The sequence below is a fragment of the Camellia sinensis genome, chromosome 1, assembly GCF_055761805.1.
Source record: "Camellia sinensis isolate YWXY chromosome 1, ASM5576180v1, whole genome shotgun sequence".
NCBI lineage: Eukaryota > Viridiplantae > Streptophyta > Magnoliopsida > Ericales > Theaceae > Camellia > Camellia sinensis.
In genome coordinates, this window is record NC_138961.1 from 134,745,622 (window position 1) to 134,817,710 (window position 72,089).

Here is a 72,089-nt window from a genome sequence, read left to right on the forward strand (position 1 = left end):
ACAGGACTAGGACCGACCTCCAGGTTGGTTACCTACAAAAATAGAAACAGACATAATATGGAGTGAGCCAGGCTCAGTGAACAATGGTACTTGAATGCTTCAATAATCAATTAAAATTGTAACACATATAAAAGCGTAAGTAATGCAGAAATTATGTAGTTAGTCTGATTCTGTACAAATTTGCAGAACGACTTTGTCAGTTCCCAACTTCGCAGATTGGCCATTGGCCTGCTGGGTTCACATATTCACAAATTAGCCCTTGGCCTCATAGATTCATAACTGAGATTCATAACTTCACAAATTGGCCCTTGGCCTTTTGGATTCATAATTTCACAAGTTGGCCCTCGGCCTCATAGATTCATATTTCACAAGTTGGCCCTCGGCCTCATAGATTCATATTTCACAAGTTCTTTTGATGTTTCCATAAGTTCACACTGTTTCTCAATCTCATAATTTCACACCGTTTCCCAAGTAGCATACATGTTAAACATAACGTCAATAACAATAATTGTTAACGTGATTAAGGTACATCGATAGTACTATTACTCACTGTGTTGCGGCAGGGCACTAGTTCCTTCTGAAGCGTGTCCTACACATACACAAAGATTCAAATTAATTCCTCTTTTTCTTGTAAAATCAATCCCTGACTCGTTTTACTTCGACTGAATTAGCGAACATCAAAACAACATCAATTGCAGGTTTTGACAACATTAGAGGATCCAATACGTAAAACGGAGCAACTCGTGTTTTCCAGCTTGGGCTGCACGTGTGGCTGTGAGCCCCGCACATGCAGCAAAGGGTCCCGCACGTGCGGCAGTGATGCTCCGCACGTGCTTTTCTAGCAGTGTTCAAACACCCAAAACTCACCATTTTTCCGCACGTGCGACCATGACTCCTACACGTGCGGCGTGGGTTCCCGCACGTGCAGCAATGACCCTCGCACATGCGGCGATTTGCTACATTCTGCAGTCCGAAATTCCATCAACAATCCCACTTTGATAGGTTTTTATAAAGCCCAAAATAAGCTTGTACATTGATAGACTTTGGTTCCAAAATCATGTAAACATGAACTACAACACATATCAATCCTAATATAAGTTAGATCATTAATCCAAAGCTCATATACACACTTAATTTCATGAGATTCCTAACTTTACACACACATAAACTTATATACACAAAGCCATGCCACATAATTGAATTCAAGCAACTCAATTGAAGAATAGATTGTAACTGCTCATAGCTATTTCAAGTTAAGTCAAAACACTCACATTAACTTCCTACACACACCTAGAACCACAATTCCAACCCTTGAGTATCATGATTATGAGGGTCTCTCCCACTATTTAAGAAAAAGGAGAGTTGTAGGAGTTAATTAAGATAAACATCTACATACCTTATGCTTAAGTTTCTCAATTTCCCAACCTTCTTGATGATCTTCTCCCACTACCCTTCAACCTTTCTCTCCCTCACTCTTATCTCAGGAGCTATTTTGAGTTAGGAACTTTTTGATTAAATGGCCAAAGAACACACACATATATCTATAAGAGGTGAGGTGAATAGGACAAAAAGTAATCGTTTAAACATCCCAAATTGAAATTTCACAAAAATGCTCATTATTACTTAAAAATTATGTTGATTCCAATTGTATAATCAATTTTGGATTATCAAGCCTCTAAGGCTCTCAATTTCAGAGTCAAACATTCCAATTGTGACAGATCTTTTCCTTACTAAATAGATATGCATTCCTAAACATAGAGTTCACTTAATTAAACTTAAGTTCACATGAAATTTCACAATGAGCACTTAAAAGCACAAAAGTTAGGGACTGAAATCATACCAAAATCATATACGAGGGTCAGGTTATTACACTCTCTCCCCCTTAAAGAAGTTTGGTCTCTCAAACTTGGTTTACCTTACGATTGAAACAGATACGGATACTGATGTTGCATTTCCTCTTCTTTTTCCCAAGTTGCTTCGGTTCCGTAATGCTCTTGCCACTCAACCTTTACCATTGGAATTCCTCGGTTTCGTAACTGTTTTACTTGTCGGTCTAGAATTCAAATTGGTTTCTCCTCATAGGTTAATGTGTCATTCAATATGATCTGGTGATGATCTATGATATGGGACGGATCTGGAAGGTATCCTTGGAGCATAGAAACATGGAATACGTTATGTACTTGACTCATATTTGGCGGAAGGGCAACCTGGTAAGCTACCGGACCTACCCTCTCCAAAATTGAAAAGGAACCAACATACCGGGGTGTTAACTTACCCCTTCTTCCGAATCATGGGTGTCCTGTCATCGAGGTGACCTTCACAAAGACATAACTATCTACTTCAAACTCCAAATCCCGTCGTCGGTTATCCACGTAACTTTTCTTCCTACTTTGAGCAGCTTTCAATCTTTCCTGAATAATTTTAACCTTTTCAGTTGTCAACTGAACAATTTCAGGCCCTAGCAATAATCTATCTCCAACCTCAGCCCAACATACGGGAGAACGACACGGACTTCCATATAGTGCTTCATAGGGTGCCATTTCAATACTCGAATGGTAACTATTATTATACGCGAACTCTACCAAGGGTAGGTGGGTCTCCCAACTTTCTTGGAAATCCAAAACACACATTCGGAGCATATCCTTTGATGTCTGTATCATTCTCTCAGATTGTCCATCGGTTTGCAGATGGAAGGCTATGCTAAACTTTAATTCTGTACCCATTGCTTGCTGCAAACCTTGCCAAAATCTTGAAACAAATTTCGGATCTCTATCTGACACAATTGAGACCGGGACACCATGAAGCCTCACAATTTCATTCACATAAATTATCGCCAGTTTATCTGTATTATATTGAGTCTTTACTAGTAAGAAGTGAGCGGACTTAGTTAATCGGTCTACAACGACCCATATAGAATTCATACCCCGAGGTGTCCGTGGTAACCCCACAACAAAATCCATCGTCAGATGTTCCCACTTCCATTTCGGGATTGGAAGGGCATGCAATAATCCTGCCGATCTCTGATGTTCTGCCTTCACTTGCTGACACTGTAGACATTTAGAAATGAATTCCGCGATCTCCTTTTTCATACTTGGCCACCAAAAGTTTTGTTTCAAATCCTGGTGCATTTTCGTACTTCCCGGATGCATTGAAAATCTCGAGGCATGTGCTTCCTCCATCAATTTCCGTTTAAGTTCCAATACATTGGGGACACATATTCTGTTTTGAAACTTGAGCACCAAATCCATTAACCTAAACCTCGGTTTTGGTTTTGTCTCCAACTCATCATATATCTTCCTTAGAGTTTTATCCCCCATTTGACATAACTTGATCTCTTCAAGTAAAGTTGGTTGAGCCATTACTGCTGCTATTACAACCTTCTGTCCACGTACCACAAGATCTACATTCAGTTTATCCAATTCAATCACCAACTCCTTTTGTTCCGTAAATAGGTTCGCCAAATCTCCCATATTTTTTCGACTAAGTGCATCTGCAACCGTATTGACTTTACCAGGATGGTAATGGATCTGCAAATCATAGTCCTTAATCAGCTCTAACCCTCACCGCTGTCGCATGTTCAACTCCTTCTGGGTAAAAAGGTACTTGAGACTTTTGTGATCGGTATAAACCTCGCAAGTAGTGTCATACAGATAATGCCGCCATATCTTCAAAGCAAAAACTACTGCTGCTAGTTCAAGGTCGTGTGTGGGATAATTCTTTTCATGGGGTTTCAACTGTCAAGAGGCATAAGCAATAACTCTTCCATTTTGCATAAGTACACAACCAAGCCCTTTATGCGAAGCATCACTGTAGATTACAAGCCCTTCGGTACCGGATAGTAGGGCCAGAACTGGTGTTGTAGTTAACTTTGTTTTCAACTCCTGGAAAGCAAGTTCCCGCTCTTCTGACCATTCAAATGAAACCCCCTTTCGAGTCAATTATGTAAGCGGCACCGCAATTTTGGAAAAATCTTGAACAAACCTCCTGTAATAACCGGCTAATCCCATGAAACTACGCACTTCAGTTACATTAATAGGAATTGGCCAATTCACAATCGCTTCAATTTTATGTGGATCAACAGAGACTCCTTCCTTTGTTATGACATATCCTAGAAATGCCACCTCTTGTAGCCAAAATTCACATTTTTTCAGTTTTGCATATAACTTCTTCTCTCGAAGTGTTTGAAGAATTAGCCGAAGATGATTCTCGTAAGCCTCTGCACTCTTTGAGTATATAAGGATATCATTGATAAAGACTACCATAAACTCGTCCAGATAAGGCTTAAAGACACGATTCATTAGATCCATAAACGCTGCCGGTGCGTTAGTAACTCCAAAAAGCATAACCAGAAATTCATAATGACCGTACCGGGTTCGAAAAGTTGTCTTCTCCACATCCTCAGCTTTGACCTTCAATTGATTGTATCCAAACCGTAGATCAATTTTTTAGAAAACTTGTGCCCCTTGTAGCTGGTCAAATAAATCGTCAATCCGTGGTAAGGGGTACTTGTTTTTTATTGTTACCTTGTTGAGTTCCCTATAATCAATACATAGCCGAAGTGTTCCGTCCTTCTTTTTCACAAATAAAACTGGCGCACCCCAAGGAGATACACTTGGACGGATGAATCCCTTATCAAGCAAATCCTGTAACTGAATCTTTAATTCTTTCATTTCAACTGGCGACATCCTATACGGAGTCTTAGAAATGGGTTGAGTTCCCGGCGCCACGTCAATTATAAACTCAATTTCACGGTCTATTAACTGCCCTGGTAATTCTTCGGGAAAGACATCCGGAAATTCACGAACAACTGGAATCATGTCGATATCCCCGTTCATCATTTGCCCCTCCAAAATACTGCAGAAATACCCCTGACACCCTTTTTGAATTAACTTACAAGCCTTTACTGCAGAAATCAGATAAGGTGGAGAAGTCACTTCCTATCCCTGAACAATAGACTCTGATTGTCCCAGAGGGTGGAAACTGATTTTCTTAGTCAAGCAGTTTATAGTTGCACCATAATCACTCAGCCAATCCATTCCCAGAATAATATCAAAATAGGTCATGTCAAGAGGTAATAGATTAGCATACACCCGAATATCCCCAAGTTGAAGTTCACAAGCTAAGTATACAGAAGCACAGATCATAGAGTTTCCCAAAGGTGAAGACACACACAACATATAATATAAGTTTTCTTCAGTTTTATCTAAATTAGGAGCAAATAGTTTCGACACAAAAGAGTGGGTGGAGCCCGAATCAAACAATACGTGAGCAGAATGACCGTGAACAATAAATGTACCTGACACCACTGTTGCCGCGTGTTGTACATCTCCCGGGACCAATGCAAACACCCTCCCTTACCTTGTCGTATCTTTATTGTTAGTAGGTTTAGCAGCTGCCTTTGTGTTGGGGGTTGGTGTAGACCCCACGGAACTTGTAGCAGTCCTAGTGTCCTTTTGTTGAGTCCACTGCGGATAATCCCTTACCAAATGACCCGTTTTTCCACACTTAAAACAAGCTCCAGTCTTCCAGTGGCAAGTCCCATGATGCTGCCTTCCACAGTCTGAACACACATGAGTGGAGTTTTGAGCAGGGGTGGTGGTGCTGGAGTTCCCTGAATTATGCTTCTTATTTGGTGGGGTAACTAACCCCTTTGGCCATTGATTGTTCTGCCTTTTCCCTTTCCACTTGGAAATCCGATTCTGAGCAACAAGGTTTCCTTCTGCTATAACAACCCTTTCTAACACATCGACATAAGTAGGTAGCTTCAACATATTGACTCAGTCTAGGATAGCACCCCGTAATCCCCCTTCAAATTTCCGTGCCTTCTTATAATCCGTATCCACCATATGAGGCGCAAACCGAGCTAGTTCTGCAAATTAAGCTTCATATTCTGCAACGGTCTTACTTCCTTGTCTAAGAGTTTCAAATTCAGTCACCTTTTTATCTCGCATACTTTGGGGAAAGTACTTATCATAGAACAGCTCCAAAAATCTATCCCATGTTAAGTTTTGATGCACGGTTCTCGTAAGCATCCACCATCTTCGCGCCTCATCTTCAAGAGTGAAGGCAGCAAGTTGTACTTTCTAGACTTCGGTACATGGAAATACTTCGAACAGTTTCTCTATGCCCAGCACCCATGCTTCAGCTTTCATCGGTTCTATTCCTCCCTTGAATGACGGCGGTTTCATCTTTTTAAACTCCTTTGTGAGTGTAATGGTTCCGTCCTCAGCACGAAAATCTTGTACTACAAGTGGAGGTACCGGTGGCAGTGGCGGTTGTGGTTGTTGCTATTGTTGCCGTAAGGTCTTTGCCATTTCCATAATCATTCTTTCCATTCTGTCCAACCTCGCTGAAGTAGCATATTCCGGATCTTCTATTCGTGTTCTCACCATATCCTACATAACATTCAATTATATCCAATAAACATAGTTCAAATTGTTAGCATTAACAGAGTACATTATACGTTGCCATCAATCTTTTCATACGTTTTAGGATGTCATGCGCGATGCCTGAGTCTTTTCTAGACATCCTAAGGCTCAATGGATTCATGTGTGAGATAGCAACTCGTGCTCTGATACCACTGGTCAAGCCCCAAACCCGCCCTTAGAAGTTTGGGGATGACCTATACAGAAATGGACACTTAACCTGATATATAGCATAGGGGCTTGAATGGAAGCATTGATTTCTATGATAATATATAAGAAAGTATGACATCTATCGAGCTTCTATTACCATGCCAGGATCACAAACACTGCATAAGACGAATGGAGCTAAGGAAATACACATTTGAGCTAGTTATATACATATGCACATACAGATCCAGCCCTAAGGTTGGACGTATAACAAAAACATCATATACATTTTTTCCTAAGTCAATAACTAGAATGCAAGCCATCATCTAGCAAAACACCACAAAAATATACAGTTCCGACCAAGTGCCTGGTTATGCTTAGGCTAACAAAAGTGCGATGGTGACAGGACTAGGACCGACCTCCAGGTTGGTTACTTATAGAAACAGAAACAGACATAATATGGAGTGAGCCAGGCTCAGTGAACAATAGTACTTGAATGCTTCAATAATCAATTAAAATTGTAACACATATAAAAGCATAAGTAATGCAAAAATTATGTAGTTAGTCTGATTCTGTACAAATTTGCAGAACGACTTTGTCGGTTCACAACTTCACAGATTGGCCCTTGGCCTGCTGGGTTCACATATTCACAAATTAGCCCTTGGCCTCATAGATTCATAACTTCACAAATTGGCCCTTGGCCTTTTGGATTCATAATTTCACAAGTTGGCCCTCGGCCTCATAGATTCATATTTCACAAGTTAGCCCTCGGCCTCATAGATTCATATTTCACAAGTTGGCCCTCAACCTCATAGATTCATATTTCACAAGTTCTTTCAATGTTTCCATAAGTTCACACTGTTTCTCAATTTCATAATTTCACACCATTTCCCAAGTAGCATACATGTTAAACATAATGTCAATAACAATAATTGTTAATGTGATTAAGGTACATCGATAGTACTATTACTCACTGTGTTGCGGCGGGGCACTAGTTCCTCCTGAAGCGTGTTTTACACATACACAAAGATTCAAATTAATTCCTCTTTTTCTTGTTAAATCAATCCCTGACTCGTTTTACTTCGACTGAATTAACGAACATCAAAACAACATCAATTGCAGGTTTCGACAACATTAGAGGATCCAGCACATAAAACGGAGCAACTCGTGTTTTCCAGCTTGGGCCGCACGTGCGGCTGTGAGCCCCGCACGTTCGGCAAAGGGTCCCGCACGTGCGGCAGTGATGCTCCGCACGTGCTTTTCTAGCAGTGTTCAAACACCCAAAACTCACCATTTTTCCGCACGTGCGGCCATGACTCCTGCACGTGCGGCGTGGGTTCCCGCACGTGCAGCAATGACCCCCGCACATGTGGTGATTTGCTACATTCTGCAGTCCGAAATTCCATCAACAATCCCACTTTGATAGGTTTTTATAAAGCCCAAAATAAGCTTGTACATTGATAGACTTTGGTTCCAAAATCATGTAAACATGAACTACAACACATATCAATCCTAATATAAGTTAGATCATTAATCCAAAGCTCATATACACACTTAATTTCATGAGATTCCTAACTTTACACACACATAAACTTATATACACAAAGCCATGCCACATAATTGAATTCAAGCAACTCAATTGAAGAATAGATTGTAACTGCTCATAGCTATTTCAAGTTAAGTCAAAACACTCACAGTAACTTCCTACACACACCTAGAACCACAATTCCAACCCTTGAGTATCATGATTATGAGGGTCTCTCCCACTATTTAAGAAAAAGGAGAGTTGTAGGAGTTAATTAAGATAAACATCTACATACCTTATGCTTAAGTTTCTCAATTTCCTAACCTTCTTGATGATCTTCTCCCACTACCCTTCAACCTTTCTCTCCCTCACTCTTATCTCAGGAGCTATTTTGAGTTAGGAACTTTTTGATTAAATGGCCAAAAAACACACACATATATCTATAAGAGGTGAGGTGAATAGGACAAAAAGTAATCGTTTAAACATCCCAAATTAAAATTTCACAGATATGCTCATTAGTACTTAAAAATTATGTTGATTCCAATTGTATAATCAATTTTGGATTATCAAGCCTCTAAGGCTCTCAATTTTTGAGTCAGACATTCCAATTGTGACAGATCTTTTCCTTACTAAACAAATATGCATTCCTAAACATAGAGTTCACTTAATTAAACTTAAGTTCACATGAAATTTCACAATGAGCACTTAAAAGCACAAAAGTTAGGGACTGAAATCATACCAAAATCATATACGCGGGTCGGGTTATTACAGTAACAATGCACACAAACCTTGAGAATACACTACTTTGCCTCTGTTTGCTCTCTGTTGTAGTAAAAAAGGAAGTTCGGGGTAGGGGTGGCCGACAGCCACTAGCAGTAGTCGGCGGCCACCGTTGGTAGCCAACCGGCCACCAATGAAAATTTTCACAAGTGTGCTCCTGAGTTAGAACAAAAGCATTCTGGAAGTTGGCAACACTGTTGGTGTTCAAATAATGTGCAAACAGAGGCTGGAATGGCAAGGCGATGGCATTTTCGGGTAGAGCAACTGAGCATGCATGCGTCCCTCACCCTCGAGGCCATTTAATTGCTTTAGTTAGCTTAGAATAGCTAGTTAGCTCAAATGTTGTACTTAATTAGTTAGTGTAACTAATCCTTCAATTTCGATTTGTAATATTTAGCTAGCTTAGAATAGTTAGTTAATTTGTTTCAATTGTTGTAATAATTAGCTTAGAATAGTTAATTAGTTTCATTTTGTAATTAGTTAGCATAATTAGCGTAGCTAGTTAGCTTATCCATTCGGACCCTCCTTCGCGAGGGCATAATGTTGTAATAAGCATGCATGCGTATGTGTATGTTTTCCAACCCCACGTCTTTTTCCCTTTTATTTACTCGCTTTTGGTGGTTAGATTAGGGACATTTTCAATTAGCATACCTTATGCTTGCATGTTTGCATCCATTCATTTGTCTTTCATGCACCGAGGCTCGGCGCATCTTTCAAACTGCATTGTCAGTTCAATACTTCCTTGAATACAGGTTTCAAAGCGTGTTAAGTGTTGCAAATGCCATATTAGTAGCCAAGTCTATTAATTTCATGTTGCATGTGTTGCATTAGGCATCTTGTATAGTTAGGATCATGCATTGTTTCTAAATAGTTTTTGTTTTGTCTTGGAGTACTCGGTAAGTTTTATGCTTTAGCATACTTACATAAGTGTGATTGCCATATTGCCATGTTTCGCATGCTTGCCATGAGGCTATGTGTTTACTTGCTAAACTGCATGAATGCCTGTGGATGAAGTCTTATTGTTTAAATTGGAATGATTCAACAAATGTATGTTTTAAGCCCGCTTTGTGAAGTGGCAAATCATGTTTTAAGCCCACTTGAGGTGGCAAATCTGCATCTTTAAGCCCACTTGAGGGTGGCAAATTCAAACCATTTTCAAAAACAAACATGAGTTGAATTGTTCCAAGTCTTACGACTAGTCTATACTTGCTTGTGTGAGTCACAAAGTAAAGTTAGTTTAATAACCGGAATAAGAACGCATAATGTTTATAAAATGACATATCATGATTAGTAAAGGCCAATCTTTGATCATGTGAGCAGGGGTGCTCATTTCTGGACCTTTCCCTCTCGTACCCAAGTTCCCGAGCCGAGGCAACTTTGGTGATGACAGATACGTGGCCTTTGGCACGAGTCAGGGTTTCCTAAATTTTCCCAAAACAAAATATTTAGGTGGCAACTCTGTAATCTAGCAAAGCAGTCCAATTTTGGCATTATTTGATTTAAAATTGATTTTCCAAAAAGATTTGTCGGATTTGGACTATTTGGTGTTTATCAGTTTCACATTGCACTTGTGAGACTAGATTCAGAACCGGGAGAGTCTGAACTGTGAGGCCTTCTTTTCAAACCCTTTTCGAAAGGCGGGGGTGCGGAAAAAGGCGAGTCCACATTGGCCATAATCATTTTTAACTCAACTATCTTATCCATTGTTGCTCGGTCTATCCTACCATATATTGGTTTGGTTATTTCCCCTTCATTTGGCAGAAGGGTCAGTTGCAAGATATAGGAAGGTGTAGAATAATAGTGAAGGTGGATGCAGTTATGATCTTCTTGATTCGAAGTTGTACGTCGTGAGGATTGATTCCATGTGTGTCTGGTAGTGACCATTTGCGAAAATTAGTTTTGGAAAGTTTTAATGAAGTTGATTTTCTCAAAATTTCACTTTTTGTAACATAGACCATTCTTTGGACCAAGAAAGAAAATTTTCAGTACTCACAACTTTAATTACATGATTTCAACACAAGTACACCCTTCCACTCTCAGATTAAATCAATGTTGCTTTTACATCATAAAACTTGAAAACAAAAGTGAAAACAATAAACTAGGGTCATAGATAAGTCAGGTAGTGGTCCTCTACCTCTTGTCCGCACTCTCAGAAGTTTCTGTAGCCAAGGATGGCCAACCTGTGTCTCATCCTCAAGCGAAGCCAAGCACTCGCCAGAAAGAGCATAACTAAAGCTAGTAGCAGGGGCTAAAAGCTCTCTCATCCTCCAAGCAGCAAGATATCTAGCCAAGTGCGAAGCATGAACTGGAAATAGAGCAGGGTATTCCACCCCCTCATCTGGATGAGTCTGATTATGCCCAAACTAGCTTCTGAACCAGAAGGGAAATAGAAACATAGTGTGTAAGGTCAATCAACTATATACCCAACTGGCGAGACAAGCTATAGCTCATCTCAGACAAATTAAGCTAGGGGCAACGTCAAGTGATGTTAGTCGCAGGTCTACTACACATCCAGTCGCACCACAACCCCTCTGTAGGAAAGCTCACAAGCTACGGATGGAAGAAGTAGAATCTAGCTGAATTCTTGGGGCAAGGGTCCATGACCTGCAGCTTATCCATCAACCACACCTGTGAAAGGATAAAAAATAAAAGAGATTAAAGAATAGAGAGATATGCCTTGAGAGAAAAAGTAAAGAGAGGGCTTTGAGAGAAAATAGAGACTGGGTGCCAAAGTGATGTGAGAAATCATAAATAAGAAAGGTGGGAAACAATACCTAAAGAAGCAGTGGACTTCCCGCATCCTGAGAAGTCTCTCGCCAATGGAAAGCATCCAAACCCATCAAGGTTTTGGCCAGTGCCAAACCTATACAGGTTCGGCCCTTTTTAAGGTGTTGAGCCACTTCAATCAATTGGATGCTAACTCCGCTACCACTAAGGGCAAGAAGGTAGTGGGTGAGGAAGCATATGCAGAGAGTATGTTGGTGATAACCTCGCCAAAGAAGAACACGCCTATTTTCGATGTTGGCAAAAGGTGAATTAGGCCAAGAATGTTCAACTTCCCATCATGAGCCAAAGACTTAGCCTCATTAAAAGAAAGGCCACACATCCGTTCGAGTGCTCGTGCATGGCCAAAAAGGGGTTGAGACATAATCTCATCATTGCACTGGGACTCCGTTAACGCTTGAAACTCCTCAAGAGTGGGACACATCTCTTGTGATCCGAAACAAAACACTTGAGTAATTGGGTCCCAACAATAGGCAGCAGCGTGAAGGAATGGAAAACAAAGTGAAGTGTGACTCAAGGAAAAAAGGGCATTTACGCCAAAACCATTGAAATTTACTTTTTTCGTGCCGTCCAAAGTGACCGTCCAATCTTTGAGCTTCTCCACAAGGAAAATCTCCATTTTCAAAGGAAACTACCAAAAAGATGAGGTTCTGTCGAAGAAATAGTGAAAGAAGACCTTTATAGAAGATAAGGATGTGTGAGTGGTAGATAGTTGTTGCCAGCTGTCCAGTCGCAGGTCTTGGCCGACTGGCCACTTATCTAGCCGGCCGTACATTTCCTTGGTCGATCGACCAAGTATGCTGACCAAACAGTTTGGCTGCAGTGTTATGTTTTCCCTTTTTGTTTTTGAGTCTTGTTTTAAGTCTTTTATGTTTGGCAAGTGTAAATAGATGTGTTTAAGTTGTTTTTACTTTGTTTTTCATTCGTTGAGTCGTATTTTTTATTTTGGTCGATTGTAGGCTCAATATCCGATTAAGAACTCGTTCAAATACAAGCGGTTTCAATTTCAAAATACAGTTATTTTTTATGCAAGTATTGTGTCATTCTCAAGATGCTACGCAAAACAAAAAATTCCTTCTCTTGTAAACTGCAGGGTTTGACCTTGATCATAGTTTTTACAAAAGAGAGAATACAAGTTTTCAAAAGCAAAAAGTAAAGGTCTATTTAAAGCTATATGAAGTTCTAAACTACTAAAAGAAAAGAAAATAAAAAGAGTACAAAAATCAGTGTCAGTCGCCAAGTCAAGTGCATCGGGAAGCCCTCTTCGTCCTCTTTCAAGGACGAGACTCAGGATCACTGTCACCATCAACACTGCTCTCACTGGAAGAGTATGACTCTAAGATAGAATCACCATCCCTATCCTCAGACTCGGCATGCTCACTCGCGATCTCCTCAGTGTCTCTGGTCTCAGTGTCCTTGCCAGTCAAGGTCCTTTCCACAGATGAAGAAGCCCCATGCACTCGGGACTCACTATCTTAGCTCTGACTCTGACTTTGGCTCCAGGTACCTCTGCCCCTACCTCTACCTCTGCACCTCTGCCCTCACCCCTGCTGTATGTTGGAGCTCATCTGTCTCTCCTCCCCGCAGCTGGAGGTAGTGCCATAGGTGCCGCTGGTGCAAGTAGAGATTGAAAAGAGTTTGTAAGACACATAATATCATAATAGTTTGGTGTAAAAACAATATGAGTATGTCAAAAGGAAATCAGTGCATGTCAGATAAGAAAAATGAGGTACCTGATGATCGTGGTAGGTGAGCAGGGCATCCTTCCTCTGTACCATCTGGACTAAGGAGTCGACAAACTGAAGGAGGCCGTCCATGTAACCCACCGACACCTACAGGTGAGTTTGAATATCAGTATATAGAAAGGGAATATGAAATACAAACTGCAAGACAAAGTGCATACCTACTGCACATCAGGGTCCCTAACGTGCTCACGCTCCTTCGGGTACTCAACTAGAATCTGGTGGGCTATCCCGTTTGGCCACCAATATGTAATTGTAGTTAGGATCATGGGAATACCGATCACATTAACAGCGGGGGCTGTGTAACAACCCTGATCCGTTAATAACTAATATTGCCTGATTAAGATTGTTTAATACGTAATTAAGATGCAATTCTACGTTAATTGCATGTGTTATACGTTATATGCATTTATACCTGTATGCTGTAGGAATATATGTTTGTGTTTCTATTTCATTATGTGAATTGAAGGCCTTATCGGCATCTAATCATGAAATTAACTTGGTTTATGTGCTATATGAAATTTTTAGAACATTATAGTAGGTTTAATTAGAATTCAATTCGGAACCAAATAATTAGAATAAAATAAATATAATTGTTTAATCTAAGAAAGAATTAATTAATTCTACTAATGGCACATAAATAAGATTAATGTTGTCTTATACCACTATACACACACTTCATCGTCTTTTGACATCAACACCGTGGGGGGAAGAGAGAGAGAGAGAGAGAGAGAGAGAGAGAGAGAGAAGGAAGAAACTTGTATTCAAGCTTGGAATTATAGAGAATTGGAGGATTCAACTTGGAAACTCAAAGAATTAACAACTTAGAGCACAATTGAACACCGAAGGTAAGAATTCAAGCCTTTAAGTTTGTAATTAAGTTGGTTAATGCATGAATTCAAGAGTGTTAAGCTAGGAAATGCAAGAATTAAGCTAAGAGGTAGGAAAGAAGATCATAACACACATGCATGCATAATTCATGAATTTTTGAGCTTTGGTTTCAACAATTCTTACATGCAAGAGCTTATTTTTGTTCTATTATAGGAGCTCATGGTGGTTTTGAAGCACTTCATCCATTCATGTTTTGGAAACTTTGTATCCAAGTCAATACATGTATGTTATGTTTTCAAAAGTTTAAGGTTTACTTTGGAAAAATCCATTTGCTTTTGGGCTTGATTTTGCGAAATGGCTTTCAAATCATGAAGTAATATGAATTTACAAGTGTTTTCACAAATTTTGGCCCAAAAGGATGTGTTTTTTCCCTTTTGATTTGAGTTTTGAAGCTGGGAAGTAAATTTGGAAATTTCAGAATTTGCACTTTCCACTTGAGCAGTGGCGTCTGCACTCGAGTGAAGAATTCGAGCTCCTAGTACTTTTGCAGAGTTTGAGGGTTGGCTCAAGCGGCAAAACCTGCGCTAGAGTGGCCACCCTTATATTTTGACCCTCCACTCGAGTGACTGAAGTTGCGCTCGAGTATAAAATGAGAGCTTCCAGAAGTTTTACAAAATTTTACAAACCGCTAGAGCGATCAAAAGTGCGCTCGAGCGGAGACCCTGTTTACTCAGTCTTTAGCTTGAGTGACCGTCGAGCATCTGTCAGGTAGAAAAATCATACAACCAGTACTTTTACAGACTTTGCAAACCGCTCGAGCTACCAATGTTGTGCTCGAGCGGACTGCTCTATTTTTGAAAATTTTGCTAAGTGTTGCAAATCACATTTTGGCATCCTCATTGCATCTTTGGCATTCTTAAGCCCTAATTAAGACATAATAATGAGGATAAAGATTAGAAACACACCAAGATAGATAAGAAATGACTTAAGTGTTTTTCGAGCGTGTGTTTCAATGTGTATCCGTTATGTATTTGTGTAGGTCACGTGCCATATATCATTGATCCGACTGTTTTGACTTTTCTATTATTGGATCTATCTGTGAGTAACAACTCTGTAAAGCTATGTTTGTATATAAGTATTTTCTGATTTAAATGCTATTTTATGAACCACGAATGAATGTCCATTTTTTGAAATGTGTTTATGGCATCCTTAGTTCACATGGCCCTCACTCGAAGGTAACAATACCGTGGCTTATGTTCATGTGGCCCTCGCCCGGGGGTAACAATATTGCAGCCTATATTCACGTGGCCATCGCCTAGGGGTAACAATACCATGGCTATTTGTGCACAAAGATCTTGACCTTTGTGGTCGTCGGTACCGACTATGCATGTGGGTCTTATGACCAATCTGATCTGATAGTTAATGGATGTACCACATATAAACCGCTTATGAAATCTGTATAAGTATGTGAATCTGAATCTGTTTCTGATATGAACTCTAATTTCTGAATTTTTTTTGGACATCATTCATAACCCTTTTCTCTGTTGTTATTCACTAGGCTCCAGCTCATTCTATTATTTATGTATGTAGGTGATTAGGTGCGGGACCAAGTTCAGTGAGATTGCTTGGAGACCTATTTGAGTCAGCCAACCAGTATGCCTCCTGAGGAGGTTCCGAAGTGTTTTGTGGTCGAGTTTTGTAAACCTTGTTATGAATTTTGTTTTCCTTTTGGTTAAGTTTGAACTTAACTTTTGGTTTATCTGTTAAGTGGTGACGTAAGACTAACATAATTATGACATCACGTATTGTATGAGTATAAGTTTTAATTTTTCTATCCCATGTATGTCTACACAGCTCTATAGACATTGTATGTTTATAATTAATTTTGCTAGCCCCTTATTATACATTAATCTATTTAGAGGTCTTTGGTAATCTCAAGATTACTGGCCGGTTATAACACTAAACCTATAGGGGCGGATTTTGGTCGTGACAGAGTAGTATCAGAGCATGTGTTCTACCACACACACTAGTCCATACGAGCTATAGGATGTCCTAGTAAGGATTAGGGACATTACATCTACATGTGTGAGTGTGTGGCATCATGTGAACATATCTAAACTAACATACATTGGCACGAAAATGAAATGAATTGAAATTGAACACTTTGGAAAGTATTATTTGCCTGTGTTTATTAGTGCTCTGTTTACCTATAGCAAATGGAGAACCCAAGAAGTGATGGTACCGCTGAATCTTTCGAGACCCGAATTAACCGAATGGAATGAATGCTTGAAGCTTTAATAGAAGCAATGATGCAACAACAAAGACAATAACCTTTGCCTCCTCCGTCCCCTCCGGTTCAAGTAGAACCAGTCAACAATGACATTCTTAGTCTCACTACAAATTTAACAAGATGAAGCCACCAACTTTTCTAGATGGTATTGAACCGCTATAGACCAAGACATGGATGCTAGAGACCAAAAAACTATTTGAAGTTTTTCCCTATTTTGAAGTCCAAAAAGTTTTCTTGGCAACTTATACTTTGAAAGATGAAGCCAGATGTTGGTGGATGCTTATCCGAGACACTAATAAGGCCTTAACCTGGAATCAATTCAAAGAGATCTTCTATGAGAAATACTTCCCTCAATGTTTTCAGGATAGAAAAGTGTCTTAATTCCAAGAACTCAAGCAAGGCAATATGTCAATAGCAGAGTATGAAGCCAAGTTTATCGAATTGGCCCAGTTTGCTCCACACATGGTGGATACCGATTACAAAAAGGCTCAAAAATTTGAAGGAGGCTTGACTTTGGAGGTGTTTGATTGGGTTGGTGTGTTAAAGCTACCCAAATATGTGGATGTGCTTGATAAAGCCCTAATGGCTGAAGCCAACCTAGCTACTATGAAACAAACTAAAGCTCCAATAACTGAATGGAAAAGTAAGAGATCGAGATTCAATTTTAAAAAGGGTCGGTCATTCTCCAAAAACCAAAACATAGGATCCTCCAGTATCTCAAGCCAAAGTAGTGGATCTACTCCAACTTGCTCAGAATGCGAAAGAAAGCACAAGGGTGCCTACTACCGATCAACAGGTGCTTGCTTCTGGTCTGGCAAGATTGGCCACATGACAAAAGATTGTCCACTCATATCGTAAAATTCTAACCATCCTATGGCAAGCTCAGCCGGATCTATTTCTATACCGAGAACAAATATGAGAACTAATGTTGGCAATGAAACCTTGAGGCAAGGAAGAGTGTTTGTACTTGTGCCAGGACATGTTCAGAACACTGAATCTGTGGTGTCAGGTATACTCGCTGTTTGTGCTCAAAATGCATTTGTGTCGATAGACTCAGGTTCTACGCATTCATTCGTGTCACATGCTTTTTCTCACAAATTGACTAGACTACTAGAACCTATGAATCATCTGTTATCTATATCTACACCTTCTGAGGGTTCTATGATGCGTGCTTATGTGTATCATGTGTGTGACGTCGTGATTGAGGATGTGTTATTATATGTTGATTTGCTGTCATTGGACATTGCTCATTTTGATTGCATATTGGATATGGATTGGTTGACTAAGTATCGTGCAACTATTGATTGTGTGAATAAATCTGTTGTCTTCTGACCACCTGGCTTGTCTAAATTTGTGTTTGCTGGGAATGGGATAGTTCCACCTTTGTATATAATTTCTTCTTTGAAAGCCGTCAAATTGCTTAGAAAGAAATGCAGGGGTTACTTGTGCAGTGTTTTAAATGTGACTTCTAATAGTCCTAATGTGGAAGTTATTCCTATAGTTAATGAATTTCCTGATGTGTTCCCAAATGAACTACCCGGTGATTTGATTGACAGAGAAATTGAATTTACCATTGAGGTATTACTTAGAACACAACCTATCTCTAAAACCCCCTACAGAATGTCAATTTCTGAATTGAAAGAATTGAAAACCCAATTACAAGAACTGCTAGACAAGAAATTTATTCGTCCGAGTACTTCACCTTGGGGTGCTCCTGTTCTGTTTGTTAAGAAGAAAGATAGGTCTTTGAGGTTATGTATAGACTATTGAGAACCGAACAAGGTTTTTCAAGAATAAATATCCGCTACCTCGAATAGATGATTTGTTTGATCAACTCCAGGAAGCAAGTGTTTTCCAAAATTGATCTTAGATCTGGATACCACTAATTGAAAGTTAAGGCAAAAGACATAGAGAAAACTGCTTTCCAGACTAGATATGGGCACTATGAGTTTTTGGTAATGCCGTTTGGGGTAACTAATGCACCTACAGCATTCATGGACCTAATGAATAGGGTATTCAAACAATTTCTTGATGAGTTTGTTGATGTATTTATTGATGATATTTTGATTTACTCCAAAAGCAGGAAAGATCATGAAAACCATTTAAGAATTGTGTTACAGATTTTGAGGGAAATGAAATTGTATGCAAAACTCTCCAAATGTGAATTCTGGCTTGACAGTTTGACCTTTCTAGGGCATGTAATCAACTAGGATGGCATATCGATTGACCCGCAAAAAATTAAAGCTGTTGTGAGTTGGCCAAAGCCAACAAATATATTAGAAGTTAGAAGTTTTCTGGGCTTGCTGGCTATTACAGAAGATTTGTGAAAGATTTCTCCAAACTTGTTATGCCATTAACACAATTAACATAGAAAAATGTGTCGTTTGATTGGAACGATCAAAGAGAGCCCGCCTTCCAAGAGTTAAAGACTAGATTAGTGACTACACCAATTATGACTCTACCTAATGGTACAGACGAATTTCAATTTTACAGTGACGCTTCATATAAAGGTTTGGAGTGTGTACTAATGCAAAATGGTAAGGTGATTACTTATGCTTCTCGTCAACTTCGACCACATAAGAAGAATTATTCGACCCATGACCTTGAACTCACAGCTGCGGTTTTTGTTTTGAAAATCTGGATCCATTATTTATATGGTGTATACAAACCACAAAGTCTGAAATATTTCTTCACCCCAAAAAAACTAAACATGAAACAGAGAAGATGGTTAGAGTTAATTAAAGATTATGACTTGCAGATTTTGTACCATCTGGGAAAAGCAAATACAGTTGCAGATACTCTAAGTCGAAAGTCTATTGGGAATTTGTCATGTTTGCTCACTAGCTAGAAAGAATTGTTGTGTGATATAGGAAGAAATGAAATTGAAGTGATTTTGCATGAACAAAGTGGAGTTCTAGCCGCCATTTCTGCATAACTAGCCATACTTGAGAAAGTTAAAGAAAAGTAATTACAAGATGAATTTCTAAAAAATATTATTGATGAGATTGATTCAAAATCGAGGCTCGAATTTGTGTTCGAAGACACTGTTATGAAATTTCAAGAAAGACTGTGTACCAAATTGTTCTGAACCGAAGCTCATAACTCCAAATTTGCTATGCATCCAGGGAATACAAAGATGTACCATGACTTGAAACAAAATTTCTAGTGGCCTAGAATGAAGAAGTGTATTGCTAATTTTGTAGCTAAGTGTTTGCATTCCCAACAAGTAAAAGCTGAACATCAATGACCCGCTGGATTACTTCAGCTGCTTCCAATACCGAACTGGAAATGAGAGCATATTACGATGGACTTATTGTCGGTCTACCTCGTTCTTCTTGAGGTATGGACTCTATCTGGGTAATTGTTGATCGTATGACTAAATCTGCACATTTCTTACCTATTAAAACTTTTTATAGTGCAAATAAATTGGCTAACATCTTTGTGATTGAGATTGTGAGACTACACGAGGTGCTAGTATCCATTGTATCTGACAGGGATTCCAAATTCATTTCGAGCTTTTGGCAAAGTTTGTAATAGGCTTTGGAAACTGAATTGCGGCTGAGTAGTGCTTATCACCCATAGACAGACGGCCAATCTGAACGACCATTCAAACCTTGGAAGATATGCTTCAAATGTACGTGTTAGATTTCCAAGGAAATTGGGAGACCTACTTGCCATTGGCTAAATTTGTGTATAACAACAGTTATTATTCGAATATCGGTATGGCTCCTTATGAAGCTTTGTATGGTAGAAAATGTCGTTCTCCAATCTGTTGGGCCGAGGTAGGTGATAGGCCTTTGTTGGGATTGGAACTTGTGCAAGAAACGATTGAAAATGTAAAATTGATTCAACAAAGATTGAAAACTATGCAAAGTCGCCAAAAAAGTTATGCGGATGCCCGAAGAAGAGACAAAGAATATGAAATTGGTGATTATGTGTTTATCAAGGTAACTCCAATGAAAGGGCAAACTCGATTTGGGGTTAAAGGCAAATTGGCACCGCGATATATTGGTCCGTATGAAATTATTGTGAAAATAAATCCGGTAACGTATCAAGTGGCCTTACCTCCAGTTATGGAGAATATGCATAATATTTTTCATGTTTTAATGCTTCGGGATTATTTGAGAGATCCATTACACGTGATTGAGCCAACACATTTGTCATTAAAAGATGATTTTACTTATGAAGAACGACTAATCCAAATTGTCAACCGAAGAATTAAAAGATTGAGTAATAAGGAGATTCCATTGGTGAAAGTTGATTGGCAAAATCACGGAGAAATATATGCAACTTGGGAAATTGAGGAAGATATAATGAAAAGATATCCTAATTTGTTCCCTCTAGACCCAACATTCTTCCAAACTGAAGGTAATTCGAGTTTGGGGGACCAAACTCTTTAAAAGGGAAAGACTGTAACATCCCTGATCCGTTAATAACTAATACTGCCTGATTAAGATTGTTGAATACGTAATTAAGATGAAATTCTACGTTAATTGCATGTGTTATATTATTTGCATTTATATCTGTTTACTGTAGAAATATATGTCTGTGTTTCTGTTTCATTATGTGAATTGAAGGCCTTATCTGCATCTAATCACGAAATTGACTTAGTTTATGTGTTATTTGGAATTTTTAGAACATTATGATAGGTTTAATTGGAATTCGATTCAAAACCAAATAATTAGAATAAAATAAATATAAACGCTTAATCTAAGCAAGAATTAATTAATTCCATTAATGACACCTATATAAGCTTAATGTTGTCTCATATTACTACACACACTTCATTGTCTTTTGACATAAAAACCGTGGGGGAGAGAGAGAGAGAGAAAGAAGAAACTTGTATTCAAGCTTGGAATTGTAGAGAATTGGAGGATTCAACTTGGAAACTCAAAGAATTAACAACTTAGAACACAATTGAATACCTAAGGTAAGAATTCAATCCTTTAAGTTTGCAATTAAGTTGGTTAATGCATGAATTCAAGAGTGTTAAGCTAGGAAATGCAAGAATCAAGCTAAGAAGTAGGAAAGAAGATCATAGCACACATGCATGCATAATTCATGAATTTTTGGGCTTTGATTTCAACAATTCTTACATGCAAGAGCTTATTTTTTTGTTCTATTATAGGAGCTCATGGTGGTTTTGCACTTAAACACTTCATCCATTCATGTTTTGGAAGCTTTGTATCCAAGTCATTACATGCATGTTATGTTTTCAAAAGTTTATGGTATACTTTGGAAGAATTCACTTGATTTTGCAAAATGGCTTTTAATCATAAAGTTCTATGAGTTTACAAGTGTTTTCTTAAATTTTGGCCCAAAAGGATGTGTTTTGTTGCTTTGGATTTGAGTTTTGAAGTTAGGAAGCAAATCTGGAAATTCCACAATTTTTGAAAATTTGACTAAGTGTTGCGAATCAGATTTTGGCATCCTCATTGCATCTTAGGCATTCTTAAGCTCTAATTAAGACATCATAATGAGGATAAAGATTAGAAACACACCAAGATAGATAAGAAATGACTTAAGTGTTTTCCGAGCTTGTGTTTCAATGTGTATCTGTTATGTGTTTGTGTAGGCCACATGCCATAGATCATTAATCGAACTGTTTTGACTCTTTTGTTATTGGAGCTATCTGTGAATAACAACTCTATAAAACTATGTTTGTCTATAAGTATTTTCTGACTGAAATGCTATTTTATGAACCACGAATGACTGTCCATTTTTTGAAATGTATTTGTGACATCCTTAGTACGCGTGGCTCTCACCCGGGGGTAACAATACCGTAGCTAATATGCACATGGCCCTCGCCCGAGGGTAACAATACCATGGCTTATGTTTATGTAGCCCTCACCCGAGGGTAACAATACCGCAACCTATATTCACGTGGCCCTTGCCTAAAGGTAACTATACCATGGCTATTTGTGCATAAAGATGTTGACCTTTATGGTCGTCGATATCGACTATGCATGTAGGTCTTATAACCAATCTGATCTGATAGCGAATGGATGTACTACATATAACTGCTTATGAAATCTATATAAGTATGTGCATCTAAATTTGTTTCTGATATGAACTTTAATTTTTTAATCTATCTTGGACATCATTCATAACCCCTTTTCTCTGTTGTTATTCATTAGGCTCCAACTCATTCTACTATTTATGTATATGTGTGATCAGACGCGGGACCGAGTTTAGTGAGATTTCCTAGAGATCAGTTTGAGTCAGCCAGCTAGTATGCCTCCTGAGGAGGTTTCGAAGTGTTTTATAGTCGAGTCTTGCGAACCTTGTTATGACTTTTGTTTTCCTTTTGTTTAAGTTTGAACTCAACTTTTGGTTTATCTGTAAAGTGGTGACGTAAGACTAATGTAATTATGACATCACGTATTGTCTATAAATGTAAGTTTTAATTTTTCTATCCCATGTATATCTACACGACTCTATGGACGTTGTATGTTTATAATTACTTCCACTTGTCCCTTATTATACATTAATCTGTTCAGAGGCCTTCGGTAATCCCTAGATTACTGGCCGGTTACAGCACTAAACCTATAAGGGCGGGTTTGGGTCATGACAGGCAGCCCCTCCAGCATCAGGCTCAGCCGCACGAGCGGCACCTCTGGTAGTAGGTACATCTGCAACGCCACCTACACGAGCTTTGGTTAGTGTTGGCATGAAATGTGTCCGGATGAAAGCAGAGTAGCCCCTAACTCCACAGAATAGATCAATATCCTACCCCGCCATGAACTGCACGATAGCTTCGACAAGAAGACTATCCGTTATCCTCATAGATAACAGAGGGGGAGCTAGAACAATGGGGTCTGGTAAGCCCACGGTTTGGCGAATGAAATGCTTCCCCAAACACCAAGTCTGACAGAAAGGACGCTCTAGCAGGATCCACAATCGAGAGGTATCCTAGGACCCAGCATACTTATCCCGCGTCCCTGCAGGCATGATCGCTCATGGCTGCCACGTAACCTGCAAATAGAGAATTCATAATTGAAGTCAGTTGTCAAAGTATGAAATGGAAGCAATAGAGATGGAATGGAATGGGTATAAGTTTCAGATTACCTCACGCACCATCACTGTATCGAATAAATAGCGATAGTAAGCGAAAATGGTGACACTGCGGCGTCGAGGGTAGCATTTGCCGTCATACCTCATCGAGTGGAACACAACTGTCTCCACCTCATCTCTTGGGACTAGGGCAAGAGTGGGAAAGTAATCATATACCCAGAGCTGTAAGAAGAGAACAGTTTGCAAGTCAACAGGCATAAACAAAAATACAAGCAAAAAATACAAAGCAAAAAGCATGGTTTATAACAGAATTTGAAATGAAAGTGCAGGACATACCTCCCAAGCTCTCTAGTAGCCTCCGACCATGTTTACGGGAACCGAAGCTCATATATCCATACAGGGTGGCAAGACCAGCACCACCCCAATCATAGTAGTGGACACGCGGAAATACTACTGGAGCGCTGATCAGATATAGACCCACGGTGTTCTACCTGTTTGCAAATAAGGTGGTGCCGAGAAGATAGATCAAGAATCCACGGGTATACTGCTCCTCGGTCTCCGGTTGGCTCCCATGGAAATAGTCGTAGAACCAGCAATAGCGCACTATAGATGGCCTATCCAAATAAGGGTGTGCGCTAAGAAGATGGAACTAGGCAGCTTGCCACTGGCCTATGTCTAGATCAAAAAGGATCGGATCATCCCCTACTCGTAGTTGTGGAGAAGCGGAAAGAGTTGGCGGTGTCCCACCACCTCTCCACCAGGGCGCCAAGTAAGGACCGGCTCACCTACAGCCGTAAGAACTCAGAATAGAATAGGCCAAAGCCTGCCTCATCCACCATCTCTCGGACTCGAGCGGGGAGCTTCTAGTACAGTCCCTCGCTGTCATAGTGCCATAATGTCTCCAGGTATAGGCATCACCCTATGTTGAAAGAAGAATTTGTTAAGTGCATGGCCAGATGAAAGATTGTAATGAATCAAAGCGAGCAAAATGCAAGAAAAGAAGCAAAATTGCTTACCTTAGAAGTGTCATAGGAGAGGTGAAAGGTGCACTCTTGCAAGAGGAAGTCCTCAGGCATGCCCAGGCAAAATCCTCAAATCGTAACATCCCACTAGGGGCCATCGCTTGTGTGCATGGATGGTAAGTAGCTGGGTCGAATGGCCTCACCCTCAACGGTGGTAACTTGGGCTCAGGCTCTGGAGGGTAAATCTCCTCTGTGACAATGTCAGTGGCAACGTGCTCTACCGCCCCGTTAACCTCCTTTATTATCGGATCCTTTGCACCTGTGGTAGGTGAAGGAATATGTACCTTAGGAAGGGCAACATCATGTGGAATATCATCAGCCATGGAAAATGTGGTGGTGATGAGAGAAAAGATATAAAAATGAAAGCAATATGTAGAAAACCCCAAAACCAAGACCTATGAGATAAAAAATGAGGGAAAAAGTAAAAATGCGAGAGCGAGTACACAAAGAACCAAGAAAAACCCATGAGAACAAGCAAAAAACAAAGAGAAACTCAAAAACTCAACCAAATCAAAATCCAATCAGTTCAAAACGTAGAGGGCCAAATGGGTTTCGTGAATAAAGTTTGCGTGGGTCATTAGGCAATGCGAATAAAGTGAAATCTAGAGAGAGAGAGGGAGGGAGTGTACTTTCAAATGTCAAGGTGTGTGAAAATAGGGCCAAATATGTGTGTGTTTTAAATAAGCCATGGGTGTGAAAACTTGTAACTGCCCCCGATCTCAATATAATTGGTCGGTTGCCTAATATATTGTATAGCCGGCATATAATTTCGTGGGTTGACTATTTTGATGATTTTTGTTGGACTTTTTCCTGATTTGGGACATGTTTAATCTTGTATTCATCTGACAAGTGGAAAATTAAAGTATTTGGGTTTGTTTCAATTACAGAAAACTCCAAAATTTCCTTCTGGATGCACTGTTCCAGGTCCCACCATTTCTCCGAAGTGAGAATATGCCTTGACCTCAAGCTCAATTAGGTTTTACCCTTTTTTCAGTATGTGAGAACCTTTTGATTGTGAATTGAAGGTAGAAGTTTGAAAAATAAAAAAAGAAGAGGAAAATTCCCGACAGAATAGGGTTGTTCATCCAGTGGCAGGTTGGAAGCATGAATATATCTCAATCTCAAGCTCAAGTAAGTTTTACCTTCTTTTCAGTATGTGAGAACCTTTGGCTGTAAGTTGAAGGCAAAAGATTGAAAAACGAAAGTTTGAAAAACAAACAAACAAACAAAAAAAAAAAAAAAAAAAAAGAAGAGAAAGAAAGAAAGAGAAAGATCCCTAGCAAAGTAGGGTTGTTCACCGCTACTTTCCCTCCATGTGTTTTCAAAACCACCGTTTTTTGTTTCTATTATGTTGCATATTATGTTAAATGGAACATGCATCACATCGTATTTTGCATTCATATGCATTCGTCTCATTGTATTCACCCTTATCACCCGGCGGTGTGATTTGGCTTGTTGCATGCATTAGGCTTGCATTTCTCACATCTTTTTTGCGTGAAACATAGTTAGGATTTCATTCCCCTCCACCCTTTCTACGCGAAGCATAGTTTGGCATGAAGCTTTTACCTTTTTTGCATGAAACGTAGTTTGGCTTGTACTCCTCACCCTTTCTGCGCGAGGCGTAGTTTGGCTTGCACCCTCCACCATTTCTACGCGAAGCGTAGTTTGGCATGGAACTTTCATCATTTCTGCGTGAAGTGTAGTTTGGCTTGTACCCTCTACCCTTTCTGCGCAAAACGTAGTTCTGCATGGAATTTTTGCCCTTTCTATGCGAAGCGTAGTTTGGCTTGTATCCCATACCCTTTTTGCGCGAAGCGTAGTTTGGCTTGCACCTTCTACCCTTTCTACGTGAGGCATAGTTTAGCATGGAGCTTTTACCCTTTCTACGCGAAGCGTGGTTTGGCTAGCATCTGTTCACCCTTTCTACGTGAGACGTAGTTTGGCTAACATTCCCTCTCTCCGTATGAGATACGGTTAGATTGCGGTGGTTACACCACCTTTGTACCCCTCTCGCAGGAAACGCGTTAGGTTGTTAATTCACCTGGTTAAAACCTTTCCTCTCTCCGTATGAAATAGGGTTAGATACGCCTGTTGGTTACACCACCTTTGTACACTTCTCGTGTGAAACGCGTTAGGTTATTGTTTTACCTGATTGCAACCTTCCCTCTCTCCATATAAAATATGGTTAGATACGCTTGTTGGTTACACCACACTTCCCTTCTTTTGCGTGAAACGTGTTAGGATATTATTTTCAAGTCAGTTAAAACCTTCCCTCTCTCTATTTGAGATGCGGTTAGACACGCCTGCTGGTTACACCGTCTTTTCTCTTTCCATGCGAAACATGTTTGGGATTGCTGTTTGCTTACTCCTCTCTGTGGAAGACATTGATTTAAGCTTGAGTCTTGTTTCATTCATATGTTTTCATCTTGTCTATTACTCATTGCAGTGCATTACATGATCATGGATTTTCAAAAATAATCGGCTTCGTGAAGCGTGTAAGTCCAATTTCCAAGTGTATTCTTGAGCATATTATTTGCATCTTGCCCTTAAACTATGCTAGTTTGATTCCTTGCAAAAGGATAAGTAGGAAACTTTTGAGTTCAACCAATTACATTTGATTGCTTGCACAAGTCTTACGACCTTGTCAAAAGGGTTATTTTTGAGCTTTGACACTCATTCGCGTCATGAAATGACTTTGAGCTCTGTCAAAGAGGGACAACTGTAAACACCCATTATGACTGCCCTTAAGATTTAGGTGCTTAAGACTTAGGCGCCTCACTCTGAACACTCGATGATAAAAATGTTACGCTGTGCAATCGTTCAATTCTTCAGCAAAATGATTTGGTTTCAAGCTTTAAAACCTAAACCTTGCACCCTCTTTGGACGAAAACCTTATTTTTTTTAGCCCAACCACTCAGAGAACTACTGGCTAACAAATGGCCGGTATACCATTTTTATTTGGCCGGTTGTACCTCCTCATGGTCGGTCGGCCGACCATGTTCAACATAGCAGATATTTTGATAGTCGCCAACTGCTCCAATGCACAGGCTTTGGACCAGTAATCCCTTATACATATATTTCCAACGTGAGAACCTCTTTTTCTATAAATACAACACCCCCCCCCCATGGTTTGCAGTTAGAAAAATTTGCCCAGAGCCTATAGCTTAAACAACACACTTCCTTCTCTTGCAATATACATACACCATGCATACACCTTATAAGCTTAAACTTGAAGCTTTTGCTGAGGTTCTTGAAGATAATTTCATATCCTAGAGAGTGTTAAGAGTGTGGTTTGTGAACTAAGAAGAACATCCCTTCTTTCAAGAGGTAATCTTTGAACTCTTCAACCATCTTTTCTCTCTCTTTTTCTTGTACTTTCATATTGATTTTAGAGTTATTTTTAAGCTTAAAATGTGATTAAAATGTTATTAAAACCTCACAAAAAGATGAGGGGTTAGCAACCCTTCCTTAGGCCTTATTCCATAGCTTGTTGCTTTACCTTTTCTACTCTGTTTCTTTTGATTTTGGCCACTATTTTCTTGAGTTTAGGGGTTGTTTAATGTGTCTATTTAATTTATACTTTGAATATCATACTTGTGTTGTTGTAAGTCCTCATGGGTTTGGTGTATAGGCCATAGCCACAAATTCATTTGAGTTGATAGTTTTCTTTTCCATATCTTTCATGTATATATTTATGTCATTGTAATCATCCACTTTTCATTCACACTCTGCAACATCCCTCATTTCTTTGTTTGTATCAACTAAAAGATTTTTGCTCACTGCATAAGAAAGGGGTTCCACGTGCTAAATGGTTTAACCTCTTTGGAAGTTCATTATCAGGGCACCACGTCTTTATTATCCTAAGCGCAATCACTTATTTGATACCTCCCTTTATTGCCAGTGCATTATTTCCAAGGGACTAATTTTCCATTTAGACCCTTGGAAATCATAAAGGAATGATTCATTATAGCTCATTATCAGGTTTGGATTTGGAGTCATTATCACTCACTTCGGATTTGACTCTGAATTCATTATCGCTCGTAAATGGGTTTGATTTTTCCCTTGTAGTTTCTCCCGTAGAAAACGGCTCAAAGAGCTCATTTCTTGGGTCAAGTCATACTTGTTAATCTTTATTGCTTTGGACTTAGTGAACGTAATCATCACCTTCGAACAAAAAGGAAGAAAAGATAAGAAAATGGAAAGGTAAAGTAAAAAAGCTAATAAAATTGGAGTAAAAAAGGTAAAAAGATAATAAAATTTGGTTAGGTTCAGTTGGACATTATATTGAATCTGTTGCTTATAGAATCATCACATACTATTTTAGTGATGTTCGATGATTCATGAAGCAAGTCTACCCCCTCCTTTGAGGTAATGCCATGATAGGGAGGAGGTATTGTTTATCCTTTGTTGCATTTATTAAACTCTTGTCCTATCGTTTCTAAGATCATCACATAACAAATTTGAGATGTTTGGTGATTAGAGAATCGAATCTACTTCTCTCTTGAACATCTTCATGATAGGGAAGGACAGAGAGGATAAACACCTCCTAGAAACACTCTGTCTTGCTCTGTTCCAGTTCTATTGCAGCAGAGTATTCTTCAGAAATAATGGTCGGCCGGCCATTACTATGTACGACCAGCCATCTGATAAGGCCCGGCCGGCCATCCATTTTATACGGTAGTGGTGATTTTGTAGCAAAACAGAACAAATCCTTAGGCCAAAACAGAACAATTTTTTCACTGTAAACAGAGCAGGCTCTGGCAATAAACAAAGAGGTTTCCGAAGGGTGTTCTTAGTTGCACACATGTAGTTCCTCGCCTCTTGTTCAAGTCCATTAAACTAGCTTCGAGATTCATTTGTAATTAATTAGGTACTTATATTCGAATTTGTAATAGTTAATTAATTAGCTTATTCATTTGTGTTTGTAATAATTAGTTAATTAGGACATTCATTTGGACCCTTTTGTACGAGGGAAAATTTGTAATATCTGTATGTCTTCCAACCCCCGTTTCTTTCTTCCTTTTATTTATATGCTTACCGTGGTTGTATGTAGTGTCATGTTTTTGTTTAATATCATTGCCATGTTTTGCATCCACTTTTGAATACATAAGGTTCGGTTCATCATTCTTGAATATTATTGTCATTGCCTATTTTCTTGAATATGTACGTTATCACATGCTTTGAGTTAATCCATATTACATGTTAAATAGCCGAACCTAGTAGTTACATTCTTGTATGTGTTACATTAGTCATGTGCATTGTTAGGGTCATGCATTTTATTTTTTTTCTAATCACTTTCTTTTTCTTTGGCTACCTCCGAGTACTAGGTGAGTATTTTTTACTTTAGCATATTCATGTGTATGATTGTTGACATGCTTAGCATCTTACCATGAGGCTACGTGCTTACTCGAAGTGAATTGTTTGAATGCCTGTGGATGAAAGTTATTTTACTTGCATTAGGGATGATTTTGACCAAATATATGTATGAGCTCATTTCTTTCCTTTTGAGTTATGTACACACAAAACTCTTTTACAAAAATCACATAAAATCAAAGTCATTTCCAAAGCAAGCGAAACTGTCTATACTTATGTGCCTCACATAGTAAGATAGCGTAATAAAATTAGAACAAGAGCATATAGTGTTGATAAGAATCACATTATAATTAGTAGAGACCGATCTTTGATTGGGTGAGTGAGGTGCTTAATTCATGACCTTCCTCTTTTATACCTAAGTTCCCGAGCCAAGACACTTTGGTTATGACGGACAAGTGGCCTTTGGCACGAGTCACGAGTTTTCTATTTTTCAAAAATATTTAGGTGGCGACTCTGAAATCTGGCAATGTAGTCCATTTTTGGCATCTCTGATGATCAATGAATTTTCTAAGATTTGTCGAATTTAGACTCTCATTTGTTTTCTGTTTCACATTGCACTTGTGAAACCAGATTCATAACCACGAAAGTCCAAACTGTAGGGCTATCGCATCTGAGGAGACCAAACCCCTTCGAGGAGCATGAAAAGCCAGCTATAAGGACCATCGAGAAATACATAAACGTCAAGTTAGATGGTAGGCATAGACAGCTATGAAAGTAGTGGATCGAAATCTGCATCAACTTCAAGAGACAACAAGTCCATAAAAAGATCAGTAAAAACCAAGGAATGGGTGGACTGTGGCAGGTGAAACTTAGACAAAGTAGAGAACATATTGTGTTCCTAAAAAACCACATGACAAGCAATTCGAAGACACTTGGAGCCTAGATCTCAACAGCGATACCCTTTATGTTCTATACCATACCCTAGAAAATAGTAAAGATAAGAACGAGGCTCGAGTTTAGTGTGTTCATGAGGTTGAAGAAGAACAAAACAAACAGAGCCAAAAAACTTTAAGAGTGGAGTATGCAAAATGAGAACTATAAAGACGCTCATGAAGAGAGAGATTGGCTATGAGAGGAGTAGGCACACGATTTACAGTGTAGACAGCAGTGAGAGCAGCTTTCCTGAAAAACTTTTCAGGACAGGAAGAGGAGATAAGAAGGGCTCGGGTAGTGTTTAGAATATGACGATGCTTCTTTCAGCATAACCATTTTGTTAGGACGTGCCTGCACAAGAACAATGAGATTGAGTACCATGTGCCCAAAGAAAAGAAATAAAATTAGAATCCAAGTATTCTATAGCATTAATAGAACGAGAGAGTTTAATAGTCCGAGAAAATTGAGTGTAGACCATGGCAGAGAAATCATAATAAATCTGTTTAAGTTCAAACCAATTTTTGAGAAAAAATATCCAAGTATAACAACAACAAAAAAATCATCAACATAAATCACAAAATATCTAGACCCCTATGGTCAGTGTGGATGAGGGTCCCTAAATATCTGAATGCACAAGATCAAATGGGGCAGTAGAAATAGAATTACTTTTATTAAAAGGTAATGCAGGTTGTTTAACAATTTGATAAGGTAAACAATCGACATCTTCAGGACTAACACGACCTAACCTATCACTAGAAATCAAAGTTTTTAAACGACTAAAAGAGACATGGCCTAACCAACAATGCCAAAGATGAAAAGAAGACATAATAGAAGGAGAGGCAACAAAAGGGGCAACAAAAGCAGCAGTAGATGATGTAGAGTTTAGTTCCAAAAAAATGACGAACATATTTAGCCTCCGTTTGGGAAGTGGGTTGGCTTTTTGGCTTTTTGGCTTTTTTGGCTATTTTAGCCTGGGCTTAAAAGCTTGGTTTGGGAAGAGCTTTTTGGCTTTTTGACTTTTTTGAGTTTTTTTGTGAGAGAAGAATATAATGATTATGGGTTGGATGTGATGTTTTGTTTGTTATGGCTAAAATAGCCTATTTTGTCTTTTGTGACTAAAATAGCCAAAAAAGCCCAAGAACCAACTTGCCAAACAGAGGCTTTATTATTTTTGTCATTTTTTTTTAAAAAAAACTTATCCTTATAAGGTCAATCTCCTCTGAACTAAAAATAACATCAAAGTTATGAACATCCTCTAAGCTTTTATTGTTATTCTCCTCTCGTCTTGTAGAGTTGTGATTACTAGAAAAACTTTCACTCAATGTCATTGCCGGAGAAGTGTAGATAGTCAAATGGTTACCATTGTTACTGTCGGAATATTGCCGTCAAAAGATTTTTAATGTTTTGAGGGTGGGTAGATTTTGAAAATTGAATTTGGGGAAGATTGATGAGTGGTGATGAAGGTGGGTGCTCTCATAAATCTTAATTCATGATATAGTAGGTATGTAAATTTAATTATGAGATGGGGTATCTCAAAATTAATGAAACCTTTTTTAGTAATTTTATTGAAGTTATTATTGTAATAAAAAAAATTAAAATTGGAGAATTCAAAATAATTTATAAAGTGCTAATGGGAGCACTTTTTATTTGTTCCGATTGTGAAAAAAAAAAAAAAAAAAGAGAGAGAGAGAAAAAAAGTGTGGCAGTAAAATCGTATTAAAAAATAAAAAAACTTGGCGGTTAAAAGTAGGATAGGGGAGGACACATGGCGAAGATTTTCATTTTCTATGCTCGCTTTGATCATCTAAAACGTGTATATAATCTCTCTAAAGGGCCACGATCGGCGAGTTCACAAATATTATTGCTATGTTTGGTTTAATTTTGAGAGACTAGTTTTAAAAATTTATTTTGGGAGGAGGGGTTAAAAAATTTTTTGATTTATTTGATTGTGTATTTTGAAAGTAATTTTGAAATTTGAGAGTTTAAAATGATTTGATATTTTATTATAATTAAATAAATGTGTATGCGAGAAAAAATAATTAAAAAAAAAACACAATTGATTGATGTGTAAGAAAAAAAAAAACTCCCTTTAAAAATTGTTTTGAAAAAATTATAAATTAAACAAATTTTTTAGAAAATTTTTTCCAAAGTCATACAATCTGTACTTGCAATGAAATTATAAGATTTCAATCACCCGTTTAAAGGTTAAAAGGAGCTTATTTAGAAAGTCGCACGCAAATAAAAAGCTCATCTGATCTCGATCTCGATCTCTCTGCAAAATTGAGTTTCAAAACATTCAAAATTTTGGGACGTGAGAGACAGAGAAGCAAATGGGGAGATTACCAGCTGATGTGTGTATGAAGATCTTCGGTTCGTTGGATCACCAGAACCTTGCAACTGCTCAACAAGGTCAGTCAGTAGTAGAAGCTCTAAATCATTGGAATTTCTAATTGTTTCAATCAATCCATCTTTGTTAATCATTTTTCAAATTCAAATCTTAGATCTTCTGCTTCTTTTTGGGTCTGTTGAATTGTCAAATTGCGATAAGATCTGAACTGGGTTTCTTGAATTTTCCTCGCATTGAGCAATTCATCAAGGATTTTAAGTGTGTCCTTGAGTGAGGTCTGTTATGCATTAGCATTAGATATCATCGCTGTTGTATGTTGATAGCCCTCTCAATTCTGCAATCATGGGTTGGATATATATATATATAGGTTTGAGGAAAGTTGTGTTTGTTAGAGAGAGAGAGTGAGAGATTTTCTAAAATGCCAATTTGATTTTCTATAAGTACATTCTAAAATGCCAAATTGATTTTCTATGAGTACATGACATAGAAATTGACCTACTATCCTGAATTTTACCCTAGTTTTTTTTATTGTTTTGAATGTTTATTTAGTTAATTAGCTACTTGAAAGCTATGGTACAAGTACTCTGGTAAGATTATCAGGTACGGGTGCTTGTCCTAGCAGACCTTCTTAATCTTAAGTCTTAGGATATTTGGATATATATCTAAAGAATAATGTTTGAGGGCCCGAAATTAGTGGCCCGAATGTGGCTCAAAACCCAAAACGACGTCGTTTTGGGTTTTGATTTTTTTTTTTTTTTTTTCCTTCCTCTTCTTTCTTTTCTTTCTTCTTCTTCTTCTTCGTTTGAACCTGAGAAGCAGAGGCGAGAGAGAGAAACAGAGGGGAGAGGTGGGAGCTCGTCGTCGGTCGTCGGCCAATCGTCGCAGCTCGTCGGTCGTCGGCCGATCGTCGCCTCTGCCTCCGCCCACCTCCGCCTCTGCCTCTGCCTCCGCCCGCCTCCACCTCCGCCTCCCTCCGCCTCCGCCTCCCTTCGCCTCCGCCTCCAGCCCTATTTTTAGGGCCCCCTCCAGTTCTGCTCCTCCTTCTCTTCTTCCTCATTCTCTTCTTCTTCTTCTTCCTCCTTCTCAAATTCGAAACCTTTCGGGCTCTGTAGCAGAACTGATATCTAAAATAGGATATGTGTATGGGGACTTGTTACGGATACTTGTATTGTATATTACTCTCTCCGTCCCAAAATATTAGTCCCTTATTCCATTTTTCATTGTCCCAAAATATTAGTCCCTCTTTATAAATCAAGTACAAAAATAATATCAATTTCCTATTTTGCCCTTCTTTTAAATTAATAAACAATTTAAAAAGTACAATTATGACATTGATATTCCCAAAAAATGTACTATCAAAAGGGTAATTTTGGAAAACCAACTTTTTTCAAATGCAATAAGTGTACTACCAAAAAAAGTTGGATTCCCCAAAAGGGACCAATATTTTGGGACGGAGGGAGTAAATATTATGTAATATCTTAGATAAGATGTTGTAAATTAGGTAGATATGTAGTTGAATAAGATTTTAAAAAAAAAATGTGAAAATTTTATTTTTATTAATGTTGGAGGTTATTAATGTTTGTTTTCTGTCAAATGTGAGTTTCTTATTGTTCAAACATTAAAGTTGGAGGATTCAAAGTGTCTAAATTGAGTACGTGTGTCGGACACATGTTCCACACTTTTATCATTGCTGCATGCGGTGGACATTGGTATTTTGAGAGAAATAGAAGAGTCCAGGCAACATAGCTAGAAAGTTCCATTTTGCCCGAAAATTGGGATCAATTGGTCCAATTCAAAGTGTTGCCTTATGATTATTCAATTTCTTAGACATTTTGGTCTTTAAAAACTCACAAACATGGGTATTAACTTTGTTATTCATTGAACTTAATCATTGAAGCCAAAGGTTTCACTATATTCCAGTATTCACAGCTTGAATTCTCACCTTTTAATTACTGAGAATTGTTTATTTAGGCTAAAAGTAAATGAATAATCCTGTCCACTGGGTATTTTTTTAAAGTTTGCAGGAGGTGGAAAGTCTTGGCCTCAGACAATATTCTATGGTCTAACTTATTTGAAGAGCGATGGGGAAGAGATCAAGCCGCATTCTATTCCCCTGTAGGTTTAAAATCATGGAAAGATATGTATGAAGTTCAAGATCGATGTGATCGAGTCGGACTGTAAGCTGAAACTTCATGCTAATACTTTTATATGTATTTTTGCACTGAGCACTTCACTCCCAGTTTGCCACCGACAAAACCACTGATTTATACTCCTCATCTGAATCTAATATGAAAGTCTGAATCACTATCATGTATTTGTGGAAATACTCAGAAATTTGTAGGCAGAAATAGCCCATTTACTGGATTATGACGGGATTATGATAGGGAAGCAAACTTACTTGTACTTACTAATTTTTCCAAACAACAAAATTGATATTTTGAGAAAGATGGCTGTCATGTATCAATGGATAAATTTCACAGTTTTTTTTTCTTTCCACATCATATGTCAATCATATTTCTTTGCTGTGTTGTGAATCACGAAAGAGGTGAGAAAAATCTGGTGTCATCATTTTCCTTTCAGAAATGCCTACCATTTTCTTCTTATTTTCCCAGCTAATGGCGCTCTCATTTGATTTTTCTTTTTCATTTCTTCCCTCTTTACTTTTCCTTCTCTTGACTTTTCCTTTTCCTTAACAATTCAAGAACCAAATAGAATATAAATGGCAGTTTACCCTGTCCAAAACATGAAAGGTTGAACACTTCAGAAAATCATGTCTTGTCCTGTTTCCTGCCTGTACAGCTCTTAAATAACAAATTTGGAAAACTGTCTTTATATCTTTGATATATCAAAACTAGTTTGTGTGAATTGATTAGATTATATATCTGCAGAGGGCTGAAGATTATCAGAGAAGGCAGAGACTATTACCTCATCCACCAAGGTGAAATTCAACGCCATTTGGGCTCAAGACGACAGCAAAAGGGACCAAATGGCTGTTTACTCAGTTCAGAAACAGACTTTGTCGGAGGAGAAGGATCTCTCGAGGAGGAACCCAGCATAGGGATTCTGGACAAAATCCTTTTCTTCCTTGGGGACTTGGAATCAGCTTCGTCAGTATGCGCAAAACGTAGCCGCAAGGTGTGAATGATTCTTGACAAGGTGTGCTGACAATCTGTTCTACCAAATTTTTTAATTTTTTAATTTTTTTTCTGTATGTATGTATGTATGTATGTATGTATGTATGTATGCACTGATGCCAATTGTGGTGACGGTGTTTTGGATGTTTAATTATGATAATGGAAGTATCTCCTTTCTTCTTTTTTACGTGTGTTTACTATGGTTTCAAATGTATAAAATGCTTATGCTCTTATTTTGTTGTATGGTTTCAACTAATTAACATTCTTACTCTTTTTGAATGTCAAGTAGAAATGTAGTCTTTGAATGGGTAGAAGCAACTCCATGGTATATGTTGAATTCTTGAGCCAAAGTCATTTTAACTATACTGTAGCGTTCTGAAATAAATAAAATAATCTTCATCGCTTGAGCGATGAATTGTTCGCTCAAGCAGTCTTTCGAGTCTTTTAGTACTTTTGTTTGCAAACTAAACTTCTGGGGGTATGTGTTCTGCGCTTGAGTGAGTTTTGTCGCTCGAGCAGTAATGTGTCTCTGATGCTCAAGTGCAAGTTTCATCGCTCGAGCGGTCTGTTTAGAATCAGCACTTTAAAAAGTCACTTTTTGGTCAAATCTAGATCATTTTTTCTCTCCTCTCTTTTTCCACCATGTCCGAAGCTTTTAACTTGGATTTCATCTCCTTTCATTCAAAATCTCATCCTAGTTCCATATATCAAAACATAGAGCACAAAGAGAGTTATCAAGTAATTTGAGCTCGTTGTGTTTTCGTCGAAGTTAGATTTCTGGGGTTTCTCCTCTTCTTGCTAAAGGTAGGGATTGTTTTACTCCTTTTTCACACTTCCTTATGGAAAGACATGTATATTTCTATTGCATGAAAAACATGATTTATGTGATTTCAAATTCATAAAAAAGAGGTTTTTGGTTTGAGTTGTGGAAAGTGAAATTGTATGTTTTTTGGAGGTTTTGGTGTAGTGGTAGGTAATCTACGTTGTTTATGTTATGAATGGAGGAAAAACCCTAATCTTTATTATTAAAGGTTTGATGAAATGAGAAAGGGAAAAGTTGAGTAATAGTTATGTTATCTATTATGTGGATTATATTAATGTAGTAATTGTTAAAAAAGGAGTTAACCGGGATATTGAAATTGTTTTGAGAAATATATGTTGAGTTGTGTAAATTGTGAATAAACAAGAGGTTGGTCATTTGAACATTTGATATATGTTATTGTTGTTGTTGGGCTTATATTTCACAAGATTTGGACAGTTGTATTTATGTGTATTAAATACATGTGCTTACAGGTTTTGTCATTGGTCATCGGTAGAAGATGACATTGATGTGTTAAATAAATTATGTGTATATATTACACTTGTATTATTATTTTAGCATGTTGTGATGGTTGGTAATGTATACTGCGCTGAGAATGAGAGGTATCATTATCTTCTAGCTAGTGTCTAGATAATTGGTTGCGCTTAGAATAAGAGGTGTCAGTACCTTCCAGCTAGCGCCTGGAGAACTTGGCAGAGATACCATTCCCTTTCAGCTTGTGTCTAGTAAGAGGTACTATTACCTTCCAGCTTATGTTTGGTAAATTGGCGTTTTGTTGTGGAAAGTTGTATATTTGGTTTACCATACTTGAGGCAGGTAGGGCATGGGCTGGGGTTTCAGTGTTGAACCGATTTATTTGTGTATATCATATGTGGTAGTGGTTTGGTTGATGAGGCTGGGTTTTCTCATATGATTGTGTAGTAGTCTTTGCATATTTTCTTTTCATGTTAAAGGTATTGTATGTAAATTTGTGTGTCGAACGGGTTGTAGAAATGTTTCATTACCCTTGGCTTAGGACTTGGAAATGTGATTCATGTATTAGTAATGGGTGTATGTGATGGGTTAGAAGTGTAAGGAATGAAAGGTGATTGAGTTTTGTGAATATGTTATTGAAAACGCATTGTTAATATATATTCTTTATGAAATGGATAATGTACAAGAAAGAAAAGATAACGTTATGTATTGTTAAGCAAATTGGACGTTTTTTTTTTTTTTTTGAAAAAGTTTATATATACGTATACTTTGATTATAAACTGTCACATTATTTATATTGTATGATATAAGGCATTCATGATCATAGTTATGTGTATATTGTTATTATTTAGGATTATGTTGGGATTCCTACTAGGCTTTATGCCCATCCCATGTTATTAATCTTTTTTCAAGTGCAAGTTGATAAGTGATACTAGATCGGTGATCTTCCTTACGTGTTGGCCACGAGGACTTTATTTGTTTGCGGAAGGCCTTCACTATATTTGAGGGTTAAACATTTTCTCTTTATGTGACAATGTAGCTTGCAGGCAATTTATTTATTGTGACTCATGTTGCATTTTGTTATGTATGTAAGATTGAGATAACCTTTTTGTAGTTATGGATGTTGGTGGACTTATTTCCAAACTGTACCAATGAAATGAACTATAACAACGAATTTTGGTAATGATAATCGTGTAATAAAAAGTGGGGTTAACATGTACTTTGATTAAAAAATCTCTCCAATGGTGTACCAAGGCTTGAGCCAAATTTGTCACTTCAGTAAATGCCAATCATGATCTTCAGATTTTTTTGGCAAGGAAACTACATGACAGTTTTGTTTAAAAAAAAATAATTATAGAAAGTAGTAAATATTATAAATATTAATAATTAAAATTATAAATTTTTTCATGAATATATAATAATTTTTAAAAATTAACCCTAATTAGTAATTCTCCCTTTTCTTTTTTGCAATCCAGATATGATGGTCAAAGTTTTGATATGGGAGTTGGCTATGCCCAAAAAACGTGAGAATTATGGGAATGGTATAGTTAAAAAATGAGTTTTGTATATTATAGGCACTACGCCAAAATTGGGCTTTAACGGCAGTTTTTTACTGCCGTTAAAAGATGTAAAATCGTTGTTAAAGTCTTTAACGGCGGTAATTTAGGACCACCGTTTATACTCGTGTCAGAAAATGTACAACCATCGTAAAAGGTAAATTACCGTTGTTAAAAGTCGATCAAAAACGGCAGTAATATAGGACCAAAAACGGCGGTTCTTTACCGCCGTAAATAAGTTCAAATTTTTTAAAAAATAATTCTCTCTTCTTACACCCCCCCAAGTCTTGAACCCTTGACCTCTAATCCACACACCACAACCACTCTATATGAAATATATTCCCTAAATAAATATTTAAACATTACTTTTGCTTTATTGTAGATGGTCATGTTCAACCTCTAGCCACGCGTGGTTCACCACTTACCGAAGTTCTGCCGGAGCTCTGCCAGCAAAGACCGCCGTCATTAACGGCGGTGATGAGAGGGCTTTAGCGGCGGTTTTGTTACCGCCATTAACAGTGGGCTTTAGTGGCAGTTTTTTTAACAGCGGTTTCATTACCGCCGTTAAAGATACATTAATGGCGGTATTAATGGCAGTTTCATTACCGCCTTTAATAGTGTCTTTAACGGCGGTAACGAAAACCGCCGTTAATGCCCTGTTTTGGTATAGTGAGGGGTCAATTTGATTGGGTTCAGTTGGTTGCTCAAGCTTAACTTGAGTTGGGATAGTTGCCTACCTGAGTTTGACTTTCAACCCGAACTTGTAGGTTTGAGCTTGACTCGAGCATAATACATGAACTTGGGTTAATGATTTATATGTATATTTAATATTATATATACACAATTTAGGGTTTGGGTTGTCAATGATTTTGCCCAAATCTACTTTTGAATTTCTATCTAAATTCGCATTGAATTCAAGCATATGTTATTTGTGTCTTAATTTCGGATTGAATTTAGTTTGGGACCGCTCGAGTTGCACTCCTATTCTATAGCGAGCCAAAAATTGACTTTGACAGACATTTTGACTTTTACCATTGAAGTTGTTCTAATGAATAGAGGGAAATCAATTTGGATGACAAAAAATGTTAACACTTTATCAATTTATGTTTTAAAATACATTCTAATTGATGAAAAGTTATTTCAGCTAAAGATATCTATTTAATGAACCAAGTTTAAAATTAAAATAAAATGATAACAATGTTTTTTAAAACTACACACCCAAAATTACTGCATTTTTCAAATTTAAATTTTAAAAATTATGAGAGGACTCTAATTCTTTTAGAATATTAGTAATCTAAAGCAATTTCAATTTTTTTTCAAATTTATTTCTTTAAATTTTTAGTTGGTAGAAAAAATCAAGTATAAATGAAAAAAAAAAATATACAGGGTGAATATATAGAGTTTTGACAACTGTTACCAAAAAAAGTCTTTTAATGCTCTTAAAAATGTGTAATTACATGATTCAATTAAAGAAATATAAAATCAAATTACACAAATCTACCCTTAATCATGTTGCCTATTATAGAAGATATTCAATCGCTATTGTTAGTTTGGTAGAGAGAGAGAGAGAGAGAGACTGAATGAAGTATATATATTGATTATGCACAGTAATTACACAAGGAGAAGCTCACCCTCTTTTATAGAGAGGAGAGTGTTGTTCATAGGATGCTAAAGGAAAGCACCGAAAGCAGAAACAATAAAAATAAACATTTGCTTTACTTTACTTTACTTTACATGTATATAAATATGCTAATGTATGACAATTATATATTACACTAACATCCCCCTGCAAACTCAAGGAGGGTAAGCATCAACCAGCTCGAGTTTGGAAACAAGATCACTGAAGCGACCAGGAGGATGAGCTTTGGTGAACAGATCAGCAGGTTGATTGACAGAAGCAATAGGGCGAAGCAGAATAGTGTCACGGGTAACATGTTGGCGAATGAAATGACAATCAATCTCAATATGCTTGGTGCGATCATGAAAAACATCATTGTGAGCAATCTGAATGGCACTCTGATTGTCACAATAGAGAGAGATAGCGCCAAAAGAAGAAACACCCATATCAGCAAGGAGCCAGTGAAGCTAGAGAAGTTCTTGAGTAGTATCAGCAAGAGCTTCAGTATTAGAGTGGGCAGTGAGGGATTGTTTCTTGCTGTGACAAGTAATAAGAGAATCCCCTAAGAAGAAACAGAAACCCGTTGTGAAGCATCGATCCGTAGGATCCCCAGCCCAATCAACATCAAAAAAAGCACACAGTTCAAGAGATGAGGAAGCAGAGTAGTGAAGGCCATGGAACAGAGTGCCTTTGAGGTAGCGAATGATGCATAGTAGAGCAGTATAATGAGAGAGTGCGAGGAGCCGACATGCACTGACTAACAATGTGAACAGCATAGGCAATGTCAGGACAAGTCACAATGAGATAGACAAGACTACCGACGAGCTGGCGATAAAGAGTAGCATCTGAGAGGAGATTCCCATCGAGAGGAGTGAGACGAATCTGAGGATTAACTGGAGTAGAGGTAGTTTTGCAATCAGTAAGACCAGTACGGGCCAGAAGATCAAATGCATATTTAGCCTGGGACAAATAGGAACCAGTAGAATCATGGGAGACTTCAAGGCCTAAGAAGTAGTTAAGAGAACCAAGGTCTTTTATCTCAAAATGACGGTGGAGAAAATGTTTGAGGTGAAAAATACCAGCTGCATCATTACCAGCGATAATCATATCATCCACATAAAGAAGGAGAATAGTGGTACCATGAGAAGTAATCCGTATAAATAAAGCAGAGTCATAGGAGCTAGAGATGAACCCGAAGTCATGAATAGTAGAACTGAACTTAGCAAACCAAGCACGGGGTGCTTGCTTGAGGCCATAGAGGGCACACTGTAGTTTGCAAACCTTATGAGTTGGATAAGTAGACCCAGGTGGAGGTTGCATGTAAACCTCCTCAAGAAGATTACCATTAAGGAAGGCATTCTTGGCATCCATCTGAAAGAGCTCCCAGTGGCGAGCAGCAGCAACAGCAAGCAAACTACGAACAAAGGTAAATCGAGCAACAAGGGAGAAGGTCTCCTCATAATCAATGCCATATTCCTGGTTGAAACCTTGGCAACAAGACGAGCTTTGTAGTGCTCAATAGAGCCATCAGAATAAGTCTTGATTTTATAGACCCATTTGCAGCCAATTGCAGTCTTGCCAGGAGGAAGATCAACAACATCCCAAGTATGAGTTTTGTCCAAAGCCTGAAGTTCATCAGTCATAGCTTGCTACCAAAAAGGATTAGTACGAGCCTCACGATAGGAGGTAGGTTTATAAGTAGAAAAAGCAGCAAACCCAACAATATAATCACGAAGATGAATAGGTGGTTGAGTTACTCGGTGCGGCCGACCCGTGGGAGGATTGGTAGGGGGAAGAGCTGGCGAAGAAGGAGGAGAGTGCAATGAGAGGTGGACCATCAGGGAGAACAGTCTGGCCAGGATCAAGGAGCAATAAGGGCATCTTGATGAAGGGGGAACCTGTATCAAAGTTAGTAGAGAAGAGATCGAGGGAAGGATTAGTAAATATGACTGGAGTGGAGAGTGCGGGTAAGTGAAAGGAGAAGAGAGAGGAAAACATTTTGTGCTCCCAAAAAACGACATGGCGGGAGATACAAAGATGCTTAGAGAGAGGATCCCAACAGCGAAAACCTTTATGTTCAATCCCATAACCAAGAAAGTAGCAAAGACGAGAACGAGGTTCAAGCTTGGTGTGTTCATGGGATTGAAGCAGAACAAAACAGGCAGGGCCAAAAACCCGAAGATTGGTGTATGGAGGGGGAGTGCCATGGAGACGTTCAAAGGGAGTTTGATTATGGATGACAGGGGAAGGAACACAATTGATAGTGTACACAGCAGTAAGGGCAGCTTCCTCCAAAAGTTTTCAAGTCAAGAAGACGAGAGAAGGAGAGCGCAAGTAGTGTCAAGAATATGCCAATGTTTCCATTCAACACGTCCATTTTGTTGGGACGTGCCAGCACAGGAACGATGAGGCTGAGTGTAGCTCGACTTTTTCGCGCCCTCCTTTCGGAGAGCTCGAATTCGTCCTACAGTTCGGACTCCTGTCACGGTTCTGAATCTAATCTCACAAAGTGCAATGTGAGACTGATAAACACCAAAAAGTCCAATCCGAAAAATCATTTTGGAAAATCAATTTTGAATCAAATAATGCCAAAACTGGACTACTTTGCCAGTTTACAGAGTCGCCACCTAAATATTTTATTTTTCGGGAAATTTAGGAAACCCTGACTCGTGCCAAAGGCCACGTGTCTGTCATCACCAAAGTTGCCTCGGCTCGGGAACTTGGGTACGAGAGGGGAAGGTCCGGAAATAAGCACCCCCGCTCGCCCGATCAAAAGATCGGCCTCTACTAATCATGATATATTGCTTTATAAACCTCATGTGTTCTTATTCCAGTTATTAGCTAACTCTACTATGTGACGCACACATACAAGTATAGACTATATCGCAAGAATTGGAACAAAACAACTCATGTTTGTTTTTGAAAATGGTTTGAAATTGTCACCCTCGAGTGGGCTAAAACACGGATTTGCCACCTCAAGTGGGCTTTAAACATGATTTGCCACTTCGCAAAGTGAGCTTAAAACTCACATTTTGTTGAACTGTTCCAATTCAAACAACTAAGCCTTCATCCACAGGCATTCATGCAATTTAGCAAATAAGCACATAGCCTCATGGCAAACATGCTAAACATGGAAATATGGCAATCACACTCATGCAAATATGTTAAAGCGTAAAACTTACCGTGTACTCCAAGCCAAAACAAAAGCTAGTTAAAAAAAAAATGCGTGATCCTAACTATACAAGATGTCTAATGCAACACATGCAATATGAGATTAATAGGCTCGGCTACTAATATGTCATATGATACAATTTGATAACATGCTTTGAAACACGTATTCAAAGAAGTGTATTGAAATTGTGATGCAGTTTGAATGATGCGTCGAGCCTCGATGCATGCAAGACAAATGAATGGATGCAAACATGCGAGCATAAGGTATGCTAATCAAAACATGTCCATAATCTAACCACCGAAAGCAGATAAATAAAAGGGAAAAAGACGCGGGGTTGGAAGACATGCACACACGCACGCACACTTATTACAACATTACGCCCTCACGAAGGAGGAGTCCGAATGAATAAGCTAAGCTACACTAAGCTAAGCTAAGCTAATTATTACAAAACGAAACTAAATAACTATTCTAGCTAATTAATTATTACAACACAATTGAATAACTAGCTATGCTAAGCTAATTAAAATATTACAAAACCAATTAAGCTAATTAATTACAACACATGTATGAAGGAATTAGCTAACTTTTTTTATGCTAACAAAAGTGATTAAATGGCCTTGAGGGCGAGGGATGCATTCATGCTCGATTGTTTCACCCGAAAATACCCTTGCCTTGCCATCGGATGCCTCTGTTTGCACTCATTTGATCACCGAAAATTGTACCAACTTCCAAATTGCCTCTGCTCCAACACAGGAACACATTTGTGCAAAAATTCTCTGGTGGCCAGTCGACTACAAAAAGTGGCCGGTCGGCTACCTCAAGTGGCCGATCGACCACCCCCTTTTCTAGACTTCTTCTTTTGCTGCAACAGAGAGCAAACAGAGGCAAAGCAATTCATTTTCAAGAAATGTGTGTATTGCTACTCTCCTTATCATCTCTCAAGCTCAAAGGAGTGTAGCTCTTGGCTCTCAAGCCATCAACCAAGCATGTTCAATGCATGATGGCTAAAGAACCAAGCTTGTACAAGGTTAATGAATGCACAAACAAGACCAAATAACCACTACCCTATCATGCATGATCAAGGGTGACGGTGATCAAGAAAAGTGGCACGTTTCATCACTTTGAGTATGAAACGTTCCATTTTTCTTGTGTTCGGATTAACGTCCGATCCAAACACATGCAATGCAACACAAAGATGCTTAATCTTGCCGCTTTTACTTTGTTCATTTTGTTTACTCATTTTACATTACCAATTAGTCCTTTAACCGATTAAGTCCAAGGTGAGAGTCTTCTAAAGAGAAAGAAGTGTCAATCGAGGTATGATTTAAGGCAAGAGAGAGGTCATGCCGTTGGTTAGTAGAAACCCTCAAAAGAGGATTAAAACCATTAAGTATGAACTCTATCTCAAGCTTAAAGGATTCCAAACTTGAATCAACTCTCAAAAGCGATTGAAAGTGAGACAAATGAGAATGTGACAGAGAGTATGATGCTGAGATTTTATGGAAAATAACACTACAACTTGCAAACAATTAAAGCAAATAAAGAGCTAATGAAGACCATTACACTATGGCCATGCAATACAAAGCTCAAAAGGCACAAACACTTTAAAACAGTCCTAAGACAGCTTAAATGAGTTCTAAAACATGCTTGAATTAGACTAGAGATAGCTAGAATAAGAGGCCAAAACATAGCACAAACTAAACTATCAAGCACAATTGCACTACAAGCATACAAAGCAAGCCTCAAGTGACCAACCCAGCCCAAAATAGAGCTGAAACATGCCAAAACAGAGCCTAAAACATGTTTGAATTAAGCGAAGTTAAGCTACAAAAACATGCTACCATGTGATGCTAACTAGGCATGCTAGTGAGACACAAGAAGGGGAGGCTAACCCCTCCTATTTTGGACTTCAAAACATGTTTTTCACCACTGAAATAACTTTGATTTTCAGTGGTTAAAAGGCCCAAAAAGTTTGATTTAAAGGTAATGAAAGATGGCACAAAAAGCTATACAAGCTAAGGAACAAAAAGGAGAGGCAACCCCCTAACTCAAAAAGGCCTTAAACCACCATTTTTAGGACTGAAAAATAGAGGTTTTTGTAGTTGAAAACCAGACCAAAAATAGTACAAAAAGGTGGTAAAGCAAGTATGGAAATTAAGCTAGCAAAGAGAAATTTCTACTTCTTGAAGGGAAAACACAACTTAAGCAACAATCTGATCTTATACCACTTTCTAGAGCTCAAAGGAAGCTCTAAGAGAGCTTCAAGAACCTCAGCCCAAAGATGAACCACTTTGATCAAGGATGTCTAGGCAAAGGAGAGGTGTATCTCTACTTGTATGCACAAAAGGGCGAGAGAGAGAGAAATCTAGAGAGAGAGGCTCCTAAAATTTTCTAACCTTGAAAACAATAGAGAATGGCCTCTATATAAAGAAATACAAGAGCTCAAGTCAAAAATATCAATTCAGAAATATCTGGAGCAGTGTGGGAGACAGCTAGAGGTAAAGATCTACAAAATCTAAGCTTTTTTCACAAGTGGCCAACAGCCAAAAGTAGTGGCCGGTCGTCCACTAGTGGTGGCCGGTCGTCCACCAAACATCTGCTTCCAGGCCCGACTTCAAACGGGCATATCTCCTTATATGGACTCCTTTGCAGGTCATTCTTATGCCTAAATTGAAGCTCCGAAAGTCTTCTTTCCAATGGTGGCAGCCTCACATCAAAATTCCAAGTGTGCTAAGAGATATCCCTCTTTTAGTGAAGACTGCTTAGTTTCGGTCCAACCGGATTGATGCCTAACTTCAACCAGCCATATCTCCCTCATCTGGCCTTAGCTTGAGGAGATTCTTGAATGTAAAATGAAGCCACATAAGTCCAATTTCCAACGATGGTGGCCTCATAGCTGAAATCCAAGTGTACAAATGGATAGGCTTGATTTAGCGAGGGCTGCTCGATTCTCTCTTAACGGTTAACGCCGAACTTTTCTCCCAACTAATTTTCTTCCCTCTCCTCCAATTTTCTTCAAATACAAACCCCTAAATAAGGTGTTTTAAAGATTTCTTCCAAAGAGTTCACCTCTCCTTCATTTATTCCACTTTGTTCTTGCTCGGTTTATCGAAAAGCGCAACATTTAACAAAATACGAGCCTCGAAACATCGTAGGAACTTTGTTTCAAAAATATTTTGAAAGAGAGGGTTTTAAGGTTTAAAATCTTTGGTCAAAATAGTTTTAGTCCAAAAATAGGGTGTAAGGTTTGGATTGGACGCTCTCCTTGTCGAAGAAATTGAACCTTTGCATAGCATAGCCTACACCATCAATTGATCCAATCAGTGGTGCCCAAGTCTTAAGGATGGTCAAAAACGGGGTGTCTACACTAAGTACCATGACTCTGAAGAAAGGAAAGGAAAGGAAATCGGTATCCCGATATTCCATAACATTGTCAAAGCGAAAAAATTAAATGGTTTCTAAAAATTGGGTGTGGACCATTTTGGCAAACCTATAATAAAGATGTTTAAGTTCAGAACGAGTTTTCATGAGAAAAAGCCAAGTAAACTGTGAATAATCATCAATAAAAATAACAAAATAACGAGATCCCCCCATGGTAATAGTAGGGGATGGGCCCCAAATATCCAAATGTATGAGATCAAAAGGAGCACGAGAAACAGAAGTATTTTTATTGAATGATAAAGCAGGTTGTTTTGCAAGTTGGCTGGGTATACAATCAAAAGTATCTTGAAGTACATGACCCAATTGACCACTAGAAACTAAAGATTTTAAGCAACTAACAGAAAGATGTCCTAAGCAACAATGCCAAAGATGAAAGGGAGATAAAGAGGAAGCAGATGCAGGAGCAGCGATCTGTGAGGAGTCTGAAACATGAAGGTGAATGAGTTCATAGAGACATCCATGCTCATGGCCGATCCCAATAGTCTGTCCCGTCTGAGGATCCTGCAGCAAACAACCATTAGTAGAAAATGTGACGTTTAGACCAAGCTCACATAATTGACTAATAGAGATAAGGTTTAAGGTTAGAGCAGGGATATGATAAACTTGAGGTAAAGATAACTGAGATGTGGAAACAGTCCCAACATGACTGACAAACATGAGAGAACCATCAGCAGTATGAATGGAGGGAAGATGAGTAAAGGGAGAGATAGACGAGAATATAGTAAAGCTGGAAGTCATATGATTACAACAGGTGGAGTCAAAATACCAAGAGGAGTTACCTAGAATCACAGACAAAGCAGTAGGAGGAGGTGTACCAGAGGTGGAGAGAAGCTTTTTGAACATGGCCTCAACATTAGTTTGAGAAAAAACAGGTGCAGACAGAGCAGAAGACTCAGAGAATCCTCAGAGGCAGCAGCAACAGTGCAATAAAACTGATAATGAGAGCTCCCCCAAAAAGAACCACTATGAGAGGAGTGGCTAGTGGAAGATGACCGGGATGGATTGCGAATATAATCCTACTACAGATGACCAGGACCAAGCTTGTTGCAATATCGGCAGAATCGGACAGGGCAATGAACCAAAAGTTGAGTAGAAGGAAGGCCCCGATTTTGACAATAGATACAAGCCGTGGACTGTTGGGTCGGTGAGGGCCGTGACTAAGGAGTGGCAAGAACAGAGTCCGCATGATGAGTCTGGAGAGTACCAAGACGAGTCTCGTCAAATAATAGCTCAGAAATAGCCTGTTCAAGAGTGGGCAATGGAAGGCGATGAAGAAGAGAGGCACGCACGGGCTCAAAAGAGAGAGTGGGAGCCATGAGAAAGTGGACCAACCGCTGCTAATTACGATAGGTAGTGAATAAAGCAGCATCTTCTCGGTGAGGCCATGGCAGTTTTGAGAGAGCAAGCTGGTCCCAAACAGAATACATTTGAGAAAGAAAGTCATTAATAGACTGATTAGATTCTTGGCACATGCTGTGAAGTTGACTCTAAAGTTGATACTGATGGGCAAGACCGGTAGTCTGGTATCGATCTCACAAAAAATCCGAAATGTCTTTGGCAAGATTGGAAATAGAGTCAAGTTGAAAACGACCAAACTGAAGACTAATAGAGGGAACAGAGGTATTCCAAAGCTAAATAATGATCTGGTAGTTTTTACTGTCTCAATCTTCGAGTCGGTCTTCATATTTGGCAGTAAGTTCAGCATCCTCTTTCACCGATTTGGTCACATCCCCGGTGATAATATGCCAAAGTTTCCATTCTTTGAGGAAGGAAGACATGGCTTAGGGCCCACAGTACATAATTGGAATCATTAAGTAGAAAAGAAATTGGATGGAAGGCATCATGGCGATCCATAATAAAAATGAAGTAGGACTAAATAAATAGGAACAGGCCTGCAGGAGCAAAATTTGATAAAACAGAGTGTACCAGTGAGTCCGGAAGGTCAAAAATAGCTAGGAAAGAGGCTGCTGTGCAGAGATGACGTCAGCAGAGGGGAAATGATGTCAGCAGCGCACAATAGCAGACTGAAGGCGGCGCACAACAACAGGAAGGGCCGCGACGCACCGTTGCAGAACGGTGCACGCGGGTGCAAAATAGCAAAACAACAGAAGCAGAACGGCGCACGCGGGTGCAAGATAGCAAAACGGCGCACGTAAGGCGTACAGCAGCAGGTGCGGCACACGCAAGTGCAGGGCTAACGTCAGATGCTGACGCGGGCAAGCAATGGAGGAGCGCGTGAATGGCGTGTGTGCGAGTGGTGGCGGAAGCTGAGACGCACCGAACACAAAAGCGGCGCGTAACGGCGATTCTGGTGATGGGGAAGGTGTCGTTGGAATCGTGAGTTGATTCTGAGCAAGGTGGTGTAGTGCCACTATGCACGAGACTAAGCACCAAAAACAGAAATGCCAGGAGTGTAGAACTGGGCTCTGATACCATGTTAGTTTGGTAGAGAGAGAGAGAGAGAGAGAGAGAGAGACTGAATGAAGTGTATATATTGATTATATTTAGTAATTACACAAGGAGAAGCTCACTCTCTTTTATAGAGAGGAGAGTGTTGTTCATAGGATGCTAAAGGAAAGCACCGAAAGCAGAAACAATAAAATAAACATTTGCTTTACTTTACTTTACTTTACTTTACATGTATATAAATATGCTAATGTATGACAGCTATATATTACACTAACAGCTATATATATGGATTTTAATCATGTTATTTGTAAAGTTAGCAGACAAACTGTTAAGCATGCACATGATGCTGCTAGACGTGTTCTTCTGAGCACAGAGTTATGAATGTGTTTGCTTTTCATATATATATATATATATATATACTAGTTTTCAACCCGTGCTATGTACAGATTATATTTTGAAATTTTATGTTTTAAAAAATATTAATGTTAATATATATGTACAAAATATTAAGACGTGATTATGTGAAAATATATTAAAAAGTATATAAAAATATGTTGAATGTGTACTAAAATTTTAAAATTGTGACATTATTTAATTAATAACCAATGCCTAAGATGAAAGAACTCTTAATTTTATGATTTTAAATTTAATTTTATATAAATATGTATGAATAATTAAATATAATAATAAATATGACATTTTGAAAATTGATATAGTACACATAGAAATAAAACTTTATTCACAAAAGAATCAAAGAATAAGACTTATAAAATAGTTTACAATAAATTTTTCATTCTCGACTAAGAAGGAAAAAAAAAAAAAAACTGTAATGAGAACTTGTATAAAACTCAAGTAATATGATATTGTTAAGGAGAATTGACCCATAAATCCTATCTTGTGATCTTTTAATCCATATAGTCCTAAATGTTTTCTTGTACACTATGTAGTCCTTAAGCCTAATTGTTGACTAATTTGCCATTGGTTTGTATACCAATAAGGTATTGGTTGGTCATTTATGGGAAGAGGACTGTTTGTGTTTCGCGTTTTTAAAAAAAGCGTACTAGTATGTTTTGTGTAGCGCTGCTTTCGATGTGAATTGTGGGGTGATGGAACGGCGCAAGTGAGTAACGTGAACAGTCAGGTTGACCCTGTTACCCATTTTGTTTGGCCTAATGCGGACAACGACAATGGATCAAAACCGTGTTTGAGTGAATGGCGATCCACGACCCGGGAATTGGATACCCAAGTAGTGTGGAACATCCCCAAATTGGAAACATAATATGTGTGAGAAGGTCGACGAAAACCCTAGATGGGTGTTTATCGGCAGTCATGTGTTGTGTTTTAACTTGCTAAAAATCCGTGATTGCCTCCTACATTCTAGATTCAAAGGATTGTTTACGGAGAGTTTGTTGGCGAATTTGTTGTGGGTTACGTTTGGTGTGTGGAACTCTAACCTTCAAAGATCTGGTGGAGTGCAATGAATGACTTAAAGTTGTGGTATACATATCATTCATACTCAACTACTTCCTGTCAGTTGTTGGTAAGTCCACGTAACGTATGATACTGTTAATTTTGGGGTTTGGTGTGTAGTTGTTACGAATAGGTGGGTTTGGTGTGTCTCATATTATGTGTGAAATAGTGAACGCCTATTTGTAAGATGTGTGAGATGTGTAGGTTTTTTCCACAGCAATTGTACTGTTGTCATTGGATTTCGGGGGTAGGGGTGTTTGATTTCTGTCACATTACATTTACTTTCATACATACTATGTACTGATGTATGGGGCTACACATATCCGACGGTGAAATTTGTGTGGGGTTTGTGCACAGTATTTGTGTGTATGGTGGAGTCCCATTTTTTTGTGTGGCTGTGGTGTCGATTGGTTTGTTGCACAACTTTAATTGGTCATGTGTAGGGACCAGATGTCCCTGGTTTTGGATCAAAGTGACTTTAGTTTAGTTTTGTTTATGTATTGGAGGTGATACATGTGCATTGTTTTGTAAATGTAATTGACGCTGACCTTCATTACATGGTTTTGTTCAAGCGATGGTATCATTTTGGGTGTCTTTTGTTTGCCACTATGAATCCCAAGTTGTACTTTATGGATAATGTAAGTATGAATGGTATCTGCATGTTTGCTACATTTTGTTGGCCCTAAATTCGTTGTACATGTTACGCGTTACGTATATGTTTGTGTGACGTATGAGTGACGTGGTGTTATTATGAATTGTTTTTTGAATTTGCAGGAGGTGCTATGATGAGTAGTCCTTGGACTAGATCATGTGAACGGAGACGTCAAGAGGCATCGGGAGTGTCGTCATCCAAAAAGGTTGGGGTTATCAAGCCAAGTCGTACTTTGTTCAAGCAGTCGCATAATGTGGCGGGTTCTGGTGGTTCACGTAGGCAGAAGAAATCAAGGCTTAATTTCCGTTCCAATATTGTAGGGCTAGTGAAAATGATGTATGCGGTTAAATTAAAGAATGAACACCTGGTGCATTTACGAAAAACTCCATTTTGGCTACTATTCGAGGCGATACTAATAAATCAACGGGATCACACCGAGTTCCAGAAGGAAGATGATCTAGTGGTGAGCATTATATAGTCTTATAGTGTATGGGAGGGGAAGTTTGTTATTAGTGGTTGCATTGTTGATGTTACTGATAAGGATATCAAACTTTTGTTTGGACTGCGATGTGGGAATGCATTCCTTGACTTCACGCCATGTTCGAGACCTGCGTCCGATTTTGTACAGCGTAGGTGTAATGGCACGACGTGTATCACTGCAAAACTTATAACAGACATATTGATTGAGGCAGCGGCCGCGGATTCACCTCGCGACTACGAGGACACAACGAGGCTCTTATGTCTATATGCGTGTGTGAAGTTATTTTTTTCAACTTCCGATGAGACAATTAGCTGGGCATTGATACGATATGTTGACAAGCTGGATGCAATGAGTTCCTATGATTGGACGGGTGTGATATGTAACACACTAATGTGTTCTGTTAGGGACTTCCATCGGACACCGGAGAAAGTAACTAGATGTGTAACTGCTTTGTTGGTAAGTGTTCTAACCCCCTGTTACACGTGTTCATGCAGTTGATATTGTCGTTGTGTTATGTGTGTTTACGTGTACCACTGTCTTGTAATGGTATTGACCGTGTTGCTTGTATGCTTTGTCAAATAGTACTAGTTATGCGAGCACACAACAATAGTGAAAGCCAAATCTGCACACATGTTCCCGCGATTTCTAAAATGGAACATTGGTAAGTTGCTGAGATGTTCATGCGGTGTGAAGGTATCAAGACCAGTCGGATTCGAGGTAACTTTGCAGATTTGTTTCGTGTTTATTTGTTCATGGTAATAAATTTTAAATTTTTCCCGACTGAAACATTATGCTGTTTCTGAATATGTTTGTTGTGTGTAGGTGAGTCCGGAAGAGTTGGTTGTTGATGAGCACGAATTTGCTATTATGACAGAGGGGGGTATGTTTGGGGTTGGTGATGTGGACATGAGAGGGGGCAGTGTTGGTGGCGGTTGTGATGGTGATAGAGAATTTGACATGAATATAGATGTAAGTAAAATAGATGATAGCAGTGATGGAAGTGGTGATGTGCATACTACACCGAACGTAGGTAAAGTAACAGAACATGGTTTGGTTGACGTGGATGGTGCTACAACCTCGTTTGATGGACGAAATCCCATCCCGGAACATTGCGTGGGGAATTAGATGGGAGTAGTCAGATATGGAGAGGGTGCGAACACCGTTGATGATTGTGGGGTTTGGAACAACGAGAAAGAAAAACTTATTTTGAAATTGGAGGAAGAAGTTGGTTGTTTGAAGAGAAAAAATGAGGGGCAAGCAATACATTTGGTGAGAGGGTTTGAGAGTGTTATTAGGGTGAAAGACAAGGAGATCAAAAGCTTGTGGTAGGAAATGCTGAATTGAGGAAGACTATAAGTGTACTTGAGGAGAAATTGGCTGAACAAGCGGTGCATAATGTAACTCAACGATTCGTGGGCGTTAAAGTGGTCGGCGAGAACATGGGTTTACATGACGTCAAAATTGAAAGTGGCAGGGATATCGGGGGAAGTGGCAGGCAACCAGACAGCGGTACACATGTGGTGGTTGCGTCTCCTATGTCATATGTACCAACGTTGACAGGCCATGTTGGTCAGGTGGTTGGTTCAGAAGTGGTCGACGCTGCAGAACATGTAGTAGAGTGTGTTAGTCCTTTAAGTACGGTGGCGAGAAAAACGTGCAAGGGTGTTAACTCTTTTGTTCGCAACATCAAAGGGAAGGTGAAGAAAAATCTAAAATTATCGAAGTTTGAGTATCCTGTGTTGCGTAAAATGACTTGTAACATCAACAGCAATGTGAGTAGTTCGCACTATGATGAAGGCTAAGGATGTGTTACATGGGTTGGGCGTCAGGCTGTAATTGATGTTGACGCTATTGGTGTTGGTGTGAAAAAATTTCCCGAGCTTCGTATTAATAACCGTAATGTTGTGTGGAGGATGTTGACAAAATGTAAGAAAGACGTAATCAATACGGCGTATGATACCTACGGTGATAGGTAAGTATAAATTTTTTAAATTTAGGAATTAAAAACTTATATAATGTTTTGATGTGTTGATGGTTCGGGGTATGTTTTCAATTTGTGTAATGTAATGCGTACAGTGCTGTGATGTGGGTTGGATGTGTTAACGGGAATGCGGTGTACTTCTTAGATGTAGGGATCTTGTGCGTCAGACAAGTGTTCGTGGGAATGTAAGTGACAGTGTGTGTTGTTAATGTTGTTGTTTTTTTTTTTTTTTAGTTTTGTCATTGCATGAATTCAGTTGTGGATGGTAGTGTGCGGAATTGTGGACTTTTATGCTTGTTATCGTTTGTTATGGTAAGTTATCGATGCATACACGGAGCTGTTGGCTGAGGAGCAAGCAAGATTGAATGACGGCAAGGATTTCCCGGAAAACTCATACTTTTTTAGCAGTATATGCATGGTGAGTGCACACTATTGTTGTTTGTGTTGCTTGAATGTGTGGAAATGTTTGTAATTTCTGTTGGTGACTCGGTGTTTGCAGGATATGATGAGAAGTGTAAATGTCTCGGCAAGGAGTAAATATGTGATGAGCAACTTATCTGCGGCGAGTGGTGTGCAATACATACATTTTCCCATTTGCCATCTCTCCAATTGGACTCTTGTGGTGTACGACACAGAGGTCGGGTGCTGGAAACATTTCAATTCGATGCGGAATAGGAGAGGTATGGGGGTTGCACATTTCGCAGAGGCGTTATACCTAGTGAGTTGTGTGTCATTCGGTTTGTTTGTTAACGTGATTTGACTTTATTATACTAATGTTCGTATGGTGTGTGGGGGTTGTTGAAATAAAAGAACGTAGTGTTGGAGATACAGCGGGAGTTGTTGGCGTCGCGTGGTTTGGAGGACGTGGTTGGCACACAAGATTTTGACATGCCCTTGGAATTAGTCACGGATTGTCCACAACAACGTCCGGAATCGTAAGTCGTACGCAATTGACACCTACATATGTTCAACAAGAATAGTATTTATTACATTAATTAGTAGAATAAAGTAAAGTAATACAATATGACACTGCATTATTGTTATGAAATATGCAACTGGTGTAATGATGTTCATGTTGTGGTTGTTTGGTTGGGCAGGCTAGACTATTCAGTCATTGTGTGCGCTCTAATGAGACAGTATGTGCATCATTTGAGGTAGGACGGTCTCTACAAGGAGGAAACTACAGTGTTTTGTGGACAAACATTGTGAAGATGTTCATTGGTGATTCGGTACGAGGGTTGGTGGAAATGCGGGGCGATTAGTGTAATGATTTCACGTCATCTACACATTTAGACCTTTAGTGAATGTTTTTGGGATGTGTTTCTGAAGTTTTTTGGTTACGTTGAACTTTTATAAGACGTATTTACGATCTATGTAAGTAATTTATGGGGGTGGTGTTTTTTATGGATGTTCATGTACATACGTACATAAACCGTGATATTTAAATTTTGTTGTTGCCCAAGTCAATTATTCCACGTATGATATGTGTAATATTTGCAACGACACCAAATGGTTGTGTGGTAATGTGTTGTGTAGGGTACTAGTGCGTTATGTTATGAGATTTTTTAGGTACGTGTGTCGTTGATTACAAACTTGTTTCACAATCACATTAATGCCGGACTCTTTCCCTTAAACAAGTCATGTAATGTTTATTTTGCGCATGTACCTTGTGGTTCAGTAGATTCAGTGACCTAACGTAAAACATATGTACGACATATGTAAGTAATTTACGTGTTTTGTGTAACGCCCCGAAAATATCCCAATATAAATTAGATACAGTAGCCAACATTCATTAAGGAGCACGATAGATCTCCAACGTTTTCATCATTAATCAATAAAGTGCGTACAAAAGTTCTACATGCGAATTATACATTCAACGGTACGAAAACACATGAATCTATAGCATGTAGAGTATTACATCCCAAAAATAAATAAAATGCCCTTAACGGCTTACATATTCCAAGGCTTGAGCCCGGTTACACAAAAATGGTTTCACGAACCCATACATTTAAGCCCTTGGCTGGCAAATAATTTCACAACAAAAATAGAGCCATCTACTCTTCATGAAATATATCCACCCCCTCAACTTGGTGGGATCACCACATCTTTTCCTGCATTAAATCCCATAGGGGTGAGCATAAAGCCTAGTAGAGAATCCTTATAAAGTATATACAGTTATACAAACTTCCAATGTTAAATGCAAATGCAAATGCCATGCAATGCCATTTTAAGAGAATTTCACTACATGCTCTTCTTGAAAATCACCATGTTTCAATAACAGTTTGCAATCTCAACAATTTCCGAAACTTCCAATTTTAATCAATAGGGGCAGTAAATACGACTCTAGTAATCCCTAGGTTGGTGCCTGCAAGTACGCTTTACAAGCATTACCAAATACCCCACTTTACCGGTTGCTAATCGGAAGGGAAGTGGTACCTCCTCCACACGTGTTTTCAGTCTTTCACCCCAGACACTCAGGCCAACTTATCAAATTTATCTACACCTCCTATTCAGACTTACCAACGTATTTACCCCACAAACACTTCCATGATTTCGTTTCACAATAATTCATTCTCAATGACAGCTCCAAATTTCAATCAATGATCATGACATGCAAGATTTTAGAAGAGCCAATGCATCAATTATCTATACAACATCATGATTCTCTACTTTCAACATACTTTCAACAATTATTCAAAGATAATCAAAATTTCCCTTTTTCTCCTTTCAATGCCATTCCACAATTGGCCAAAAGTTTACTACCATTTAGCAATAAGTATAACAACGTGTTCACCATTCTTGCATTTCCATCATTTTCTTTATTTCAAAATTATAGCTAAATTTCAATAACAATCTCCAATCTCAATAATTCTCATGTGTAAAGAAACCATCATCAATACATATGCATTTGAAATAAAACAAGGAGACTCTCTACTTTCTTTACTTATCATGGCACACAATCATGGTTATATACACACACACATATATATATATATGTATATCTAATATCATCCAAAAACCTTCATCTTCTTTTATTCAAGGAAATCTCCAAAATTTCCTAGGTTTTCCTTCTTTACAAACAACACACACACACACACACACACACATACACACACTCTCAACACTTGAAAGAGACCTTCAAGAACACACCACTTTCTTGTCTAAGATAATTTCAACCCTCAAGATGCTATCTTAGAAAGATTTGAGATTTATAAAACCCTCTTTTGAAAATCTCTACATTTTGGATCACAAAATCAAAATCAACATAATAACTTCAAGAGAAACTTTTAAATCAACATCATTATTGCAAAACATATGTATATAACTCAAGGAAATCCCTACCTCAAAGTTTGATGAAGAAAAGAAGATGAAACCCTAGAAATCAAAGATGCCCAAGCTTAATCTCCACCGTACACAATGTAGCTCTAGTGAAGCTCTTCCACTTTGATGAAGGGATTTGGGTTAAAATGCACTAGATCCAAAGAAATCAAGAACTCTAGGTGTTTTGGTGTATGAGATGTAGAGAGAAGAGAGAGGAGATGATTTTTAAAGAGAGAGAGATAAGCCAAAAGTGATACAAACACAACCCTAAAGAGAAAATAAAACAGAGATTCGGACTGCCCAGCGTCCCGCACATGCGGCCTTCATCCCTGCACATGCGGCCATCTCCTCCTGCACCTTGCTCCGCACCTACATATATTGCAGTGTGTTGCCCCAAACATCCCTTGAATTCCGCACGTGTGACCCCTCTCCCGTACGTACGACCATGGTTCTCTAGCCCAGAATTTTTCTTCGCTCAATTCTAGGCACTTCGGACCTAGTCACGCACTCTCCGGAACAAGTGAAAATCAACACCGAATAAACGAGAACAAGAATTTATTTGAGAGAAACCCCCGGACACCACAAACCCAAACAAATAACAAGGCTTCAAGTCAACCTGACACCCCACAGAACAAACCCAAAGTTTAAATGAAGGAAAGCGAAACGAGTAAAGTACCCGGTCATCACAACCTCCCCACCATAGGAAATTTCGTCCCTGAAATTTGAATAAACTCCCCAAACTAGAAAAGACAACAAGTGATCAAAACTATGCAAAAGTTGTTTCAAATCACAATATCCATTTTCCATCAAGATTTGCCATTCTCGTCATGGCCTCCAAGTGCCTAGCCCCAAGGCTAACATCAACGGTTTACGATATCATATAAGTACGAAATAGTTCAATCAACAATAATGACCACACATATCCATTTTATATTCAAAACACAACACTTATAACAACACATGATAATAATCTTGGTACATTTCCTTCAACACTAGAGGATATTACAAATTACAACAACTCAAGCACTCATAAACAAATCTAGATACTTGGAGCAGACTTCCGCCTCTCGTTCCCATGTTGCCTCCTCAACCCCATGGTGCCTCCACAACACCTTCACTAACAGTATAGTTTTACTCCGTAACACTTGCTCTCGGGTATCTAATATTTGAACCGGTCGCTCTTCATAAGAGGCATCCTCATCTACCTCCAAGTCAACCCAATCCAACACATGAGAAGGGTTGGGTTCGTACTTCCTAAGCATGGACACATGAAACACACTGTGAACCCCCAAAAGTTGTGGTGGTAAGGCTAACCGGTATGCCACTTCCCCAATTCTCTCCAATATCTCGAAAGGCCCAATAAACCTCGGAGACAACTTTCCACCCTTACTGAACCTTATCAAACCCCGTCTAGGTGAGATCTTAAGGAAAACATGGTCACCCACTTCGAAAGATAAAGGTCGTTTTCTCTTATCGGCATAACTTTTCTGTCGGCTTTGGGCTGTAGCTAACCTTTTCCGAATGAGAGCAACTTTCTCGGTTGCCTCTCTAACAATTTCAAGACCCAACAACGGTGCATCCCCCACCTCGGCCCAACAAACTGGTGATCTATAAGGTCGGCAATACAAGGCCTCAAACGGTGCCATCCCGATACTAGCTTAATAACTATTGTTGTAGGCAAACTTAATCAACGGTAAATGCCTCTCCCACGACCCCTTGAAATCTAGGACACAAGCTCTACGCATGTCCTCCAAAATCTGAATGCCGGCAGCAATGTCAACGTTGGGGTGAAACAACTCTGTCTTCTCCAATCAGTATACTGGACCAACAACCCTATCCCGTTCACTTTCAAATTGTATTGTACTAAAATTATAGGTTCCAAAAAATGTGGGATCACACATACCAAACATGAACAAAACAATCCCACGAAACAAGCGAGGGTATTTTAGGCATGAAACAACCATTATCGTTTGAATCAGGACCTGCCGATAACAAATCACTCACAAACGGGACTTCGGAAGCAAACAATTATTGTGTGGGACCAAATGGATCATAAGTTCCTATGGTGGGACTTAGTGATAAATTTCCCTATTGTTAATCCTCTTAATTGTATTTATTCCAGACATTTTTTTTTTTTTTTTTGCATGGAAAAAATTATTTTTTTATAACATTTTTGGGTTACCTATTTAAAAATATTCTTAATTTAGCATCACATTTAAAATTTTCATTGATTTGTGAACATGTAATTTACCATTTTCTATTACAATCACATATAATGGTATGTCATACCCTCCTTCTGGTACAAATAATCATATATTTGTCATTGGGAGAAGAATAATGCCACTTGGTACTCTATTGCTATACAAAACTTTTTCCTGGCACATGTAATTTTTTTTTTCTTAAAAAAAAATTTGTGTATAGGCCAAAAGGTTTATGTAAGTCGAAAAAAAAGAACTCAAATAAAGCAGTGAATGCTCATATATTTGAAATAACTTATAATATTGATCATTTATAATTAAATGGGGATCTTGCAACAATCATTATTAGGAAATTAAAATAATATTTGAAAATTATTTTTTCATACATGATAAACAACTAATGCCAAATATTGAATAGTGCTAAATTGAATTTCCACCAATAATAACATTGTCTTTAGTTATAAAAATTATTATTATTATTTTTATAAGGATCCATATATAAATTTTCTAACCAATTGTATACAACTTATATTTTGATTTGAACATTGCAAATTTACAAATCATCACCTTGATGGTTTACCGAAAGACAACTAAAGATCTATTAGTTTAAGTTAAAAGGAAAAAATGATAGAAAACTTTGCGGAATATAAACTTAAAACCATTAAGGATTCAATTCTATACATGAAAACTATATGAATTTCTACTATACAAAATAAGTGAATACATACATTGATCCATGATAGTATGAAATCCTCTTGTAAGAAAGAGAAACCTTGAATGGAAGACCCTGATCTTCAAATTCTTTACTTGTCTAAGATCTTCAAACCACTTCTCTCTCTCTAGGCGATGGGAGCCTTCTTGTGGTGACAACTTGAGTTTTGTGATGTAGAGTGTGGTTTGGGACCTTACACTATTTATACTAGTATTCTTCCCATCAAAGAATCCATTCATTCAATGAACTTCATTAAATAGATTAATGTATCTTATACATTCATGATACATAATGCATCTTCTATATTAATGAATTCATTAGATAGATTAATATATCTTACATATTCATAATAGATACATAATGCATCTCTAAGATTCATTTATAATGAATCTATCACATTCAATGCATTGACACTATTTTCATTAGTCTTCTATACATTATGTATATATAGGTGCATTCATCAATGATTAGTCACCATCTAATTGAAGTACATGTATCTTACTTAATGAGACGAATCTAGTATAATCATGCATAAGCCACATTAAGCCATATTTAGGAAAAATTCTTACAAAAAACATATGAATTCATTTGATATATAGAAGAGATATAAATTCAAGTAATCATATATTTAAAATAATTTATAACATTGACAATTTCTAATTAAAGGATGACGTTGCAACCAATCAAAATTTAAAATAATTTTGCTATTAACTAATCAAAATAATATTTTAAAAATCATTTTTCATATGTATATGGGAATCATATGTTAGCCATTTTTCACTTCATATACTTATACAAAATATAATGCCTAATATTAGATAGTGATTTCACCAATAATAAGTGTGCGGACATAATTTTTGAATGACAACATGTGGCTGAGGTGTTACTGAAGTACCAGCCGAGGTGCCACGTGTCCTGGTCATGACGCCGAGGTAATCTCGGCTAGGCCGAGGTTATCTGTTAGAATACCGGAATCCGAGATAAGCGGATAAGGGACAAGAGTCCAAGAATGGGAGAAGACTTTAGGAGTCCAAGATTAGCAGTAATCCTAAGTCCAATAGAGCTAGGCTTCTATTGGGACTAGGATTAAGTTTGCTATAAAAGAAAGGCACCCTCATGGGTCTAAGATATGTCTTTTATGCTTTGTCTAGTGAGTTAAGCACTATTGGTTATCTTTGGGAGATATTTTACTGATTTGATCGTCGGAGTGCCCCCGGGTGGACGAGCCACTGCCAGAATCTCTTCTTTCTGTTGCAGGTTGTTCAGGCTTAACCTATTCTGCCGGTGTTCTCCAGTTGAGTACTAAGTTGGCAATGTGGTCGGAAATTGACACACACAATAAGTCTTCAATTATTACCAAAAAAAAAAGATTTTGCGTCTATATTATTTTATCATTTTTTTTTCCTATTATGTTTGTTTGGAAGATTTAGAAAAGGATTTAAAAAAGGAAAGGGAAAAGGTACGTGAAACTATGTGAAATGTAGGTAAATTTTATTCACATGTCATATACCTTTTTTCCTTTCTATTTTCTAGATCCCTTCTCAAATCTCTCAATCAAACACAGCGTAAAATTTTTTTAACTAATTTTATGTATACAATAGACATTTCGATTTCAACATTGAAATTTACAATTCGCCACTCTAATAGTTTAATTAGAAGAGAACTAAAGAACTATTAAGTGGGGAAAAAAAAATTGTGTATATCTATGAGTTCACTCTTTATTGTATTTATTTAATTTTTTTTTCTTCAAAAAATGAAAAGATATGCACAAATAATTATATAAAATATAAATCTACTACTATTATAAATAAATTATAAAAGTGTGAAGAGTCTGCCATATTTTCTACTTTTTTTAAATTTCAATTTTATCCTTTTAAATCTATTATATTTTCTAAAAGTCATGAAAAGTTCTACATAAACTATCTTTTTATTTTAGAGTTGAACACTCAAAAATGATATACTTGCTTCCAAGATTCTATATAAATATAAATGAATCATCTCACTTCTTATCCAAAAAAAAAAGGTCGTCTCTCTATTTTTTACATTGATAATAATTGAAGAACAAAAAAATAATTACTTTTTCTTTTATTTCCTATGTCGGCTTTTGTACTGATATACATAATATTTACAATTATTCATCATGAATCAAATCACTGTGAATAATTTTGTTTGAATCTTAAAGTTGTTTGCATTCGTTTAAATCTAAATAAAGGAAAGCGCATGCATTTTTAAATAGAGATTTGTGTTACATATCAAAAATTCACAAGTTAACTTCATACACTTTCTTTTTGCTTAAACTATATTTTATATAGTACTTTAATAACTAAGGTATGATGTCAAAATTATAAACAATAACCACTTTTGTTGGTTTTATTTTTTATATCTGTTTTTTAGTTTTTGGTTTTTTCTTATTTTCTCAATTTTGGTGATTAAAGACACTAAAACTTCTTTATATTTTATATTTAAATTATACTTTTACATGAAAAATCTAATATCTAATAATCTAAATAGAATTAAAAAGAAAAATATTGGTAAAAAAAATTATAAATTCAAACCTGTAATAATTTTTTATTATTATATTTTTTTGTTATTATTTAATATTAATAATTTTTTTCAAAAAGAATACACAAAAAATTATTTTCTAAGTATATTTAGATTAAGTGAATCTAAATCTAACAATAAAATTCAAAAATAAATAAGGTATTAAATTAAGTGAATCTAAAAAGAAAATAAAAGAGTTATTAAAAAAAATTGTCAACGACAAAAAAACATGAAAACTAAAAAATTCAAAACAAAAGTTTGAAAAAACAAACCAAATCAAACATTATAAACTTCTCTTTTTTAAAATATATTTTCACTAATCTCTAATTTTACACAAATTATTCACAAATTCTTTCAATTTTTACGTGAAATTAATAATCTAATTAAAAAATGGTGCATACACATAAAAATGTAACACTAAACATTTACATTATGACTGACTATTTAATTATGAATAATTAACTTCTTATTGTTACCTATATTATATTGTTGCAAAAGATTTCACATATTACTTTTGTAATATTTTATATATGTCAATGTCTACCTATATAAATATATATATAAATATAAATATAAATATAAATTTATATGTTACTGTATTCGTACATTGTCAATCTGTAATAATATATTACCTTCAAATACTTTAATTTTCTAACACATATCGCTTTAATAATATAGTATATTTGCTAGGAAAAAATTACGAAATTGTGCATTGTTCTTCTATCAACTTATGTTCAATGCACATATACATGTCATACAAATAAGTGTCCACAATAAACACTTTTAATAACAAGTCAAAACTTTACAAAATACCTACATCACGACAATAATTGTACATTATATATATATATATATATATATCACTACAATTGTATATCAATTGTATACTAATGGCCAATGTTATATTTTTCATCAGGCAAGATATTTGTAGCACAGGAAACGAGACTCAACAACTCTTGATGTATAAAAATATATTACATATTGATATTAATGCATTTTTACACCAATAGTATGCAAATAATATGCAATTGTAGATCCAATGAATTTGTATTATGAGATAAACTATTAAATAAAATTGTGCAATTGTGCAATTAATTTCATACGTTCAAATGTATTACAAGTACGGATTATGAAAAGTTGAAGTGGGAAGTAAATAGAAAAATATTTGTGTAATACTATTTATTTAAAGAATCTGTTTATTGTTTATTGTTTAATATAAGATTGTGATCTCAACAATCTAGCTATAAATTAAATTAATATTTATGTTTATAAAATTTCTCATTTATCATTTAAATTATTCAGTCAAGTATATATTCATTTCTTGCTTAGTTGTATTTTAGATACTGATCAATTTACTTATACAAGTATCCATGCTTCGCATACATATCACATACCAATTTAAGAGACATGTATAATTACAGTATTAACAGTCGATGAAAAATTACATGCCACGTGCAATGCGCGTGCCCAACCAGTAGGGGATTTTGGTCAAAACTCCCTCATGATAAAACTTTCATGCATTAAGGAGAAACTCAAAAAGTTTTCCTTCAAAACTCCAACACATACCACTATTAGCAAAATATTAAATTTTAAAATAATATAACTTTTGATTTAGATGTTGATTTTTAATAAAATTAATATTTTTAGAATTCTCTCATAGAGATCTATCAAATAAAATCCATGTTGACTATGAAATTCTTAATAAATAAATAAATAAAAGGCTTAGTTACAAAAAAAAAAAAAAAAATCCAAGGTTTCGCGTGTTTTTCAATTTAAATCCCAGAATTTCAATTTCGACAAACTAGACCCTGGAGTTGCACCCGTTTTTTAATGTGAACACTTTGTCCATCTCCGTCTCAGTTCACTTCTTCCTTCTTTCAGATTCAAACCCACATGTTCAAATTCTTATATTTGTAACGCCCGACTTTTATTACTCGAATAATGTTACATTTTTTCTTTAAATCAGTCCATTTCAATAATGATAAACATCAAAGGTATTTAGGAAGGAATAAATTACAATGTACTCTCTCGTGTACATGTAATGAAATACAATACACGCCCATAGGCGTTATGTCATCAATCACAAAATAACGAAATATATAAAAGGGGTTAACCTTTTTTACAACACATTGGCATTCCGCCTGCATTTAAAAAGCCCATGGCCAACAATTAATAGATTTCAAGTCTCGAGCAACTCTTCACTCCATACCTGAAAAATGATTAACAACATGGGATGAATATAAAGGGCCAATAGGAATCATAATAATCCTAAACAATAGCAACATATAGATACCTATGATCATTAATACTCCACGAATATATATATATATATATATATGAAATATGACATTTCATACTTCAAAATATATTTACATGTAGCACTTATGTCCTTTATACTATTGTAGAGTGTATTTAATTCCGTTAGTTCATTTTAGGAGTCTTTGGAGTTGTTGTATCTTAGTTTTGGAGGAGTGCAATTCGATTTATACTTGTTGGAATTGTTCATTTGTGCTTGTTTACGTTGAAAAGTTCTTTGGAAACTTGGAAAAAAAAAATTTAGTGTTGACACTAGTCTTCCTGGGGGTTGACACCACCTTACTGCCTTACTCTTAGTGTCTCTGCTGGTTTATAGGGTCAATACCACGGGTACCAAGGTCAACCCTTGTCTACTGCTATGTTCTGGGTGTTGCTATTGAAATATAGGGTCGACACCACTAGTTCCTAGGATTGACCCTTGTCTGCTGCACACATTAGTGCCTCAGCATTTTTTTCTTGAGGGTCGACACCACTATCTTGAGGGTCGACACCTGTGAGTTATTTCCAGATTTTTGGGTTCGGCCTTGGGCCTTACTTTTTAGGGGTTTGACTTATTCTTTTCTTTGACTTTAGGGCTATTATTTTACCACTATAAATAGATCCCAAACACACTTTTCTCATTTTTTTATTCTCTCTCTCTCTCTTAGAAACTCAACTTTTCTTACATAGATCTCCACATCTACTTGGTTAAAGACATCTTTTCACATTGGTCCTTTGAGAAAGATTGTAGATCTCATCAAGGGCTTTCTTTTGATCCAAGAGTTTTGTGGTTTCATCGACTTTGAGTTTTTCAGAGTTCTCCTCTTCGCTTCAAGAGGTAGGGTCAATTTTCTAAACTCAATATGAGTTTGGTCGCATATATTTGTGGCATATTTTGTTATTTATATTTGGTAGTCATTTGGTTGATTTCGAAATGTTATTTTGGGCTTGAGGGTTTTGTGAAATTTGGGGGATTGTTTGGCTATGATTTTGCTTATTTTCGATAATCAAAATGCATATGGATTTCTAAAAGTGAAAAAGCCCCAATTTGTAGAAAAACCCTAAATGATATTGTTTGGGAGTTGGATTGATTTTGGTGAATGGTTTGGTTGAAAAGAGATGGGAAGGAAATGGTAGTGGGATTTTGAAAATGAGTGTTGTTACTCTTTTGAAAAATATATCTATATTGTTATCTTTTAATTATTGCGTTAGAGATAATTGTTTTGGCTATCGGTGCAAGATAACATTTCCGTATGTTAGAAATTGCATATGGATTAGGCAATTTGAAATAATTCATATCATGGAGCATGTAATGGATTTTTGGAATTTAAAACCGTATGTTTCGAAAGAGGTTTTGGAAATTCTTGTATTATGTTTTGGAACATTTGCATTGTTTTAGAAAACAATATTTTGAACCACATATATTGTGCTATTAGAAAAAGGTAAATAAAGTGGTAAAGCTATGAAGAGGTGTTAAAGCAAAATTAAGTTGACGTGTGTGTCCATGGTGAAAGACCTAAACCCACACAGTAGGTGTCAAGCCTTTCGGTTACCACCGGTAAAAATGACCTTGTGACTTGTATAGTTACTTGTATGAACACTAGCCCTGAAGATTTACCCATTTTATTTATTATCGTTTTGGCTTGAAAAGATGTTTTGAAAAAAGGTTTTAGCAATGTATTTGCTGTTGTTTAGCAATGTATTCGCATTTGATTTAGTAATTTATTTGTTAGTTGGTATTGAGATACCTGGATCGGTTTTTAGAAAGTGATTTTATATCAAACAGATGATTTGAACTCGAAAAAACATTTTGATTAAACGTAAGGTTTTGGTAATTGGAAAGAAAGGATTTTGTTGAGAAATCAAATTAATTTGAAAATGCATTTGGGCATATTGTATATATATATATATTACATCATGATTATTTATGCTTTAGTTTTTGAAATATTCTCTACGGGGCTTTATGCTCACCCTACGTGGCTGAAAATGTTTTTTAGGTGTACATGTGTGGATGTGGACTGTGACGTGAAGTTGTGTTCAGAACCGTATAAGGTGGTTCAGTTATTTGTAGGCCATGGGTCATTTATGTTATTTATTGGTCGTGTGTCATTCTTGTAAGCGTTACACCCTTGTGTATGATGTATATATCGATTCTGGTTTAGACCCGACCCATTTGATGTTTTGGATCCTGGTTTCACTATCTTATATAGTTGTTCATGTCTTGTTTTCCCTTATCACTCTTTGAGTTTGGCTTTTAAGACGTGTTGGTTACATTTGGAATAAGTTGGTAGCTTGTTTTTCAAATTGTTGTTACCCAGAATTTTGCTCCTTCGCTCGAGTGGCACTTCTTGTGCTCGAGTGGTCTTCGTGAACTCTCAACACTTTTGCAGGTCTGCAAAACTACTACGAGGTGGTATTCTTGGCTCGAGCGAAACTTCTTATGCTCGAGCAGTGTTCGCTCGAGCAAGGCTTCTTGTGCTCGAGCGGTGGTTCTTTGTCTATAAAACTACTAGGAGTTTGTATTTTACGTTCGAGCGACAATTTCTTGCGCACGAGTGGTCACATGTTTTGTGTTTGGACGCTCGAGTGACACTTTTTGCACTCAAGCAGTTTACGCGTATATCAGTCCGTAAAAATCATTTTTTTACATCACTTTTTTATCTCTTTCTCTCTCTAAACATTTCAAAATCCTAAGTTGAGACTCTTTCTCTCTCTAAAACTCACCTTCTCTCTACAAATCTACCTAGATCCGTCGATTTTTTCACCCATGTCCCTTTGTTAAATAGGTAAAGCTCTGCGAGGGTTTCGTTCCAATCGGAGCAAAGTTGATTTTTGGCATCTTTAAGTTTTCTACGCTCTCTCTCGTCTTCTAAGCTTAAGGTAGGGATATCTCTACACTCTTTATGAGTTTTAACTTAGTTATTTGTTATTTCTAAACAATATTGCGATTTTGGAAATTTTGGAATAAACCTAGGGTTTGGGTAAAGAAAATCAAAAGAGGGGTTATTCAAATGGATCCTTGAAAATGATTGTGATGTTGAAAATAATGTTGAGTTGGGAAGAAATGAATGATTTTGATACTTGGATTGATTTTGGAAAAAAAAAAAAAAAAGAGAGAGAGAGAGAGAGAGATTTTACCCTAAATGCCTCAAATGTTGATTTTGTATAAATTATGAGATTGATATTGAAATTGTGAAATAGGATTGATGTTGATAAGGATGGTGGAGTTAGATATATATTATCACTCACCTTTTTAAAATTTGAAGAGTTTATCTTTATTGATAATTGTTTATCTATTTAGAAATATCTATTTTGGGTTGTCGGTGGAAGATAGTTATGATTGTTGTAGAAATTGCATGAGAATTAGGAAAATTGAAACTATTTTCTCATTCATTTATATTGAGCATTATCTCACATTTATATATTGGAAATGATTATCGAATTTGAGAAAAAGATGGCGAATCTGGGAAACATATATTGTCTCGTTGAAATAAGTTGGCCTGAGTGTCCATGGTAAAAGTCCTAAAAACCGCGCGAATACATGCGTGCCGATCCCGTGGATGAAATATCCGTGAAATGTCAATAATGATGTTTGTATAGCCTACATTTACATGTTCACGGTTTCCCGCGAACGAAATTTCCGTGAAAGGTTGTATTTCCTTGAGATTCCCAGAGTGTGATTTACTGCTCTCTTTTCTATTGTTAAGGATATGAATTATGATATTCATATGGCATTGCATGGTTTTGGAAAGAAATATAAAAATGTTTTAGCACGAGCATTGCATATGCATTCACCTTATAGCTTTGTTAAGATTCATATACTATGTTGGATTATTTCTACTGGGTTTTGGCTCACCCTACATGGAAAAAATATTTCAGGTGCTGATGATATGCCTCTGCCACGACAATAGCTTGGGAGAACTTAGAGCGATAGCTTCTTTTGTGCATTTACTGCATTTATTTTGTACAAGCCAAGGGCTTTAACTGTATTAGACTTAAGTCCATTTTTGTTGTAACCAAGCACTGCCTTGGAAAGTTATAAGCCTTTAGGACATTCATTTATCTGTTTCACCTTCGTATCTCACCTTTTATTGTAACATATGCTATAGATTCAAGATTAGACTTGTGAATTTATATCAGCATATGTCACCCTTTGTACAAGTAATTGGGATAAATGAAAGATAATTACTTCATCATGTGTTGTTATTTAATTAATATTGTGGATGGTTTATAGCAATTATTTTGGGGCATTACAATGTAAGTCTCAAGGTATTCAATTTAATTTATAACATCTGTGTATGTTTTTAGTTGCAGAACATTCATTCAACTTAGATATTGTATCTAGGAATGTATAAAATCGGATAAACACATGTATTGTGTGACTATATTATATTCATTTGCAAGAGAGTTGTTATCCATTGTTCATCATTGGGTGATTTATTCACGTAAGCCAGATCGTATAAATCCGAGGCGTGACATTACATAAATACAATTTTTCAAAAGATCCTCTTTAACATAACAAGAAACGAAGACCAATTTTTACCTTTCAAAACTTTTCAATTGCATTTAAAGAAATCTCAACCATTCATCACACGATCTCCTAAGATCGATCTAAACAGTATACTCGTCCTACATTCTAACTCATTATGGCTACAAGGACAATTACTATATATTATGGCTCTAAGCACAAGTGTAAAATGAACGTTCACAAATACGTGTATACATATAAGCAACAATAGACGCGTCAACACACATTACCATATTTTACCGGTCACAAGTATGGAAAGTCAATAATACATCCCTTCTCATCACAACATAAGTATGAAGATATACTACGCGTAATTAACACATAACAGACTCTGGCTTCGTTAAGCTATAACCACCACAACCCACTTTACTGGGCGCAAGCCGGAGGGGAGGGAAACCCATTTCAAAGCGCCAAACTTTACCGGTCCTCAAGATGGAAGGGTGATGAAACCATTCACACTTACCAGCCGCAAACTGAAGGGGAGATGAACCCATGCCAAAGCGCCAAACTTTACCGGGCGCAAATCAGGAGAGGAGAGAGACCCATATCAATGCGCACTTTCCTTCAACTCAACAATTGGCAAATTATTCCAAGTTTCACAAATTATTCAACAACGTCAATACCATCCTCTACTGATGGCCAAGGACATAGTCTCATTAACAACAGGTACTAAGTCCATGTATTCAATTTCATCCTCTTGATTTAGTTTTTATCAACTTTTATACATTGCATAACTTTCATCTTTCAACTCCAATTAATTCAACTTCCAATTCACGTCGTTTTCAAAACTCATAATTAAAGTTTCTTCCATCACTACCATCCCATTTTTATGATTTAATTCAAAATATTCAAATTTGGTTCAACAAGTAGTAGTTCATCACGAACATAGTTATTCACTTGTTTTAAAGTAAAAAATCGTCAGTTTCTCTTACTTCTCATTTCACAAAAGCATATAAATGTTTTATTGATTTTCAAAATTTATTTTCCCTTCTCTCCAAACTGCCAATGTCCACAATAAATTGTCACATCTTTCTCATTAATTATCAAATCTCAACTAGTAATTTATTTTCATAATTCAACACATATGTAACACAAGTTAATCTCATCGTTTTTGTATAGGGAACTAGTATCAAATTCTCGCCTGATCTTTGTAGATCGAAGAAAATACGAAATTTAGTGAGAGTTTAGAGAGAAGAGAGAGAAAAAAGAAGTTAGAGAGAGAGAGAGAGAGAGTGTGATGAGAAATGGTCAAAAAGATATAGAGAGATCTTATTTGAGTGAAAAGAGCATAGAAATCTCAAAATTTGCTAGTGTGAATCAACTCGGGGAAAAATGGCCTTCTCGCAAAATCTGCTCGTGCAGAATTCATATTTCCGTTCACGTGGATTTGACTAGACAGCTTTTGCTGGTGACTTCAAACAAGTGTATCTCCCTTGTTCGGAAATGGAATATGGTCAATTTTGTGTCTAAATTGAAGCCCCAAAAATAAGTTTTCCAATGGTTCTAGGCACGTATCAAGATTCAAAATGTGAAGAAAGAAAAATTCAAAAGTGTGAACACTACTCAAAACAAATATTTGAATCTGGCATTTTTGGTCTAATCTTACCCAACCAACAAGTTAACTCATCAATCAAGGCTCTAACACAATTAGGAGGAGTCCCAATTATAATAACTAAAAGATCAAATGCAACCCATAACTTTTCAAAGGTCCAAAAAAAAATAATGTAAGTATAGAGTAACGGTTATCACTTAACATAAACAAGTCGAGATTAAGACCAGGGACACTACAGTATCCCTCATTGTAACTTTGTTTCGCCTTATTTTTGCAACGTTAGATTCACCTCGAGGCCTAATTTTCATTCCACCCCTCATACGCCTTGTTCCACCTCTTTTTTTTGTGCTGCCGGAGCTCCAAAAGTTAGCCAAAAATAAAAATTTTCTCTTTTTATGCAAAATTTTCAAATTCAAAACCACATGTTCAAGTAAGAATGGCAATGGGCCGGGGCCGGGCCGGGGATACCACTCATCATCCCCAATCCTCGAAGCTAAATAAATCCCTGTTCCCACCTCCGATCCCTAGCGAGGACACCACCACCCCTCCAACCTCGCCCCCTAACGGGGATCGGGTTTTCC

At 37.4% G+C, this 72,089-nt stretch overlaps 1 protein-coding gene across 1 annotated transcript; it reads left to right on the top strand.

The window, feature by feature from the left end:
* The first annotated feature begins 32,952 nt into the window (after nucleotides 1-32,952).
* On the top strand, nucleotides 32,953-36,469 carry LOC114262078 (putative E3 ubiquitin ligase complex SCF subunit sconB). Its single transcript, XM_028202417.2, has 3 exons — nucleotides 32,953-33,215; nucleotides 35,171-35,330; nucleotides 36,042-36,469. Exons 1-3 carry the CDS (start codon nucleotides 33,137-33,139, stop codon nucleotides 36,292-36,294), a joined length of 492 nt encoding a protein of 163 aa, XP_028058218.2. The 5' UTR covers nucleotides 32,953-33,136; the 3' UTR covers nucleotides 36,295-36,469.
* Nucleotides 36,470-72,089: the final 35,620 nt, after the last annotated feature.

Bases quoted from the DNA above. Each gene is read 5' to 3' on its own strand.
- LOC114262078 (XM_028202417.2), top strand. From the start codon at position 33,137: ATGGGGAGATTACCAGCTGATGTGTGTATGAAGATCTTCGGTTCGTTG. The intron at 33,216-35,170 runs GTCAGTCAGTAG...ATTTTTTTAAAG, and splicing joins CCTTGCAACTGCTCAACAAG to TTTGCAGGAGGTGGAAAGTC. The intron at 35,331-36,041 runs GTAAGCTGAAAC...ATATATCTGCAG, and splicing joins CGATGTGATCGAGTCGGACT to AGGGCTGAAGATTATCAGAG.